Genomic DNA, 72,089 nt, shown 5'->3' with positions numbered 1-72,089 from the left:
TATAACGTGCATATAAATAGACGGAATAAATAAAAGTCCCCGGAAATAAATATAAGTAAAACATATGTATTTAGGCTATTGAACTATAATGACTAATGCCTATATATGTATTGTCTCATTTATGTATTTCATGTTCTATTTCATAGCCATATTTATTATGTAAAGGGGGCAAAAACGGACGATCAGTCGCAGGAAGTTATAGACTACAGTTTCCCTCAACAGCAGCCGGGACATTCTAACGCTTAACGTGAAAAAGCTTAACGTGGTAACTTAATGTACCTAAACAATGATCAATCAGATATCAATCAGTTATCAGTCACATAACGTCCATAATAATAGAGATTGCTAAGACACGTAACCAAGTGGGCGGCAACGTCATCAGAACGCAAAGAATTATGGGTATCTTTGGCCAGTTTACATGGCAACAGCATAGCAGGCTAGCGTTCTGGCATGAAAATAATGAAAACTTAGGATGAAAAACTGTAGAATATATAAAATATATAGAAAATAGTCCTACAAAATGCAGCGGGCTAAAGAAAACATTGTCGGACCATACCGCCTAAAACTAAATCCTAATGCAAAGACGAGATATGACGACAAAATAAAGGGAATCAAAGGACTGGATCCTTACGAGCAGAGCGACTGGTCAAGGGACGTCAACCTGTTGCCCAACTTCCAGCACCCATATATATATACAACTACATGATATTAAGTGTTAGTGCATACACACACAAAGTTTTCAGTAACTTCAAGTCGCTGCAGCAGGCCCAGGTCTTTTTTACAGATGGATGGGTCCAGGACCTGGAGATTGTAAAAGTGGGGAAGAAAACTGTCGTCCGTTCAAAGGTATGCTAATGCACCACACTCCTCTCTCTCTCTCTCATCTAGCTGCATGCAGTCAGAATTCAACTAACCAACGTAACTTACTAAGACAAACACATTATGCATAAGTTAAATGGTAAATTGTGAAAACTTTGACTCGTTTACTGCTCTTACTAAATGCGCTTTCTAGTAAAACACTGTTGGAGCTACTGGTGCATGAGCCTGTTAAATAAAAGATAGTTAGCATGGGTGGGGGGCAGAAAGGGTCGGGGGTGGCTAAGGGCTGCATTAAGATAGAGGGGAGGGATGAATGATGTAAAGGTGAAGAATGGTTTACATGTGGGGGCTGGGGGCAGTGTGTTGTATGTATGAAGGGAGTGAGTTTACTGGTGTTGTGGACAAATCAGTGTAGTATGCAGGTCAGCCCATCCATCCCCAGCCCACTTCCAACCACATTGTATCCCTGATTGGCTGCATGCATCAAATAGTTCAATGTGTCTTGCTAGTACTGTTTTGTAGGGCTGTAACGATTATAATCGTGATTAATCTCATCCAAAATAAAAGTTTATATTGACATAATAAATGTGTGTGTACTGTGTGTAATTATTTTGTATATTTAAAAATGCATTCATGCTTGTATATATTTAAGAAATATTTGCATGTATATACTGTAGCTATATAGGTTTATATATAATTTATTTTATATATAATTGATATTATATATAAATATAAATATTTATTATGTAAATACAAACTTTTATTTTGGATGCGATTAATCACGATTATAATCGTTACAGCCCTTCTCTACAAGCTATTTAATAATGCTTTTATTGTCTTAGGTGAATCACTCCATGCGACTCAGCCAGAAGCCCCTACAGCCATGGGTCATACTTACAGCATGTGGGGAAGTGGAGAGCGCTCACTGCACTCGTATGGCCGGCATGGCAGAGAAGTGCGCACATGTGGCAGCCCTCCTGTACAAGATCGATACAGGCGTGCGTCTGCGGGGAAATGTGACTCCAACAGATGTTGAAGCGTACTGGGTGATGCCCTCCAATATAACCAAAGTGCAGGGAGTGCCTGGCCATACTATTGACTTTACAACAAGCTCAGCCCGAAAAAATGCACTTGATCGGTCAGTCTGTGGAGACACCAACACAGCACCCAAGATCCGGACCCGCTCAGGTGGCACATGTTTACCGCAGAAGACACTTGCCGATTTAAAACCCCTCACAGAACTCATGCATGCACACAGGTCCGGACTGTGCTCTGTAATGGAGGAATTCTGCCACCTCTATGCTGACCCCATTCAGCCATGTGTCCTGCCCAAGTCACTACTACGTCTTCGCGACCCACGAATGGATGGCTGTGACTTGTCGGTCCTACTTCAACACTGTGAGGGCCTGACACACCTTGTGGCAGTGACAGCCACAGAGGCAGCTGCACTGGAAAAGAACACAAGACAGCAGCACAAGTCTGACATATGGCACAGCACACGGGCTGGAAGGATAACCGCCTCCATCATGCACGCTGTTGTCTCCACCTCCATAACCAGACCAGCAAAGTCAACTTTGGAGAAGGTGTGCTATCCACAGAAACCTTCACTGAGACAGACTGACAATGGCCCAGAGGCCATTAAATGGGGGAGAGAAAAAGAGGATACGGCAAGGGTCTCCTACATCACAAAGACGGAGCTGCGGCACAGGGACATGAAAGTGGAACTCTGTGGATTCATAATCAACCCTTCTTTCCCTGAAATAGGCGCGACTCCTGATGCACTTGTGCATTGTGCATGTTGCGGGAAAGGATGTATGGAGATTAAATGCCCTTTTAAGCACCAGGACCGTAGCATTCTGCAGGCATGTACTGACAAGGAGTTTTGTCTGCAGTTCACAGAAGGAACGATGGAGTTGAAGCAGACCCACAAGTACTACAAACAGGTACAAACTCAGATCTTTGTCACAGAGTCACAGTTCTGTGACTTTGTTGTTTGGACGACCAAAAGCCTTGCAACTGTGCGTGTCATGCCTGACGTAGAACTTTGGGAGACACTTTTGCCAACCACACAAAATTCCACTAATTAACCCTGACAAAGCACACCTGTGAAGTGAAAACCATTTCAGGTGACTACCTCATGAAGCTCATTGAGAGAACACCAAGGGTTTGCAGAGTTATCAAAAAAGCAAAGGGTGGCTACTTTGAAGAATCTAAAATATAAGACGTTTTCAGTTATTTCACACTTTTTTGTTAAAGTGATGGTTCGGAGTAATTTCACCCTAGGGTCCTTTGCACCATGACCTCGAGCCAAACACCCCCCCAGAAGCTTTTTTCATCTGGGTCGAACATTGGACGAGTTAGTGTAGCGTAGCGTTATCAGCTGAATAGCTTAGCGCAGGGGCTAATGGATCCGAAGTGTCTCTTAACATTACCCCACTAATAATGCCCGAAATGATACCAAGTTATGTAAATGTATTCATCTAAATATATTTATATGTTACATATGTAAAGAAACTGAAATTAAGGTGGTTGTTACTACTATTTAAGTTATGTAAATGTATTCATCTAAATATATTTATATGTTACATATGTAAAGAAACTGAAATTAAGTTGGTCGTTACTACTATTTAAGTTTATTTAAGTTATGTAATTGTGTTTGCAACCAAAGAACACTGATTTTGCACAATTCTTCTTTAATACAGATAAAGGAGGCAGAATTTCATTCAGTCTTTGTGTATTTTATTTACAGAGATGGCTAAAAATCATTACATGTGAGAAGTGACATTACAAAATCTTTTGGAAAAAAAAAAACATTTACAAAAAACATTTACATATTAGATGTGAGCATGGTGTATAATTCTAACACAACGGCTTCACAACAATACTTGGACACATATTGGTCAAAGCACAGCACACAGCCACAATCTTATCCAGCAAAGTCTTATCATCCTCCTCACAAGGCACCACAAATCCCAGGCGTATTGTGTCATTTAATATGCAGACCTGCCAACCTTGAAAAACGTTTTTGAGTAGCAACTTACGGATTTATTGTCAAAGTTCTGTTTCATGAACACGGCTGCACGCATGCGGAAAAAAATTTGCCATTACCGCTGTCTTTGACGTCATTTTGGCTGGTTGGGCATCAGTATAGTGTATCATTTAGTTCACATGCTTACCAATCACTTTACCTGGTCATAGGACATACAGTCATATCCCCACTCACCACCATATTCGACATATAAATTCACTATGAGGGAAGCAAGAACATTTTTTATGAAAAGATGTATTTTCACATCAAAGAACATTCACTTCAACTTGGACATCTGACAAAAGGGAAGTGAAAATCCCAAAAGGTTTATGACCCTTATCAGAGACCTTCATAGACCTTAATAGACCTTTAACATAATATAAATAACTTAAACTCACAGAAGAAAATATGTCCTTTTGAACATTGACAACTGGCAAACTATTGAAAGATAAAATCACTGAAGCTGTGCCATGTCATTTCTAAATAAACATTTTACTGTTGAGTTGTATCACTTGTGGCAGTGGCAGCTGCTCTAGACTGTGTTGCCTCATAGGTAGCTGCCTTGGCCTTCCTCAGAAGCCTGTCGCTGAAGCCCTCCATGTGGCAGACAGTCCCCTTGACAGCCATGCTCACCTTTTTCATAACCAAAGCACTGATCATATCAGTGCTCAGGCTGGCTCTGTATTGGGTCTTGTTCTTGATAACAAGACTGAAAACCCTCTCACAGTCAGCATTGCTATGGAATATTACTAGTATTCCAAGCATGACTGCTGAGAGGTTGGCGAAGACCTCCTGGCCTCCCCTCTTCAACAGGCCGATGTCTCTCCAGGCCTCATCAATACGTTTCCTGAGGATGCTGGAATCAAAGCTGGTGGTTTGATACATCCTGAACTCATCCTCTACCTGATCCACTGTAAAACTGTTCGGCAAAATGGAAGGAAAGCGGCTGATGAAGAAGTCAACAGAACAGAATTTCACTGATTGCCTCTTCTCTATGTCGGTCACAACAGCATGCATAAGCAGCTCATCCCCAAATGGAAATTTGGAAAGCATGTAGTCAGCTGCAGATGAAAAGAACTTCCTCACATCCCTATAGAATGGCTTCAGCTCTAAGTTGCCCTGGCTTTGGATAAAGACTTGGGTCTCATGCCCAATTGAGAGTTCCTCATCAGGCAGCTGCTTTTCACTTGTGATGGTTGGCCTGATACCTCTACCAATTTCATTCAGCATAGTTATCACATGCTCAGGTTTACAGAATGAAAGCAATATCTTTTGCAGTTGCAGCTCCAAAGTTGGAAGCAGGATATGTATGCATGGCTCCTCTTTTTTAAGTATTTGGTTGCTGATGTCAAAAACTGGTATGACCCTCTTCAGAAAGAGTGAATACACCTTTGACATAGGGTTGGTGAGGAACTGAAGTACCTTCTCAGGTTTTGTCAGATCCTTTTTCTCTTCTTTCTCGGTTCTTTTGGCCTTTGTTTTTTCTTTTGCAGCTCTTTTTCCAATTTCATTTTGCTTGAAGAGGAAATTTGTTAAGTCAAACTCTGCAGCAAGGTGTGCAGGAGCTTTAGGCTTCTGGGTAGGACCAGGTGGAGGTGCAGACAACTTTGTTAGGATAGAGGAGGATTGCTTGGGAGGCACTGAGGCTGGCATGCTGGTGGAGGGTGTGGCTTTAGGCTTCTGGGTAGGACCAGGTGGAGGTGCAGACAGCTTTGGTGGGATTGAGGAGGAGAGCTTGGGCAGCATAGTAGCTGGCATGCTGGTGGAGGGTTTGGCTTTAGGTTTCTGGGTAGGAACAGGTGGAGGTGCAGACAGCTTTGGTAGGATAGAGGAGAGCTTGGGCTGCACTGTAGCTGGCATGCTGGTGGAGGGTGTGGCTTTAGGCTTCTGGGTAGGACCAGGTGGAGGTGCAGACAGCTTTGGTAGGACAGAGGAGAGCTTGGGCTGCACTGTAGCTGGCATGCTGGTGGAGGGTGTGGTTTTTGGCTTCTGTGTAGGACCAGGTGGAAGCTTTGGCAGATTGGAGGAACCTGGGGACTTTGTCCTCTTTTTCTTTCCTGCATCCAACTCATTACCAAAGAAAACAGTAAGAGCATCCCACTGTTGCAGTAAATGGTTCACACACTGCCCCAGAGACAGCCATCTTGTGGAGGCCAGCTTGAGGATCTTCCTCACCTCTGTGTCACACATGATTTGAATATCACGTAGGCTCGACTTTCTCTTGCTGCTTTTGTCTAGATAGTAATAGATGGTAATGAGGAAGTCTTCGATGTTCACACTAAGCTGCCTGGATGCCCTCTCTGCAGCTAGGTGTATCAGGTGGCAGGGACAACCAACTAGGTAGATATGCGGATGTTGTGCCTTCAAAAAAGCTGCTACACCTTTCCCTAAGCCTTGCATAACTGCAGCATTGTCAGCTGCAAGGCTGACACAATTTGACCATGGTATGCCTCTCTTTGTCAGTTCACCATCAAGCAATTCAAATATTGCTCTCCCTGTAGACTCTCTTCATTCACAAATCTTGAGCAACATCACAACTACCCTACCAAGACTGGCGTTAAACATCTTCATTACAATAGGGTACATTTTTATGTCATCCATATCTGTGCTCCCATCTGTAGCAAGGCTGTATGGAGATTGCTTCATTGCTTCTGTAATGCACTCATCGTCATGCCAGGCCAGTGTTTTTACTATGGCAGCAGTCTTAGTTCTGCCACAGCCATACTGTTTGGCTATCTCACTATCAGGGAACATCTTCTTAAACAGTGGTCCAGCATGGTCTGCAGCAGCTAATGGCAAGTTGTGTTCTACAATGAATGTAGTGTAAAGGGTTTCTGCGCGGATTGGTCTCAAATCCTGTGGTTGTACAAAGAATGAGTTAATTCTAGTCACTGAGTCTGTAGCAGCCACAATTTTAAATGTTTTTTCCCCTCCACGTGCCGTCGACAGTCTGCAACACACATACACACACACACACACACACACTCTAAAGCCTCTCTTCATAATTTTAGGTTAGACTGTAAAAGTGATTAGGAAAAACTATGATTTCACCTCATTCTAAAAATATCACTTGCTCTGCACTACTACGCTATACTTCTTTCAGTACACCTGCTTTAAAACATGTTTTTCATGATCAATATTTAATTGTATGTTATGTGTGCTTATATAAACTGATATCCATAAATGAATTGCCTTCAATTATTTAATTAAACGGGAACCAACCATTCATATGATAGCTATATTATTACCTGTAGTTCCTTGATGGCCAATGTCAAAATCATAATTACACAAAGTGCAAAAGGCATGATTGGGCAGTTTAGAGGGGCGAAGGCATGGCCACTGCTCTTGATATTTTGTCAGGAACTTCTGAGGGGCACAGACCCGCTTCTTTTTAGGTTTGCTGCCCTCTCTCTCCCTGTCAGTGTCCTCGTCTGACGCCATGCACCACTGCAAGGCGCGCGCACACACACACACACACACACACACACACACACACACACACCATCCTCTTAACATCATGTAGGCCATCTGTCTGCCATGATCTGTTCCTAAATATGAGTAATACTATAAGATTTTTAGTGATGTGTAGCTCAGGTTACTTATGATCTCTATTATAATATAAATATAAATATATATATATATTATAATAGAGATCATAAGTAACCTGGGCTGTAATACTGTAATACTTTTATAGTATGTCCCAAAATACTAGGCCTATAGTAGCCTATTTCTATAAGATTACTATAATACTGTTCCAAAATTGGCCTCCTATACTAACTTATTTATTAAAAATGTAATAACAATAACCTATTTCACCAGTAAATTGCTGGTAAACGACAAAAACAACAACTAGATGGAAAAAGGGTATTTTACAATCACTTTGAATTCACCACGAGATCAGTTTCAAGTGACGCACCGTCTGTTGTTTTTCCGACAGCGGTAGCTGCAGACTGTTATGTCTAGTGTCTCGTCTACAGTGAAATACAGTCACATCGTTTAACGTTAGCAGTCAGCATTTTAACCGTGTTTAATCCAGCTTTTAGCTAATGGTAGGATAACGTTACCTGCTGCCAAGTGTAGTGTTAACTAGTGTCACATGCAGCGATGTTTCTGTTGCCTCTAACGTAGCTACGTTTCGATAGCCCCGCTTGACATTTAAGAGAGGAAGAAACCCTACGCTGTGATTGGTCGAACTCTTCTTCTTTAGTTTTTTTTCCAGCATGCTCGTGGCTGCTACGCTGTTTTAGCATATATGTCAATCGTTTTAGCCTACTACCATCAAGTGTTAGACTGAGACGCTACTGCACGTCAACGAGTGAACTCAAAGCAGTCTGATTTTCGCGTAGTTTAAAGTGACAAAGCGTATCACCGTATTTTGATGTCAAAATGCGTATATACTACGCAAAATGCGTACAGGTTGGCAGGTCTGAATATGTTAAACTTAGAGCGCATACACCCTATCACTCGCTCCACATGGATCCGGACATGAGCTAACTTCCTGGTCTCTTCCACATCTTTTGCATTAAGTTGGCTGTGGCCCCTGGTGAAGGCAGGTATTTTCAGTGTAGCACCCACAAGGGCAACACTTTCTTTAATATCAAATCCACGGTCCGCTAACACTAGGTCTCCAGGCGAGAGCTTTTGAAGAAAGCCACAGTTCTCAGTGATCTGCTTATCACTGGCACGCCCCCCCCCACCCTTTGGAAATGAAAGAGATAGTACCTTGTGGTGTTATGCCAATGAGATATTTCATTGTGTGCCTGCTTTTGTAGTTTGAATATGTCTGTGCCTTTGCACGTAGATTTTGTGCCCTTTCAATGAAAAGCTCAAAGCAGTCAATAATAACAGTAACACGATTCCCAAACAGCTCTACAAACTGATGTGGCATGCTTGCCTGTATACAATGTCGCTTTGGCCAGTACACCAAAGGGCTGAGGTGTGCATGCAGTACATTGATGGTCTCAATGAACAGATTGAAGGGGGGTGGGGCCGAGGGGCATGTTCGACAGGCAGATCAAGTCTTAAGCGCATAAGGGTCAGGAGGAGCATTTGAAAATGAGAGAGTTTTCTTTCTTTTGTTTTTGATTTTGGTAGACTGGGAATGATTTGCATCAGCACACCCATCAATAGACTGAAAGATGGAAGGCCAGTGTAGTACTTCACCTTTGAATCATTGTCTTTGAGAAAATTCTCATCCAGGGCCTTTTTGGAGAGCTCTCCCTTCAGTTTTCGATTCTCCTCCTGCAAGCGGATTATTTCTTTGAGTCTGAGGCTACACATGGTGCACTTCTGCTGTTCATCTGCATTCCCCATTGGGGCACCATCATCCCCTGATGTTTCAGTTTCCATATCTTCCTCTCTCCCTGCATTGTCTGGGGCTGGTGGTAGGGGCCGAGTGTCTTGTCCTTCCATCTCAGCCAGAGGTGCAGAGTACTCTGATTGTAATAACAATAAGAAGAATAAACTGTAAATCTCTGTACTTGCGTGATGCCCAAAAACAGTGTAATCTGGATAAAAATGATCCCGATTTGAAAATTCCATGTTTTTGTATCTGTGATCAGGGACCAGTTCAAAAGTAATCCTTGATTCCACACATCAATTTATCAATCTGGATCACTTTGATCCAAATGACACTTTTGAAGAACTGGGCCCAGGGATGTGACTTTCACACCATACTTTTGTTACTGATAGCTGCTCCAAGTATTTCAAGACTGTTACATTAGCATGCCAAATGCCTAATGACCTCCTAGAATGACTGGCCTTTGTGTCAGAAAAGCTACAACTCTGTGTGAAAGGTACTTACACTTCTGTTCATAAGGTTGGGGTCGGTACGATTTTAAATGCTTTTAAAAGAAGTCTCTTCTGCCAACCATGGCTGCGCATATTTGATTAAAAATACAACAAAAATCAGTTATAGTATTAAATATTATTCCAGTGTAAATCATCTGTTTTCTATGTGAATATATAGTAATTTATTCCTGTGATCAAAGCTGAATTTTCAGCATAATTACTCCAGTCTTCAGTGTCGCATGATCCTTCACAAATCCGTATAATATGAGGATTTGATGCTCAAGAAACATTTATTATTATTATTATCAATGTTGAAAACAGTTGTCGGTCTGTCAGTTGTACAGTTTTTTTTCAGGATTCTTTGATGAATAGGAAGTTCAAAAGAACAGCATTTGTTTGAAATAGAATCTTTTGTAACATTATATAGGTCTTTACTGTCACTTTAGATCGATTTAATTATTCCTCGATAAATAAAAGTATTGATTTCTTCCCTCCAAAAAATAAAAAATAAAATTGTCACTGACCCCAAACTTTTGAACGGCAGTGTAGGTTCAATCCTTTGTTTAGATAAAGAAACACCATTGGACATAAAATATGAGTCTACTTGCGTCTGTTACTAATATTTACCTGGGAACAAATGTGCTTCTTCATTCAACTCCGTCTCATGACCGGTGTGGACAGTGCCCGGCGATGGGGGTGGATTCATGGGACCTTCCATTTCAATTGCAGGTGTAGTGTTGTCTGACAGTAACAATAAAAAGAAATTTTGTGTCATATCACAACCTCTATTCCTAAGGAATCCAGATTAGCTATACACAGGGGGCAACATATATTGTATTCTTTTACTAATTAACCTGGGTATAAAGGTGCTGCATTATCCAACTCAGCCTCAGGACCAGTGTGGTCAGTGCCTAGGGATGGGGGTTGCGGTTGTTGTGACCTTGTCGCTCTTCTCCTAAAACGCTTAAACCGGTCTGTGTTCGTAGCATTGACCTCAGTATGGCCGAGGTACAGAGAAGGGGCCCAGTCAGGATCACACTCCAACATTTCATAGGCAGGTTTGCCTGCAAACAGTCACCAAATAAATTGCTATGTAGCCTAGATGTACAACATTTAAAACTACGCTTTAGTACATTGGTAGCTCATTTTCTAGCCATGTCATGCTAGTTAACAGTTCATTTTCTAGCCATGTCATGCTAGTTAACGGTCTGGTTAAGTCAAACAAAACACGCTGGTTATTTGCCCACAACATAACATTTACAGAGAGTAATTGTAACTTACCTTTGTGAAAATGCTTTGAAGACACCATCACGTGTGGTGGAGTGTTATCGAAGGTAATCTTGGGCCTCCTTACTGCTGCTATCCATGCCATTCGTCGCCTTTTTGTCACCTCTGAAACATGGCTTGTACTATTATTTTTCCACGCTTGAAAACGATAAAAGGATATTCTGTTCTTAAGCTTTATGCCACTTCTATCGTGAGAACGACTATTACAGTTTATAACACAGTAGGTAGACGGCATCTTGAACACTGTGTTTTTCCCTTTATGCAAACAAGTTCGGCGCCTTATGTTTGTGCCGCGGATTCCCAAAATGCTTTGCGTTCACCACGGGAATACGTCATGATGACGACACATTAGCAAACTCTGTTGGACTTTGGGTTAGAATTTTTTGACAGTTTTCAGTGGTTATGAGGAGCAATATGAGAGAGAAATTTGGTAATCATTGTTTAGGTACATTAAACCACGTTAAGCTTTTTCACGTTAAGCGTTAGAATGTCCCGGCTGCAGTTGAGGGAAACTGTAGTCTATAACTTCCTGAGCGACATTTCATAAAGAACATCTATTTGTTTCTGGACATCAAGCTAGGCCATATGCTAGCTAGCTAGCTAGGTGCTTAAGTTATGTTACTCACCCTCGTAGTTGTGGACATAACTTCTTACGTCCCACTTCAAAGCTTTGCTCTCAAATTGAAATAATGCGCTCTTGACTTATGATAGTAATATAACTCCATACAGTTGCCCTATATAACATTGCAGCCCGGTTCACAGCAATCTTGCTCAATGCTGGACACATTTTCAAAGATTCACACAAAAACATAGGAAAAAAGGGTCCAGTTTGAAAAAAAAATGAAGTTACCCTTTGATAAAAGTAGAGTAAACTTAATAAAGCACTAGCTCTTATTTTGCCTTATTTACTTTGTGCCATGTTTGATTTAGACTATTTCAGGGAAATGGTGTTATTCTTTTTTATTTGCTCTCAGGAGAGCTCTGTTTGTGATAACAGTTCACAGTATTTTGTATTTGCACTTTTAAATCTTTGCTGTGTCCACTGAAGATATGTTTGAAGTATAATAAATGTCTTTGCTGTTTGAAGTCCACTATGAAGATATATTTATTTGAGTACAGAACTCTGACTCTGACTTTTTCGTCAATGCAAATCATTTCAACATACAACTGTATTTACACACACACAACAAGGAACTGATAGCTACAATACATTTGGATAGAGTTAACTTTAACAAATCATGTTCAATTTAGAGACCCCACTCGGGTACCAGGGACACGATGAAATTGCCTTAAAGTTACATAACTTAACATAACATACATAATACTAGCTTTAAGAAATCAAGTTGCAGTCTAAAATCAGGTATCCTGGACATGATGAAATTACTTAAAATTACACAATAAATTCATATTACTGTAACGGAAAAATAATATGTTAAATTAACACAATTTTAATAGACAGTCTAATGTGAATAGAATATGTTGGTTTGACAAGAAATAAGTAATAGAGAGAGAGAAAGTTAGCCACATTCTGATCATGTGGGACCGATGTACACACTGTAAAGTAAATTCTGTAATTCTGTAAATACTGTAAATTCAAATTTAGTTTTTCAGTGCAGTATAAGAAATAAACAATTATTTAAAGAAAGGCAGCATCAAACAGAAAAGTCTTCAGCCTTGATTTTAAAGAAAGGAGAGTTGCAGTTTATAGAGAAAACAACATTTTATTGAAAAAATTTAACTTTGAATTGACTATAAAAGGCACTGAGTTACATTTTAAAGTGCAGTTTTCTACTGATATTTTCTTTCAACTGACAAAAAATCTCTGAATGTCTCTTGCGATATGTTTATTACACCAGTTGAAAGAAACAGTATATTGTGCAGCCCTAGTGAAAATGTCTCTAAATCTGGTTACGCTTTGGTCTCTAGTGGTTACAACAAGCTGCTCAAAATGTCTCAACATTTATAATCTGCTGTAAGAAAGAACAAGTAGTACTAGACCTTCATAGTATAGTCTTCTAAATGTCATCAAAATGTAGTACTTTTGCTTGCTATGTATAGTAAGGGTAACATTGTGCACTGGTTGGTGTGTAAGGCTTGTTGAGTCTTGTTTGAGATGAGGTGACTCACACAGGCGGGGCTGCCGTCACACAGGGATCAGGTCCTGATTGGTTCACTACAAACTGCAGCTAGTTTGCTACCTGGATATGATTTATCATTACAATCTTGCAGCAGCTGTTGTGCAGCAGTATTTTGTTTCACATCCTCACATATTTTCCTTCACTCTCCTCTGTGGTCAAAGGGTAAACTTTGGATGGCTTTTAAGCTGCTGAAAAGGTAACTATTGTTATTTCATCATGTTCATTGCTTTTATTTAATTTGATTTTAGTTTGAAATATGTAGCCTTTAAAGTCATTTGAAATCTTTTGTGTTTTTTTTTTGTAGTGGGAGGAAAGGTGTCAGTCCCCTCCAAGCGGTAAGGTCTCTACATACACACCAAAGTCTTATTGGCTAGACAAGGCTATAATAATAACTTTTTATTTGTGAAATGAACACAATATGCACAAAATTTCACATTTAGTAACCCATTTAAAATGAAGGGGGGTGTTGTAGTGTTGGGCGTATCAATCCAAATATCGATAATATCCAACGTTGGTATTGATATTGATCAAGATCAGTGTAATGAGATTGATACTTTAGTTTTAGTTTCTCTCCAGTATGCACCGCTGCGGTTTCATCAACGAGGCGACCTAGCTGTTTGTATCTGTCTGTTTGTGTCGCTGCTATCAAGTGCCGCTCCTGTCACAACGAGGAGCAGACACACTTTGCTCCAACTCCCCCCCTCTTTTGTTTTGATGTTGTACCGTCACGCGACTCAGTGGCGCCAGGCAAACAAGCAAGCAGCCAGGCCTAGTGGTGGCCAGCAGCACACAGACGGCAGAAGAATGGTAGAGAGGAAGAGGAGCATTGTGTGGCTATATTTTCAGGCCGAAAATGAAACAACAGCAAGCTGTGTAATTTGTAAAAAGGCTGTAAGATACAGCGGCAACACAGCAAATTTATACAAGCATATGAAAATGATGTCCTGGGTTTTAAGTAATTAATAATCCAAAGGAAAAATCCCCAAAACACTTAAAGTTCATGAAAATGCATTTAGATTTAGCAATTTGATGATGCTACACCGAATTATTACTAGCCCTGTATTTATTTGGTATCGGATCGATACCATATATTGCAGTATTGCACACCACTAGGGTGTTGCTCAGCTAGCTATGAACTAACTTAACTATGGTATGGAATCGGTTTGGTCATTCCACTGCTTTTTGTGGTTTAATATGCAGCTGGTCCGTGTGATTGGTCAAAATCGTCTTGGGCAGCTGGACACAATGACAGTGCCTCTGCAAAATAGCCTCGAGAAGGAACTTGTTTTGGTGGAACATGTGTACGTTCCAACCCAGTCTCACGGCAGTTCGTGATGGCATCACGAAAAGAAATTTATTTATCATGATACCATCACGATTTTTTAAAGATTTTTGTGATGATCAGCACGTTTTTTAAACTAATGTATTTCAATGGGAAGCATCTTTCGTGATCACATCACGACTCTTTCTGCCAGTCAGGCTGCAGCAGAGAAGCTGTATACAGCTTTGCTATTATTGGTATTTTTAGCCCAATAACTGCTGTTTTAATCAACATTTATTCACCAGATCTTATCATGGTTTATATTTCTTAAAATGTTATTATTTCGGGCTATTTTGGCCAGGGAAGCTGGATTGCTTTGTTGTTTATTGATATTTTTAAAACTATAATGCTACATCGATTAACATTTATTTATATGTTATCATGGCATGCATTACTCTATTTTAATGATATTATTTCGGTCTTATTACCGGTGAAATATTACAGTATGCTGTAAGACAGAACAGTAGGCTATGATATGAGCCGAGCTGTATGCATTGAAAGCCGATATCCCACAATCATTTCAGAGAATGGGACAGCGATCAGCGGGTCTTTAACGACAATATCGCTTCAATGTACATATATTTAATCTGTGGTTTTGTCACCAGCAACAACATGTTGATCTGTTTTGTTCTAGTAAGTTATGCACCGTAATAACCTTTTAAAAAATCAGCGGAATATCCCGGAAGTGACGTAGTAATTACCGATCCGCGTCTGTGAAAGATTGCTGCACGTTGTACGTGAGAATTTATACAATAAAAATAACAATAATGAAAAATAGTGTTTTATGCTAAGCACTTTGATTTGCCTTATATATACACTATATAAACAACCTACAGTTGAGTGTTTAGAACTACAGCCTAATGGCTTGTTTGACTATTGGGCATTTGATTTGACTTTTACTGTTGTGAAAAACTAAAAATAAACTATTTACAAAGAGAAGCATTTTTTATTTTATTTTCCATGCATCATTATTTAAAAACGCAATTTTCAAATTTTTCAGTTGATGAATATTAATAGCAAAGATTAAAGGGAAAAAAACATGAGCATATTTATGTGTGGGACTAAGTTTGATTCAACATCACACTGCATAATTAGTTGTTTTAAATGTATTACTTTTTTGAAATATCAATTTATGGTAGGCCTAACATATTAATTATTATATTCAGAAGATGATCCTCATATCAATCACCGTGGTTACAGCTTGTAGCCATCCTAACCTTTGTAGCCTTTACTGAGACTACCTTTTAAAATTAAGAAGGGACTAGTTTTAGGAAGCCTTTTCAGGAAATGAAAAAGATAATCAGATTGTTGCAAAGGTTTTTGTTCACAGAGTAAGATGTATATAGCTTTGTATGCGTATGTGTACATATACAACATGTGTTTTAGCATTTTTGGCACACTTCTACCTCAGCCTATACTGCATACTGCAGTACTTTAGCATATTCTGCTGAAATAGAGACCTGTGGTGCCATGCCAACAATCTCATTCAACCATTTCACAAGCTGAGGAAAGGGTCGTGACATGCGTCAGAGGGTATCAGAGATCATAAATGATGAACCAATCGGGGCGACCTCTAGCTCACCCAGTAAGAGTGTTCGCCCTATGTTGGCTGAGTCCTACAGCGGTGTGGGGTTCGAATCCGAACTGCTACCCTTTGCTGTGTGTCATCCCCCATCTCTCTCCCCCTTTCTAGTCTATCCACTTTCAAAAATAAAGGGAAAAGCCCCCAAAAAAAATCTTTAAAAAAAATAAAATGATGAACCAATCGATCAGCTCTGCTCCTAGAGGCACCTTGGTGTTCATATGGACAACACCTTTGGCTGGAAGGCCCATGTTAAAGTGTGTGTTATCATTTCGAGCAGACTCACAGTGAATCAGAGGGTTTATGTTATACAAGGTTGCATTACATAGCATTTTAATATGTCAGCATGGCAATATTTAAAAACATCTCATTTAAAGCTTGCTTGTCATGTGACAAGCACAGAGAATATGATCTGATCCATCTTTATTCTCCATGCAAAGTAGCTCTTATCCTCTGGCAGAAGATATGGGGTACCCCAGTGTAAACTAAATATTTCTAAACTATAGGCCTAATTTGGACCTACCTCAATTAAAACTTTAAATAATGTTGCTTGAGGCTGCAGGGGTTTTACAATAGCTTGATGATGTAATGCATTATGGTTGTGTGTTGCTCTTGTCACTGTTTGTGAAAGATGAGCAATATATTGTTGCTGTGTGATGTGCTTCAGTCTGACTACATATCACTTTGTTTATGTTTTTTTATTGTAAGTATATGTCAGCTGTATGATAAAACAATATGTCAAGTGTTATGTGTGAAGCATTTGAACTCAAGGCAGATATCCCTCTGGGGACAATAAAGTATCGCCTGCAAAGTGGTCACCATGATATCTAAAATTTAAAACTGTCGTAGGACTATATCAAACACATTGTTGGAAAGGTCTCAACCTCAACAGTAACAAAGTAACAAAGGCTTGTCATTTAGCAACAAAATGTGCTACACACATAAGACCAGCTGTTATAGAAGGTGCTACACACATAGGACCAGCTCTTATAGGAGGTGCTACACACATAGGACCAGCTGTTATAGAAGGTGCTACACACACATAGGACCAGCTGTTATAGAAGGTACTACACACATAGGACCAGCTGTTATAGAAGGTGCTACACACATAGGACCAGCTGTTATAGAAGGTGCTACACACACATAGGACCAGCTGTTATAGAAGGTACTACACACATAGGACCAGCTGTTATAGAAGGTACTACACACACATAGGACCAGCTGTTATAGGAGGTGCTACACACATAGGACCAGCTGTTATAGAAGGTGCTACACACATATAGGACCAGCTGTTATAGAAGGTACTACACACATAGGACCAGCTGTTATAGAAGGTGCTACACACATAGGACTAGCTGTTATAGAAGTAGGACTAGCTGTTATAGAAGGTGCTACACACATAGGACCAGCTGTTATAGAAGGTGCTACACACATAGGACCAGCTGTTATAGAAGGTACTACACACATAGGACCAGCTGTTATAGAAGGTGCTACACACATAGGACCAGCTGTTATAGAAGGTGCTACACACATAGGACCAGCTGGTATAGAAGGTACTACACACATAGGACCAGCTGTTATAGAAAGCCCTGGACCTTAGCTGTCATGTAGATATGGTCACCAAAGTTTACCCACTGTAAGCACTGTCAAATATGGTAATAAGCTATTTTCACCTATTTAACGATTTGATTTTTAAAATCTGATGACAGTGTGTTCCCATCCCAAAAACCCCAGGGTGTATCCAAAATTCTACACTACCAACTTCTACTTATGAGAAATATACCAATATATTTATAAACTACAACTCCCACTATAGACGCACCCCAGAACCTGTTACAAAGCTGGTTAACTTGTAGTTCTTCCGGGGTGGGTGGGGGGACATGTTCGGCTCCTGTTTTTCTGCTGTCGACCGTGAATGGGCTTCACTCCATTTCAGATTGCTGCCGATCGTAAGCTACTACAACATACTGTAACATTTAGTAATAAGACCGAAATAATATTATTAAAATAAAGAAATGCATACCATGATAACATCTAAATAAATGTTAATCAATGTAGCGTTATAGTTTTAAAAATATCAATAAAAAACGAAGCAATCTAGCTTCCCTGGCCGAAATAGACCGAAATAATAACATTAAAAGAAATACATATAAACCATGATAAGATCTGGTGAATAGATGTTGATTAAAACAGCGGTTATTGGGCATCACGAAAATCTTCAACATATCGTGATGGTATCACGGTCTATTGTATTTCTTTTCATGATGCCATCACGAACTGCCATGAGACTGGGTGGTACGTTCAAAAGTAGTTTTAGTCGTGCAACAGAAAACTCCTATTGGACAGATAGTCTAGCTAGCAGGATTTACCCTGCAGAGATCTGAGGAGCAGTTAACCATATTCCTCACAAATCCACCGTAGTGTTTAGAACGCCAACACAAAGAAAGGGGAAGGTAATGGCCCCTGAACAATCCCGGAGGTGGAACGTCATCAATATAAACTAGATAACCTTAGGGGCAACATTTATCAAAGTGACATTTCTGACTGAAATCAATTCATTTCAATGACATGACCACAAATCAGTGGATTGGCTCATGAAGGTGAAGCTTTGATGCACAGCTTTGTGCTGTTGACTTAAAGCAAACCTTGCTGGCAGTGCTGACCTTTTGACCTGTGACTATCACATTAGTTCCAGAGAGCATCCTCACCAACTGTGTCACAGTTTGGTATGGCAACTGCTCTGCCCATGACCGGAAAGCACTGCAGAGGGTGGTTAAAACTGCCCAACGCATCACTGGTTCCTCACTCCCCTCCATTGAGGACACCCAGGGCAAGCGATGCTTGCCTAAGGCGTGCAGCATCTTCAAAGACTGTTCTCACCCCAACCACAGCCTGTTCACCCCACTCCCCTCTAGGAGTCATCGCAGGTCTCTTCACACCCGTACCAGCAGGTTTAGAGGAAGCTTCTTTTTACTGCTGCTGTCACCCTACTGAACTCTAACTCTGCATCCTAGTGACAATTTCTCTCATGACAAGTCTCAACATCGTTCCCCGGTTTGAACGGACAATCATTTCGACCCACGCTATCATCTTTCACCGGTGGGTAAATGGCTTTAAGTTGAAACCGATGGGCACGAGAGACGCTATTGTAAATAAGTGCCGACAGTATTCATCAAGACTTTTACTCTCTGTTCTTTTATTCATTGGAAATATTGAACTTAATCCTGGTCCTGGCAAAAATGCTTTTATGTCTGCTTTTCTATATTACTTGGGATTTTACACTCATGTTTTTAATAATACTCTGGGCCTGGGTTTACATGCAGTGATTTCAACAACCTGTAGACACGTTGAATGTACCTCAGTTGTTATTTAAATCTCCTCCTGTTATTCCAGGCTCTAATTCTAAACCAATAAAAAAAAAAAAAAAAAAACCGTTTTTCAAAAAAAAAAAATTTTTTTTTTCCCCACCTTATTATATTATTGTTTTTTAATTTTTTTTTTTCAAAAAAAAAAGCTTTTTTTCCCAAAATAAATAATTAATAAAAAAAAATCCCCAAAAAAACCCCCCCTAATATTATTATTATATATTTATGTTTCTTTTTTTTTTTTTTTTTTTTTTTTTTTTTTTTTTTTATTATAATTATATAAATAATAAAAAAATAAATATTTTTTTTTTTTTTTTTTTTTTTTTTTTTTTTTTTATATATAATATATATTAAAAATATTAATACAAAACAACCCCCCCCCTTTTTTTTTTTTTTTTTTTTAATTAAATTTTTATTTATTATTATTTTTAATAAAAACAAACCCCCAACCGTCAGTCCAACTGCATACTTATTGCAGTTTTCTGACTTAATAAAATCTGTTAAAACAAAGGAGCTTGTTATTGTTGGTGACATTAATCTGAATTGGATTGACAATTCATCTAAACTTCTAAAAACAACTGCCATAAAATTTGGTCTCGTCAATTAATCAAAGATCCTACCAGATTTGGTAAAACACGAAATTCTATCTTGGACCTTATTTTCACTAATCAACCCTCCAAGTATGGTATATCTGTGGTAATAAACACAGCAGTTTCAGATCACTCACTTATATATGTCATTAGGAAATGTTTTAAACAGCCAAAATGTCACAAAAATAATTATATTAAAAAAAGTACCAAATTCAAAATTGTCTCAGTTTAATGCCAAATTTGCTGATACTGATTGGAGTGATGAGATGTCTGTGCAAAATCCTGATCATGTTCTGTCAAATTTTCATAGAAGAGTGGAGACAATACGTAAAAAATTTACCACTGCTTGTAAAATACATATTAGGCAAAATACAGTACCTTGGGTAACTCCAGACATTTTGCAGCTCTTAAAAAAGAAGGCCTCCTATCTGAAAACCTACAGATTATTAAAAACATCTGAAGCTAAGCTTAATTTTGTAGAGCTCAGAAACAAGTGTAATTTTGAATTGTACAAAGCAAAACAAATTTATTTTGAAAATCAAATTAATCGAACGGCTTCAAATCCAAGAACATTATGGCAGACAATTAAATCTATAACTGGTGAAAACATAATAATAGTTTACAATTAATCCATAAATGGTACTCTTCTTTCTGATCATGATAAAATCGCTAATTCTTTTAATGAGTATTTTATTGCATCTGTACAATAATTATCTTCTAGTTTTACTGCTCCTTTATTTCTCACATCAGTATCAGTGGCATCTCAGCAATTCTCTTTTTCTGAATTTGCACAAAATGATATAACTAATATTTTGTGTTCTTTGAACGCTTCCCATGCCTGTGATGTAAATAATCTAAATAAGATCTTTCTTAAAACCCATGCCAGTACTCTTATACCACTTTTTCATCATTTAGTTAATCTGTGTATTAGGCAATCAGTATTTCCTGCCATGTGGAAAATGGCCCAGATCACCCCAATTTTTAAGTCTGATGATCCAACCAATGTTTCCAACTACCGACCAATTGCAATTCTCCCAACTATCTCCAAGTTACTTGAAAAAGCATTATATAATCAACTGGTCAATTACCTTGAATACAATAATCTGCTCAGTGATCACCAGCATGGCATTCGACCTATGCGGTCAACTATGTCGGCTCTGCTGCTTTTTACTGAGCAGATACGTGCGTCTTTAAATAAGGGCCAGATTACGGAGCTGTATACATAGATTTTCGAAAAGCTTTCGATACAGTTAATCATCAAATTTTGTTAAATAAACTTATTACCTACCATTTGTCCTCCTCTACAATAGATATGTTTATATCATATTTAACTGATAAATCTCAGACTGTAAGAATCGGCTTAGTAACATCGCAGCGAGAGCACGAGTGTGTTCTATGGGAGTTCCACAGGGCAGTATTTTAGGTCCTTTACTTTTCCTTATGTATATTAATGATCTTCCTCATGTGTTTAATTTTTCTAGCTCTCTGCTATATGCTGATGACACTGTTATTTTTCTGTCTGGCTCAAATATTGATATAATTAATCACAAACTTAACACAGATCTCCAGCATTTACATAACTGGCTGCAAGATAATCATCTAACACTTAATATCAAGAAAACAGAATGCATGTACTTCTACTCATCTAGGAGACATTTATCCACATCCAATCCCATCACGTTTTCTAATCAAAAACTTTCAGTTGTATCCACTTATAAGTATCTTAGAGTCTCTCTTGACTCACATCTCACTTATTGTGAGCATGTCCAAACCCTAACCAGAAAGTTAAACCAAAAGTTATTTGTTTATAGTAAAATTAGACCATATTTGCTGCTCTCTGTCTCAAAGATTTATCTTCATGCCATCATTATGTCCACTTTGTCGTATTGTTTACCTGTTTGGTCACTCACAACCAGGGCCGATTCTAGCCCTTTGGTTGCCCTAGGCGAGATTGAGTTTTGCGCCCCCCTCCCCCCCAGTCTTTCATTACCAGATCTCCACAGCGCTGTATCAGCAATAGAGTAGCAATGTATGTTCATTTTAGTTTCTAGCTTCCATGTAAGTTAGATGGCACCAACATTTGGTCTAATCATAACTGGTCTGGCAACCCAAAGGCCAGTTTTTTGTTTCCAGATTTGTGTGCATGGTGAATTATGATGATGGGGTCTGGGGGTCCACCCCCTGAAAATTTTGAGCATGAAATACTTAATTTCCTGCATTTTGTTTTTACCTTTTTCTGAATCAATTTATGCTGGAAATATCTTTATCTAAAGGGAAACATAGATTACAATCCAAATATAAAAACATAATGGAATATTTTGCAGTAAGGCTCTCAGGCATTCTGTATTGCTTTCATCTATTAATTCTCCTTTGGATCGATGTTTCTAATTATATCGGAGTCAGCACACATGTAGCCTAGGCATCATTTACTCTTCCCACTTTTGCTTCTTTTGTTGAGGAAGTAAACACCTTAAACGTGCATATTAAAATGATTCACCTGAATGATATATGAATTCATTTTAATGAATTAATAAACCCCTGGACTGTAATATTTCAGATGTGTTTGAGCAAGATTTCTGCTCATATTCAAAACTTTGTGCACATTCAAAATACAGTATATCTCATCTGTGTTCTCTGAGGTTTGGAGGAGTTGTGATATTGTGAGAAAAATAAATTGATAATGCAATAGGCTACTACAAGAATAAAGTCACTATATTTCAGAAAATAATTCACCTGCACCATAGTCTGCTGTGCATTACGTGATTGCTCTGTTGATACGGTAGATCTCAGACCTCCTTACAGACACAGAGCCCCGTTTGGGACCCTGGTCTCTGAATGAGACAGTTTAGGGAAGAGGCTGTAGGCTACGCTGCTCTACATCGGAGGTGGAAACACAAAACTACGCAGAAATAGGGGCACATCTGCCCGCGCAGGCCCACAGCAGAGCGCGTGCGTCCATTATAACCTGAAGCTGCACAGACCAGGGAAGCGCGCTGCAGCAGCTCCGCGTTCGTGCCGCTGCCTGCGTCTCTGTTTTTACAGCGAGAGGACACTAAGCAACGCACGGGTCTGCTTCAGAGCTCCGTGTGTTTGAGTCTGACCCGTAGACTGGAAACGTTGCGTAATGAAAGGTTGAAAAGTAAACGTGTGACTGAGGGGGGCGCCCTAGGATGATCATGTTTAATAAACACGTTTTATTTCGCTTGTCATTCATAATTCTATTATTAATGGGAAGTAGACCTAAGGGCGACACGGCGCCCCCAACACTTTTGACGCCCTAGGCAATCGCCTAGGTCGCCTATAGCAATTGCCGGCCCTGCTCACAACAAATGAAATTCTTGAACCAGTAATAAGACTCTATAACAAAGCCTATAAGCTCCATGTCAGGCTTGCTGGATGGACTCACCACTGTACTGCACTATCTCTGTGTAATGCCTTGACATTTCAGAATTATAAATTAAGCCATGGGATAAAATTGTATTATCTAATTTTAAATGGTCACACTGCAGCTGCTCTGTCTACGTTGGTTCCAAAACCCAGTTCAAGGTCCGAGCGCATTACGAGATCTGCTACAAATAGACTTTTGCCTTTACCGGCTTTTAGAAACTGTTATGGACAGAGATCTTTTTTCTATGTGCTCACTAAAGCCTGGAATGACATTCCACAGCACATTAGAACTTTAACATCAATAAGACTATTTAAATTAACATTTGCTCACTATCTAATGGAGAGGTATACCTGTGACCATTGAGTCAGCTTTATGGCTTTGCCCTGTTGCTCATTCTTCTGGTCTGTGTGTTTGTTACTGTTTTGTCTAGGAGTTTCTGTTGTGTGTGTGGTGTTTATGTTCTGCAGAGCAGGAACCTGCTGAAAATCAGTTTTATACTGAGTCAGGCCCGATTGTCTTTTCCTGTTTAAAAAATAAAAAATGAAATGAAAATGAAATTTAACCTACTAAGCTACCCCCCCCCCCCAACCAATTTGCACTATCTTAGTGCAAATTTGTTGATTATTTATTTAGCTATTTACTGTAACTACACCTATACATAGCCATATTCTACTGCTCTTCATACTACTCATCCTGCACATACACTTATTCTTACTACTTTTATAATGTTACCACACTGCACATAGCTGTACATACTGTACATATCTGTCTATATGGTTAATTCAGAATATCCATATTTATTCTGTTTTTCTTATTATATATTCTTTTAATACACTGCATATATCTATAGTATTCTTACTACTAGTATAATGTCACTGCTACTACATTGCACATACAGTATCTGTACATGTTGTTCATACATTATTCATATTACATAGCCATATTTATTCTGCTGTTATAACACTGCAATATATTTCTTGTCCTGCCTATGCACCACCTGTCTATACTTTGAATATCACATTGCGCTTTTCTGCTTTTTTTGCACTTCTGGTTGGATGCTAACTGCATTTCGTTGTTTTTGTACTTGTACTCTGCACAATGACAATAAAGTTGAATCTAATCTAATCTAATCTAATCAACCAAAACTGAACATTACCAAGTATGATAACTGCTAGTTTTTGCAGTTTCATTTTGATTGTGGTCTTTGTATTTGTGTAGAATAGAATTCAACATGGACAGGCAAATAAATACAGCACAGGAAAACATCAGCCATTTCCAGACGAAAAGAGAAATGTTTGTTTATAAGCCTCCTCTAAATGTCGTCATTATCTATTGTGAATGCTTCTGTTATACAGGATTTTAACTTTTAACCACTCAGTCCCACATTGACATTTTTTAAATCTTTGTTCTTCATGTGAAGTGAGTCAGCAACAGTCCACTGCAGCTGGGTCAGTGTTAAAATAATGTTAAAGATACTTCCAAAAAAACAATTCTATCAAGCCCTCTTCCATTCAGCAAAGACTTGTGCTGCACTTTCCGGGGCGGGATGGTGTCAGCGAACACGGTCGACCCTGATAGGAGAGCGAGCTGTGCACGCCGCCCGAGTCTCGTTATGATTGATTTGTTTTTTTGGCTTATTCGACAGAAGGAGGCGGTCTCCTACTGGACCTTGAATGTCACCATACTGAGAGCAGAAACACATCAGTCCAGAGATTACTGTAAGTACTGCTTTCACTTCACATACTTTAGAAGGAAATCATTTGTGCTGTGTATGTTTCATAATGACATTCAATCACTTTTCAAAATAATTCTCACCTGCTTTATTTTAAAGGTTTCACATTAAACTGACACATGCAGTGTTTTATCATTGCATAGCTAAAAGTGTTACTGTAATGTTCCTATCTCTGTGTTTCAGGGTCTGAATCGGACTGCTATGTCATTCTCTCTCTCCCCACGGCAACGGCAATAACCTACCGCACAGCAACTGTGTCAAACACTAACAACCCGCAGTGGGATGAAACCTTTACCTTCAGGGTCCCCACCAATGTCAAAGTGAGTCAATGATGAAAGAAACACTTCACCCAATCTATCCTTTAATATTTAAATAAGAATACAACCTATCCTCACTGCTGTAGCAAGTACTTTAATATTCAAATATAATATACAAGCCCTTTTCCTACATTTGTAACAGCCAACAGTTACAGTATAAACCATTACGTGATGTCATGGTTTTTACAGTTTATTTTTGATTGCTAAACGACAGTGGGCACAGCTGGAGTCACACGTGCAAAACTCTAACTCCAGTCTACACAGCAGCAGTTCATGTAGACCAGACTCTGGTTCGTTTTTCATTGCTTGAACACAGTTTTCAAAACTCTACACACTTATCCCATGACTTTAACCACAACCTGCACAACACTGTAGATTTACAGCACTTTGTTCAGATGGTAACACACTGCTGTCAGAACTGTTAACCACACATTCAACACAGTCTGGTGCCTATCAAACACTGCTGATTGAAACTTTAGCTGAAAGCCTAAGGGGGTGTCTTGTTTTAGACTAGTAAGTGAACATATGCTGAATATATATATATATATATATATATATATATATATATATATATATATATATATATATATATATATATATAGGGAAAGCCTATATATACTACAAGAAGTAAGAATGAAACAATTGTACTGTTTGAGAGAAACAGGTACAACAGGACATCTAATGTGATGATGATAAGAACGTGTGGCCTGATGCTGGAGAGAGGCAGGATTAGTCGCACTATTCTTTGTTACTATTATATACCTTTAGCTTGTAACTTTTTTCCAGCAATTACGTAAATTACTACATACAAAATAAAAATATATATCTATTGAAGCAAACTGCTGATTTCATTGCTTCTTGTTTACCTAGAAAACTGGTATTAAGTTAATGGTTTATAATATTATTTGGTTATAAAATCAAATAAAATCATGTAAAGGATCTTTTCTATAAAGAAACTATTGATTAGTGTGAGGTCACTCAAATGATTGAAAGTGTAAAGATGAACAGCTTGTAATGTGTGTTGGTGTTTGATGCTAGTGTTTTAACTCTGTGTGTTCTGAGTGTGTTTCTCAGTGTGTGTGTGTGTGTGTGTGTGTGTGTTTCAGTGTGTGTGCTTGTGTGTGTCTCAGTGTGTGTTGTCTCAATATGTGTGTGTGTCTCAGTGTGTGTTGTCTCAATATGTGTGTGTGTCTCAGTGTGTGTTGTCTCAATATGTGTGTGTGTCTCAGTGTGTTCTGAGCAGAGGTGGGTAGAGTAGCCAAAAATTGTACTCAAGTAAAAGTACTGTTACTTCAGAATAATATGACTCAAGTAAAAGTAAAAAGTAGTCATCCAAATAATTACTTGAGTAAGAGTAAAAAAGTACTTGGTGAAAAAACTACTCAAGTAATGAGTAACTGTTGAGTAACTTCTGATTTATTTTTTTAACACAAGCATTCAATCAGACAGACAAAAATACTAAATAATCATCTTTTGGCAAATTACATTTAATCCAATCAATTAAATAAATTAAAATTAATTAATTAATTACAAAATAGCCTAAATTAAAATAATCCAGGTAAATTTAAGTACTTAAAAATAATAATACATAAAAAAATAAATAAGCACAAGTAACACAAATTTCCAAACCTTTATACTTTTTTTACCAGGCTCTGCAGGCAGAACTAGAACAAGGTAATGGAGCTTACTAAGGTAAACAAGCTTTCATTATGAGGCCAGAGGCCTGGACTATGAAGCAAGATTTGGCGTTAATGAGGTAACTTCAGGTTCACCAGGGTTTTCTGTATCACAAAGGTGGATCACTTGTTATCGGGTTCAATCGCCGTGGTAACTCATGCTGGACGCCTAACCTGGTCGGGAGCAGGTTATGTTGGAGATTAGAGATCAACCGGTGTAAAAGCACCGCCTACTGACCAATCAATAGGCCTACTCGATTGATAACGGCGTCACAGTTCTTAAAGAAGATCAGGCGGAGCTCGGTGCGTGAAGAGAGAGAGAGAGAGAGAGAGAGAGAGAGAGAGAGAGGGGTGCGCTCATACAAAAAAACATTTAGAGACCGACAACCCGTTAACATTCCCTGATGGGTATATTTATATGACATATTGGCTATTTCTCGGCTTCTTGAGCAGTGTTTAATGTGCACAGCGGTTTGAATTATGTTTTTTATATTTTTTATTTGCTCTCACGATCGCTTCCACTGCCAGGGTTGCAACTGAAATAATAGGCTAAAGCAACTACAGTTTATGGAAAGTAAAAGTGTAATTATGGTCAGATCTTGGTCCTGACTGATGGGGATAAGTGATATAAGCGTTGTGATGTAGGCAGCTACAGCGTCAGCTATTTTTTTTTTTTGCCAGCTGTCCTCCTGTTTTAGGAAGCAGAGACTGTATTGGGTTTTGCCTGTAAAACCGTGTCTGTGTTCTTCATATTTATGTAGAATTATAGTTTGCTCTTCTTATGTAAAATATGTGGCTATTGGTCATGTTGTGCAAACATCGCCTCTTTTATGTGAACACGCGCCACTAGATTGGGAAACCCTGATGGTTGATTGAACTAGTTGTTAACCAGCGTTCAGTGTTGTAATGTAACGGAGTACAAATACTTCGTCACTGTACTTAAGTAGAAATTTCACGTATCTGTACTTTACTTTGCTATTTAAATTTATGTCAACTTTCACTTTTACTCCACTACATTTCCTAGATAAAATGTATACTTTTACTCCGTTATATTTCCACTAAGCATCTTCGTTACTCGTTACTAAAAAATTAAATTAGAAGAAATGTGTGCGACTGCAATAAGGGAGGTTTGGCGAATCACTGCTCCTAGATTGCATTACGCACGCTCCGCACGCTGCGCGCTCTATTTCAGCGCTTGTTTGTTGCTAAAGGAGGAGGAGGACGCACAACTGAAACCGCCATGGAAGCATGAGCACCTACTGGAGGACCTCCCGTTATCGTAGACCACCAGGCTCAACATAAGCAATGGCCCGATGGCCCGGGGCCAGTAAAAACGTATGTCGAGCTGGTTGCAGCCACAGTCACTGGTGTGTACCGCGGTGAAGATAGTTTAATATTTGACATTCGTCGGTTTTAGCGGATGTTACCTTCAATAGCTCCGTGTCAATACTTCGATTTCCCCCAGTTTCTGGGTATGTTGTAGAGCTTATTTAGACAGACGTTTCAAACTTATTTTTAACTCAAAATCACCAAAAATGTCGACACAGTTTAGAGCGCAAAGAACTGAATGTATGTCCAACGCGCCCGTCACAATAGGCGTTCTTAGGGACCGTGGTAAAATTGCAACTCCAATAATTTTAATCTTCATTAACTTTTTTGTTTTACAACATAGACATCTCAAGCCACTTCCATTAAAGAGAGGGAGAGCCATTAAACATTTCACACTTGTGAATTAGTAAAAATAAATACATGTAAATAAAGATGTAGGCTAATAGTTACCAATAAATATGGTAGTTTCAACCATTTTCTAATTAATGAATATATTGACATCAAACAACCTGTAAAATGTCTCAGACATCTTATCACAACTTTCACAGTTGTTGGTTTGTGAAAAGGTAGTTAGCAAATCCCATAGCATCCTCATCAGTGACCTATAGTTTATAAATGCATATTTAAAGCTTTTCAATTTAATGGCTTGCTCATTTTTGAATATAATCACATCAAACCACCTGTAATATGTCTCTGGCATCCTATCACAAATTTCACAGCTGTTAGTTTGTGAAAAAGTAGTTAGCAAATCCCGTAGCATCCTCATCAGTGACCTATACTCTATAAATGCATATTTAAAGCTTTTCAATTCATTGGCTTCCTCATTTTTTAATATAATCACATCAAACCACCTGGAATATGTCTTTGGCATCCTCTCACAAATTTCACAGCTGTTAGTTTGCAAAAAAGTCTTTAGCAAATCCTATTGCATCCTTAATGCATATTTAAAGCTTTTCAATTCAATGGCTAGCTCATTTTTGAATATAATCACATCAAACCACCTGGAATATGTCTTTGGCATCCTCTCACAAATTTCACAGCTGTTAGTTTGCGAAAAAAGTATTTAGCAAATCCTATAGCATCCTCAATGCATATTTAAAGCTTTTCAATTCAATGGCTTCCTCATTTTTTAATATAATCACATCAAACCACCTGTAATATGTCTCTGGCATCCTCTCACAAATTTCACAGCTGTTAGTTTGTAAAAAAGTAGTTAGCAAATCCCGTAACATCCTCAATGCATATTTAAAGCTTTTCAATTCATTGGCTTCCTCATTTTTGAATATAATCACATCAAACCAACTGTAATATGTCTCTGGCATCCTCTCACAAATTTCACAGCTGTTAGTTTGTGAAAAAGTCTTTAGCAAATCCTTTAGCATCCTCATCAGTGACCTATTGTCTCTAAAATGCATTTGTAAAGTTTTTCAATTCATTGGCTTCCGCATTTTTGAATAAAATCACATCAAACCACCTGTAATATGTCTCAGGCAACCCCCCAGAACTTTCACAGCTGTTAGTTTGTGAACAAGTCTTTAGCAAATCCATTAGCATCCTCATCAGTGACCTATAGTCCATAAAATGCATATTTAAAGATTATCAATTTATCAAAATGACTTGTGTAAAAAAATATTTACAAAGAAAATGCACAGCACATCATAGAGGCTAACCTGTTGTGCTTTTGAGACAAGACAACCTTGCCAGAGGGCCTCCTTGTGTACTCAGGCCACGCCGCATCAGGATATTAAATTCTGTGTTCAGCAAAAAACTGAACAGCGCAGACTGCCATGTCCCGGTGCCAGATTCCCCCACAGGAAAACACAGCCACACTCCACAGCTGCCAGCACCCCAACCACTGTGTCCAATCCAGCCACCAGCCAACGGCAACGCAGCGCCCCGCACATCGATGCTCCAGGCACCAAAACAAGGAAATGAAACCCCCGCCCCTATTCGGCCTCGCCACCACCATCAGAAATGAGAAATGTGTTGAAATAATAACCTTTAAATATGCATTAAATAGCCAACAGATCAGGGATATTGATATGGTATTTCAAAGTTTTTTTTCCCCACAAACTAACATCTGTGAAAGTTGTAAAAAGATTTCTGAGAAATATTACAGGTGGTTTGATGTGATTTTATTCAAAAATGAGCAAGCCATTGAATTGAAAAGCTTTAAATATGCATTAAGGATGCAGTAGGATTTGCTAAAGACTTTTTTGCAAACTAACAGCTGTGAAATTTGTGAGAGGATGCCAAAGACATATTCCAGGTGGTTTGATGTGATTATATTCAAAAATGAGGAAGCCAATGAATTGAAAAGCTTTAAATATGCATTGAGGATGCAATAGGATTTGCTAAAGACTTTTTTGCAAACTAACAGCTGTGAAATTTGTGAGAGGATGCCAAAGACATATTCCAGGTGGTTTGATGTGATTATATTCAAAAATGAGGAAGCCAATGAATTGAAAAGCTTTAAATATGCATTGAGGATGCAATAGGATTTGCTAAAGACTTTTTTGCAAACTAACAGCTGTGAAATTTGTGAGAGGATGCCAAAGACATATTCCAGGTGGTTTGATGTGATTATATTCAAAAATTAGGAAGCCAATGAATTGAAAAGCTTTAAATATGCATTGAGGATGCTATAGGATTTGCTAAAGACTTTTTCACAAACTAACAGCTGTGAAATTTGTGATAGGATGTCAGAGACATATTCCAGGTGGTTTGATGTGATTATAGTCAAAAATGAGCAAGCCATTAAATTGGGAAGCTTTAAATATGCATTTATAGACTATAGGTCACTGATGAGGATGCTACGGGATTTGCTAACTACTTTTTCACAAACTAACAGCTGTGAAATTTGTGAGAGGATGCCAGAGACATATTACAGGTGGTTTGATGTGATTATATTAAAAAATGAGCAAGCCATTACATTGAAAAGCTTTAAATATGCATTTATAAACTATATCAGAATCAGAAATACTTTAATAATCCCAGGGGGAAATTATTTTCATTACCACTCCAGGTATACAAACAACAAATAAAAACAACATATATTATCAATACTTTAAACATATATAATAAAAACAAATATACAGTAATAATATATAAAATATGAAATGTACAGCGATAATGTGCAAATAGTGCAATAAAAAGAGAAAATGAATTGTCTGTTGAGATGATTATAGTGCGAAAAAAAAAAAAAAAGGTCACTGATGAGGATGCTATGGGATTTGCTAACTACCTTTTCACAAACCAACAACTGTGAAAGTTGTGATAAGATGTCTGAGACATTTTACAGGTTGTTTGATGTCAATATATTCATTAATTAGAAAATGGTTGAAACTACCATATTTATTGGTAACTATTAGCCTACATCTTTATTTACATTTATTTATTTTTACTAATTCACAAGTGTGAAATGTTTAATGGCTCTCCCTTTCTTTAATGGAAGTGGTTTGAGATGTCTATGTTGTAAAACCAAAAAGTTAATGAAGATTAAAATTATTGGAGTTGCAATTTCACGACGGTCCCTAAGTACGCCTATTGTGAGTGCCCTCGGCGGGGTGGTCGTACGTTACTATTTTACATAACTATCAAGATAACATTACGTGTATTTGTATGTGATATAGGCCTAATACTTTCCCTTTGGTAATGTAGCATGTGAATTTCCATTAACACAATTCTAAAATGCGCGAAATAAAGGCTCTGCTATCGGTTGATAAGTCAAACTTGCCGAGAACCTAGACTTCCGTTTGATTACATAGACTCATGCAGTAGCCTACCCTCGGTTACGGTCCTACGTTCCCGTTCAGTAGGCTGGTGCGCTGACTTCTCCTTGTAACAGCCTCCCCTCCCAACCATCAACCAACTCTCCCCTTCCAAAATTTAAAACAAAAAAAACCAAAATAACATGACGGTTGTATTTGTATGTGATGTACTGTACTTCCCCATCGATAATGTGTGAATTGCCGTGAACACAATCCTCTAAGATGCACCAGAAACAAGGCTTGGTTAATAACTCAAACTTGCCGAGAACCAAGACACCGCTTGATTACATTAGAGTCGAGCGGGCCGACCGGTTGCACGGTTACATTAAACTCGAGCGGGCCGACCGGTTGCACGGTTACATTAGACTCGAGCGGCCGGCAGGTTGCACGGTTACATTCGGTCTCGTTCGGCATAGGGTCTAGGCATTAGGCATTAGTAGCTCATTTGCTGATTGATTCTACCACCACCACTCCAGTCCAGTGGAGGCGCTAATGAGCTAGATTACAACACACACAGTAGCAGAAGAATACCAGCTACACAACGGCCAACCATTGACATATATTTAATGCCAATGGCACGAATGAAGTGAAAGAAAAAAACAGGAGTGAGTCGGTTCATTGACGTATGGCACTCGATTCTCCTGGCTCAGTGACACGAGTCGGGTTAATTAACCGGCTCTTCGGTCAGTTCGTCAACACTAGCGCGTTGGACAGACATTCAGTTCTTTGCGCTCTAAACTGTGTCGACATTTTTGGTGATTTTGAGTTAAAAATAAGTGTGAAACGTCTGTCTAAATAAGCTCTACAACATACCCAGAAACTGGGGGAAATCGAAGTATTGACACGGAGCTATTGAAGGTAACATCCGCTAAAACCGACGAATGTCAAATATTAAACTATCTTCACCGCGGTCTGGTGTGTGCGTTACTTCACGCAGCACCTGTACTGACTGGAAACGTTACCGAGGATTATTTACCGCCGATGGTGAAGATTAACTAACGCTACACTCGTTACTGTAAGTAGGTAGCCTACAATAAAACCTCCATGATTAAAGAGTCAATACTTATCAATAACCCACGTACCTGTTCTACAGGCAGAAACACGTAGAAACCGATATTACAGTCTGCGCTGTCCACTCTCGTCTACCGCGCTGTGCATACACAGCTCTACTCTGCAAATAGCGACTTTACAAACGAGCTAAAGTGAAAGATGTCCATTTGTAGTCTAACTGTTTGTCTTAATTTGCAACTAATCTTGAACTTTGGACAAACTCTTGTAAAAGTAGCTGCTGTCTAAACGAGCCACCTCTCCGCTGGAGCGGTAAACCTATGGATGTATTTTAAGACCAAAACAAATACATGTGGCTACTTAATATGCACGTGAATGACGCGTTCTTCATTCTTGACGATGTTGCCGGTTGTATTATTTAGCAACAGAATTGTCTTATTTCAAATTAGGCATACAGGACTAATCTGAGATCATTTTCTAGTTAAGTAGCCTATCTAGTTATCATTATGGATTTTCCATGTTTTTAGGGGTTTGCTTACTAATGTAAAAAATAGCAAAATATGCAGCATTAATTTAGTAAGAAAGTGAAAATATCAAACATGATGGTATTAGGTATAATTTTATTTTCTTTATTTGAAAGGCCAGCCCCTGGAGTGTCTGCTTAAAAAAATTCTGGCCCTTGGAAAAATGTAGTTGATGACCCCTGGTCTAGCTTTGCTGCTAATGGCACAACATCCAGTGGCAGTGGCTAGCTGGTTAGAACCATTTTCTAAAGCATAGGTGCAGCGTATATTTTCCTGCTTTTTTGTCCTTTTCCAATCACACCAATGATATTTCTTTCAGGGCCAGTAAAAATGTAGAAGGGGCCAGCAAAACTCTGATCTACTGGCCCCGGGGGCCAGTGGGGATTTTTTTTTTATGTTGAGCCCTGCGACCACCCCGACGATAGTGGTGATCTCGGTTAACAGGGTAGTGGTGAAGATAACGTCTTACACCCGTGTTGCAAGAAATGTTTCTGTACATTGATGTCAGCTCTAAAAATCTGCTGTTTGTTCTTTGAACTTAAGCGAATTGCTCTTGAAAAGTCCTAGAAAAGAATGTGATTTTGATTTGATGTATGAGATTAAGAAGATATGGGAACCCTGAATATGCTTTATGCTTTACTATAAGAAAGACACAATAAAAGTTCTAACCGCTTGCTTTTAAAAAAACAAAACATTTTTACTTTTACTTCAAATACTTAAGTACATTAAATATCAGAAAATTACTTTTGATACTTAAGTACAGAATATATCAGATACTTTTAGACTTTTACTTAAGTAATATTCTAAAAGGTAACTTTCACCTCTACCAAAGTCTTTTTCTAGTACGGTACTTGTACTTTTACTCAAGTATTGCTTTCTAGTACTTTATACAACACTGCCAGCGTTATATGTCAGTGGTCGTGACACAGCTTGCGGGACCGCGGTTGTTAGGTTAGGTGAAGCCGAGTAATAAATAATAAATCCAGGACATGTTGATCTGGCCTCTGCCGACGGTTGATTCTGATTCTGATTCATTTTTGTTTTGCTGCGGCTGTAAAGCTAACCCGTCCCGCCGCTGAGATTGAGTATGGTCACGTGATGAGACTGCACAACTACGTTTGATTGGTGAAACACAGTCACGTGGTAGAGCCTTTAGCGGAAGTCTCTCTCTCTCTGTCAAAATAAAACATTAAAATGAGGCATACGCGGGGGGGGGGGGAATAAAAACAATGACGCGTAGAATACCAAAGAGGTAAAAACAAAAGTAATGAGCTTGTTGTAGCCTAATGTAGCGGAGTAAGAGTACAGTTTCTTCTTCACAAATCTACTCAAGTAAAAGTAAAAAGTATAGTGATTTACTACTCCTACTAGAGTACTACTCCTAGAAGTATAATTTTTTCAAAAACTTTCTCAAGTAAATGTAACAGAGTAAATGTAACTCGTTACTACCCACCTCTGGTTCTGAGTCTCAGTGTGTGTGTGTGTGTGTATGTGTGTGTGTGTGTGTCTCAGTGTGTTCTGAGTGACAGTGTGTGTTGTCTCAGTGTGTGTGTTGTCTCATTGTTTGTGTCTCAGTGTGTGTGGTGTCTTAGTGTGTGTGTGTGTGTGTCTCAGTGTGTTCTGAGTGACAGTGTGTGTTATCTCAGTGTGTGTGTGTGTCTCAGTGTGTGTTGTCTCAATGTGTGTGTGTGTCTCAGTGTGTTCTGAGTGACAGTTTGTGTTTTCTCAGTGTGTGTTTGTGTGTGTGTGTGTGTGTCTCGGTGTGTGTGTGTGTGTGTATGTGTGTGTGTCTCAGTGTGTTCTGAGTGACAGTGTGTGTGTTGTCTCAGTGTGTGTGTGTGTGTCTCAGTGTGTTCTGAGTGACAGTGTGTGTGTTGTCTCAGTGTGTGTGTGTGTGTCTCAGTGTGTTCTGAGTGACAGTGTGTGTGTTGTCTCAGTGTGTGTGTGTCTCAGTGTGTTCTGAGTGACAGTGTGTGTTATCTCAGTGAGTGTTTCTCTGCTCTGAGTCTGTTCTGAGACAGTGTGTGAAGAGTTGTGTTTCCAGGAGATGTGAACTGTTTAGTTCAGGTGACTTCAGTTGTGACTACTGTCGTTTAGCAATATATAAAAAAAATAATAATAACTGTGATGTCATTTGTGAAAAGTGGAAATGTGAGCCGGCAGTGAGCTCCTCTGCTGTTCCTTCCAGAACATTCTAGAGATGCAGCTGTATGATGAGGACCCCATGGCCCAGGATGACCTGATTGCCACTCTTCTGTTTGATGTCAGGAACATTACAGTCGGGAAGAAGGAGACCAAGGTCTTCACCATAAACCCTGAGGTAAAAGCAAATACCTCATCTTGGATTAGGACTGATGCATCTGTACTTGTGTCCGTGTGTGTCATGTTCTTGCTTATCTTAACCCTCTGAGGACAAAAGACACACCGGCGAGTCCAAGCCATGTTTGACAACACTCCTACTCAAAAAGCGGTATTACAAAATTGTGTTTTATTCATATATATTACGCTACTTTTCTGAATCCAATACTTTTGTTAACTCATCTTAAGCACCAAAACAATTGAGTGTAGGTATGTTTTCACAAGATGATTTGAGAAATATTTCCACGTTAGGGCCAAATTATCTCTTTATACATTGCTCTGGAACAAATTTGGGGATCACCCACCGAAAGCTGAGTTTTTATAGCATATTATATTATTGAATTCTAATGATGAATGAATTAATATGAGCATAACTTTAATGTTGCAGCTGGTATTTTTTAATATAAATATTGCTGTGAATTTCACCAAGGGATCAATAAAGTGTTATGTTTATCCATGATTAAACATCATCATTCATTGGTGGATTATTTTTGATATGACTTATCTGAATCTGCAAAGTAACTAATAAAAAGGGATTCAATAAATGCGGTGGTGTAAAAAGTACATTTGAATTGTAGTGTAGTACAAGTTTAAGTAGAAAATGGAAATACTCTTGTCAAGGAAAAGTACCTCAAAATTGTAGTAAAGTAGAGTACATGAGTAAGTGTACCTTGTCCACTCTTTTATAGGATGAAAAACTTCTCGTAGCGTTTGAGCTTCTTCAGAGGTAACTGTATATAGCTTTTTTTTACTTAATTTTGCTCTTCCATAATTCTTCTAATTTACCATCTGATCTTGGTCCTAAATAAATACTGTGTCTTTTTGTAGAGAGGACCCCCCCTGTGAATATCTCACTAATGGCATCCTTGTGGTAAGATTTCTGACAAGGCATCAGCATGTACATAAATACAGTGTTACATCACTACTCCATCCTCCATGTTGGCTGAAACCCTGAAAAAGTTTGGAAGATTACCAACTTGGAATATGAGAAGCCATGTCGGCGGTCCGGCCACCACTACGGCATAAGTTCGGCGAAATAGTAATTATCACGGCCAATTATTTCACTATTATACTGTAATTTCTCATAATATCATTAATATCATTATATTTTATATATATACACTACTGGTCAAAAGTTTTAGAACGCCCAAATTGTTTTAGTTTTTTATTGAAATTTTAGCAGTTCAAGTCCAATGAATAGCTTGAAATGGAACAAAGGTAAGTGGTGAACTGCCTGAGGTTAAAAAAAAAAGTAAGGTTACCCAAAACTGAAAAATGATGTACATTTCAGTATTTTACAAAAAGGCCTTTTTCAGGGAACAAGAAATGGGTTAACAACGTAAAGCTGTTCTGCAGCAATGGAGGTTGATCAAGCTTTGAAAGTTGGTGCTACCAATTCCCACAGGTGTTCACACTTGTCTGGATTACTAACAACCCCCTCTGTTTGTATAAAAGTATTGTTGGAACACACTGTGGTACCATATACCAATAATGCTAGAGGAGGTGTGATGGCTGATCCTGACACGCTGGGGTCTATTGGTGAGGAAGTCTTTAATCCACTGGCAGAGAAGGTCTCCCAGACCCAGTGTTTGCAGTTTGTTAATTAATTTGTCTGGGTTGATGGAGTTGAATGCAGAGCTGTAGTCAATAAATAGCATCCTAACATAGCTGTTGGGGGTTTCCAGGTGTGTGAGGGCTGTGTGCAGTGCTACGGAGATAGCATCATCAGTGGATCTGTTGGTCCTGTATGCAAATTGATGTTGATCGAGGTCAGGAGGGATGCGGGCCTTGATGTGGGGCAGTACCAGTCTCTCAAAGCATTTCATGATCACTGGTGTGAGAGCCACTGGCCGGTAATCATTCAGGCTTGTGATGGCTGAGGTTTTTTGGTACAGGGATTATAGTGGCGGTTTTCAGACAGGTGGGGACTATGGCTTGCTGTAGTGACAGGTTGAAAATGCGTGTGAATACTGGAGCGAGCTGGTCAGAGCATTCCTTCAGCACTCGTCCTGGAACTCCATCAGGCCCCGTTGCTTTATTGCAGTTGATGTTGTGTAGTGCTCTCTTTACCTGGTAGGTCAGAAGAGTGAGTGGCTGGTCACTCTCTGAGGAGGTGGTGCTTGTATGTGGGTCCGGTCCCCTGTTGGAGCTGGAGCTGGAGTCTTCAAAGCGGGCGAAGAAGGTGTTTAGCTGGTCTGGGAGAGAGGAGTCAGTTGAGGTGTGGTTACTATTGCTCTGTTTGTAGCCAGTAATGTTCTTTACACCCTGCCACATTGTACGGGGGTTACATATACAGTGTGTGTGTATATACAGTACAGGCCAAAAGTTTGGACACACCTCATTCAACGGGTTTCCTTTATTTTCATGACTATTTACATTGTAGATTCTCACTGAAGGCATCTATGAATGAACACATATGGAATTATGTACTTAACAAAAAAGTGTGAAATAACTGAAAACGTCTTATATTTTAGATTCCTCAAAGTAGCCACCCTTTGCTTTTTTGATAGCGCTGCAAACCCTTGGTGTTCTCTCAATGAGCTTCATGAGGTAGTCACCTGAAATGGTTTTTACTTCACAGGTGTGCCTTGTCAGGGTTAATTAGTGGATTTTTTCCCTTATTAATGGGGTTGGGACCATCAGTTGTGTTGTGCAGAAGTCAGGTTGATACACAGCTGACAGCCCTATTGGACAACTGTTAGAATTCATATTATGGCAAGAATCAGTTGGCTAAGTAAAGAGAAACGAGTGGCCATCATTACTTTAACAAAAATGAAGGTCAGTCAGTCTGGAAAATTGCAAAAACTTTGAATGTGTCCCCAAGTGCAGTCGCAAAAAACCATCAAGCGCTACAACGAAACTGGCTCACATGAGGACCGCCCCAGGAAAGGAAGACCAAGAGTCACCTCTGCTGCTGAGGATATGTTCATCCGAGTCACCAGCCTCAGAAATCGCAAGTTAACAGCAGCTCAGATTAGAGACCAGATGAATGCCACACAGAGTTCTAGCAGCAGACTCATCTCTAGAACAACTGTTAAGAGGAGACTGCGCAAATCAGGTCTTTATGGTCAAATGGCTGCTAGGAAACCACTGCTAAGGAGAGGCAACAAGCAGAAGAGATTTGTTTGGGCCAAGAAACACAAGGAATGGACATTAGACCAGTGGAAATCTGTGCTTTGGTCTGATGAGTCCAAATTTGAGATCTTTGGTTCCAACCGCCGTGTCTTTGTGCGACGCAGAAAAGGTGAACGGATGGATTCTACATGCCTGGTTCCCACCGTGAAGCATGGAGGAGGAGGTGTGATGGTGTGGGGGTGCTTTGCTGGTGACACTGTTGGGGATTTATTCAAAATTGAAGGCATACTGAACCAGCATGGGTACCACAGCATCCTGCAGCGACATGCCATCCCATCTGGTTTGCGTTTAGTTGGACCATCATTTATTTTTCAACAGGACAATGACCCCAAACACACCTCCAGGCTGTGTAAGGGCTATTTGACGAAGGAGAGTGATGGAGTGCTGCGCCAGATGACCTGGCTTCCACAGTCACCGGACCTGAACCCAATCGAGATGGTTTGGGGTGAGCTGGACCGCAGAGTGAAGGCAAAAGGGCCAACAAGTGCTAAGCATCTCTGGGAACTCCTTCAAGACTGTTGGAAAACCATTTTACTACCTCTTGAAGCTCATCAAGAGAATGCCAAGAGTGTGCAAAGCAGTAATCAGAGCAAAGGGTGGCTACTTTGAAGAAACTAGAATATAAGACATGTTTTCAGTTATTTCACACTTTTTTGTTAAGTACATAATTCCATATGTGTTCATTTATAGTTTTGATGCCTTCAGTGAGAATCTACAATGTAAATAGTCATGAAAATAAAAAGGAAACTCATTGAATGAGAAGGTGTGTCCAAACCTTTAGCCTGTACTGTGTGTGTGTGTGTGTGTGTGTATGTATATATGTATGTATATATGTGTATATATATATATATATATATATATATATATATATATATATATATATATATATATATATATATATATATATATATATATATATATATATATATATATATATATATACTGTCTGTCTATGTGTGTTGGTTGTTTACTCTAAATATCTATCTATCTAAATATATATTTGTTAAACACTAATTTCACAAATCCTTCTGGATTAATAAAACCCCTGGTATACCGTGATACTGCCTAAGGCTAACATCATGCAACAAACACATAGGCCATGCAGAACACTGTTGTAAGACACAACTATAGAAGATCATAGCAGATTGTTATAAAATACTAAAAATATTCTATACATACCCAGGCCATGCAAAGCTGGCCATCTGACAACGGGCAAGACAAGGGACAAGTTAGCAGCAGTTATCCAATAATAACAATAATAGTAAGACAATTAGATTTTGATTAAAAATGTTTGCTGTCTGACTGTGAGAAGATCTTACAGGAAAGCATGATTGGCTGAAGTAATAGATTACACAGTTCCCTCTCAGAGCAGACAAAAGTGGATCTTGTGTTTGAATTGTTCTGCTTACAGTTTTTCTTGATTGCTTTGACGCAGCAGTCAACTCAAACTCCAAATTTTTCAAAACAGTTAACACACAGGCCGAAACAGTGCCACGCATGGTCAAAATGACACATTTAGTTTGCAAAAGGCTCTAACTGTGCCAAAACATTTAAAATATGCAACAAAAGCAAATTTTGCCATCAAACAACACAACTTGCAAACAAGTGTATGAGCTCTTCCAATCAACCATTACACAGTGGACAACAAAATACAGCACTCAGTGTGAGTCAGTGCACCATTGCTTGTCATGTTTTGCTAGCTTGCATGTATGGTCAATACACCATGCTGTCCTTTTTGTTCTGTATGGACAGTTTTCAACTTTACGTAACTTAAACTTTTCTACTAGTCTTTTACTAGTGTCTATGTATAGTTAAGTAATGATTATTCTATTTTTGATATATTGTGTTGCCTGTTGTACTTGAATAGATATAGAATTTGCACTGATGCTATCTTGCACTATGATACCATTGCACCTTTCTGCATTTTTTTGACACTGCTCCTTCAAACATGCTACAACCAAACTTTACTGTAAGGGCACACTATTGATATATTTCTTTGTATTTATGTAGTGTGTGTGCTTGGATGTCATATGTCATATGTGCCTATGTGGATGTATGTTGTGTATAAGCTATTGGACACCTTCATTTCCTTTGGGATAAATAAAGTATCTCTATCTATTTATCTCTATTGTAGCGTATTACTGTACGTAGCTTTCATGCCAGAGCCATTTGTTGTCAAATTTGCCTTCTTGCAAAGAATTAGATCCAGATTAAGAAATGCTTTGATGCAAATTTTATTGATTCCATTGATTCTTATTTTCAAACTCTTGCTGAAAACCAAAATACTGTAAATATTACACAAAATACATGTAAACCAAAATGAAATCTATTAGAGTATAAGAAATTAAGAAAATAAAAAATAAAATCTATTACAGTAAATTATAAACATCTATTACTGTAGAGTATAAGAAATAGCCACTATTGATACTCAGTCTCTGAAAGATGTATTGTCCTCAATGATTTGGTAAAGTGATGAAATTACACATTTAATCAATAGAAACAGCCATCTAAAGTATTTATTGTTTAGGACAATGCACCTTAATCAACATTTCTGTAAATGTGCCAGTGTTAGCCAGTCTGCTAATTTTCAACTGTAGTCCTAGTTACCTAGCATGCATGTCTTTATGGTGGGAGGAACCCAGAGCACCCGGAGGAAACCCACGCAGACACAGGAAGAACATGCAAACTCCACACAGAAAGACCCTGCCTGGACCGGGGATCCAACTCTGCAGTGTTTACTTGCTGTAAGGCAGCAGTGCTAACCACTGACCCACCGTGCCATAACACGATCCCATAGATTTCAATGACAGCCAATATGTGACATGGAAATGAAGCAGTGCAGTTGAGCAAGGTCTTATAAGAGAGTTACTGTATATGACATTGTGCTGCCTCACAACACAGAGCAGGCAGGCCCTGGAGCTTGTGCAGACAATTATGATGAATTGGGAATGTATCTTATTTTGATGACCCTAACCAAAGGAATTGATCTCTGTTTGTGTCTTCCAGGCTGCCCCGTTCTCTGCACTGGATATTGATGTTAACAAGCTACGCAGCAATGACCGTATGTAGGCTACTATTCTGTCCAATCCGATAAGTCCATAAATGACTTCAGGCTTTCACTTTCAATAATTTGAAAGATGGATTCAGAACACCTTCACAGATATGAAGGATTGTACTGCCAATAAACTATACTAAGAATGTAGAAAAAATAACTAATTGAAGGCCAACATTACATTTTAATCAATATTATTATATTAACAATGGGTCAAATGACTATGTGTAATGTGAAAGACTAGTAGTAATGAACCCACAGTGAATTAACACTCGACTTTGGTCGTACCGAGCGTGTCAGCATCCTAACCCTATAGGTTTTCTTACGAACAGTAACTCAAGCAGGCAGTTTTTTTTAGCCAAAGAGCTCGGAAAACTATCAAAGTTAGTGACGAGCCGGAGAACACAGTGGGGACAGACAACAAATAACAGAAATCAAGAATCCTTGGAGAAGTCATCATCAGGACACAATTATTACCTAGTTGTATTTTGACTCCTCAAGCAACATCAGTTTTCACAAATTAACATGAAATATTTAGCTTGCAAATAACATTTTTCACACCAGATACCAGGGACAAGGTGCTGAAACTGAGGGGTGCCTATCAGGAGAATCACACACTTAATGCAAAGGAAACCCCAAAACTGCGTTTCTACATCAACAGAGACTTGGAGACAGAACTAGGAGTGGCAGTGAGTTTTATTTTTATTTTTGTTTGACGTGTTTGACAGAGAGATGCCACATATTTTATCAGTGGAAGCAGTTCTTAATAAACTACTTAGGGAAGGAAGGAGGGAATCAAATAAAAAAAGAGAAGCATGAAACCTTCACCCTTATGATATTCTTTTTAAGGAATGTATAGCGTTCTTCTACAATAACTGCCACAAGTTAACAGGCCTCATCAGAATCTTACAGAATGTAAAACATGGCATGTTATTTTCTCTTTGTCTTTCAGCCCTCTTATGAAACCTTTGCTCCATTGGAAACGTCTATAAAACTCCAGCCACTACCAGAGGAACGAGCACGCAAAGTGTCCCTTGTTGTTAATCAGGTAAGAACTTAGTTGTGTGATTAACTGGTCCCTTTTCTTCCAAAATAGCAAAGAGCCTTCTTCTTTTCTTTATATTTTGTAATGGTGGCAGGGCTGTACTCTCCGGTGCTGAAAAATGAAGCCAACGCAGAAGTGCAAGGAAGTGGAACATTTTGTGTTTAACACTCAGCCTTGTGCTATCAACATTTCCTCATGTTAAACGTTAAGCCAAAACAATAACTATGGTGCTAAAAAACTCTCATAAGAATTTGCAACTCATTAAACACAATGCACAAATGAAGGCAGTGAGTGATTAGTATCCGTAAACATGCATTCATTTGTGCATATGAGTTGCAAATTCTTATGAGACTATTTTAGCACCATAATAACAAACTAAATGTTTCCATTTGCATTTACTAAAGACGCAGTATGTCCAGAGTTTTTTGTTGGAAGTGTCAAAAACTGCAGTTCCTAGAATGGCCATTTGAGGGTTTTGATCCAGCACCCAACCTTTAAAGCTTTCTAAGTGTCTCCATGAGTTAAGCGTGTCCGGTCCTATTTTTCATAGTGTGCGTCATTTTCCCTTCACAGGACACAGTGGATTTAGACATGGAAACATATAACGGGTAAGATGCTTTCATACTTCCACTTTACAGTACAATCAAAAGTATATGGACACCCAATTATTACACATACATTGTGATTGTTGATTCCAAAGCCATGGGCATTCAGCCTTCACTGGGAATGTTTTCCATCAGATTATGTAACCTGGCTGTGGGGATTGGCTCCCATACAGCCACAAGAGCATTAGTGAGGTCCAGCACAGATGTTGGTCCAGTTCATCCCAAAGGTGTTGAATGGGGCTGAGGTCAGGTCTCTGGATGGGCCAGTCAAGTTCTTCCACACAAAAATGGAAAACCACATATTTATAGACCCGGCATTGATATGTTGAAACAGTAAAGCCAAATGGTTCCAACAATTCCAACCAAGTTTTAAGAAAACGTTTGTCTAAAATATCATTGTGGGAATAAGCATTAAGATTTCCCTCATTGAAACTAAGGGGCCTCAAGGTGGAGGACATTTTATTATCTCCAAGGGGCAATTTGATTTACAGCCAGCAGTATCAAACACCAGACCAGACAAGCCTTGACCCAACCATGAAAACAGCCCCAGACCAAATGTATATTAAAAATATATATATAAAAAAATGGATGCTGTGAGTGCTCAGGGGTGCAAAATCTCTTAACCAGAAGAGGTCAGTGAAAGACTGCTTTTTAGCTTTGTGTTATGTTACACTTGCTTTTACCTTGGAAATCCACAGCGAGGAGGAACGTCTTGCAGTACGTCTGGACGTTGACATCCCAACTCAGGAGAAAGAGTATCTGAAGAAGAGAAAAGTTGTAGTGGCACAGGCTTTGCAGAAGATTTTAGGCCTTGGCTCTCCACCTGAAACAAAAAAGGTAAAGTGCAATTACTTACATTGTTACTTTTGTACTTTTGTCCTTGTACACTCTTCCACCCCCTACCCAATATCAATTTGCAAAATATTTTGCTAATAAATACAAAATATATATGCAAGTGGGCTAAAAATATGTCCAGAAGTCAAGACCAACAGTTACAAGCACTATGACATGTAATACACATGTACAGACTCTTGACACGGTCCTTATGTAGTCAAAACAGTTTGTTTATATTATCACTTTCGTCAGACACCACACATACATTTCAGGATAGGAGAAAAAACTTTCTGGGTTGTTTGCATTTCTTTAAACCAATCACAAGCATAGCTCTGGAAGCATAGTCTCGGGAAATAACTTGTTTTGGTGGAACATTTGTACCCTGGAAAAGAAAATGCCACATACAATATTAAATTAAGTTAACTGTTGACACAATACAGTAACGTGAGCTATTTAAATTAGCTGATTCATGGTTAAACCTCTTTGGCTCTTACCAGTGTATCTCCGTGTGTACTTCGTCCATAGCAATCCCACCAATCAGTCCCAAAACGTCCCAGTTAGAGAGGAAATGCCCTAAACATATTCTTTGTAAATCTTTACAGTCATTCCCCAAAAGAACTTTTCAGTGTGTAGCTTGCTAGCTCAACGATTTTTGTTGTCCAGAAATGGACAAAGTTTGCAAGGCAAGGGACATCCGGCGTAACATTAGGTGGTGATTATCCAGTAAATGAACTGTCGCCGATCCAGACTACGCAACAGGAAATACATGCCTATTCATACATCTATACCATGTCTTGTATCCCTTAATATAATACAGTATAGTCAAATTATAAGTTGAATGACAACCTATGTGATTTTTAGCAGTGCGATTGCTTTGGCTCTACGGATGGCAATGTTGGTACTTCAGTCAGATGGATGAATTTAGGTATAGTTATTAATGTTCCCCACAGGATACAATGAAATAACTTTGGTAACTTCTTATCTAGGTATTTCGTCTGTCATCAGTTCGAAATTTCAATACGTCCAAAACTTTGCTTTATTGCCAAATACCTCAAATAAATGAAATCAAATAAACTAAGACATTTCCATCAGCCTCCGCTGTACTTTGTGTTTTGTGCTAAATAGCAAAAAGCATACTATGTTTAAGTGGCTATATGTAACTTTCAGTGTATGTTGATTCTAGGGGCCCCTTTGGACTGTTTTTACCACACCTGCTGTCATAAAGATCGTTTCTTTACGGTGCTGTATTACACACTGTAGATTACTGAGTTAGCGTTACGGGGGGATCATATAGTCACGATAAATGTTTTGCTCAGACAGAAAATCATTCATTTACAATAAGAGAATAAGTTCCAGATGCATCGTTGCATTTCAAGTGTTGCATTCGGTAACTCAACCTACTCTGGATGTCTCGTGAGATCAACAGTTATCACTGTCACTGTACACGAGCCAAAGCATTAAGAGATTGTTGTAGCAACCAGTGTAATAATAACTTAGATTAATATAGCGCATTTCATGGAACCCAGCTACATTGGGACAAAAAGAAAAAAGTAGGCCAACACAAACACGGACTGAAAATAAATAAAAACGGAAGTGGGATGTAATTTAATGTCAGCTACTGATCGTTCAACCATGATTTTGAAACCATTATTTATTAATGAAATAGACATATATACCTGTCTAGGAGGAAGAGGGATGATTCAGGCTCAGGTTTGAATCCTTAACATTAATTGTCTCCACCTGTTGAAAGCCGGTGTTACACCTAAATCTGTGACCCATCAGAATGTGTGACTGTAGCACCGTCTGCCTGCCGTAAACCATTTTGTGACTTCACGGAAACATCGGACCCGGGCAGAAGCATTAATAAAAACTTCATAAAAATAGCGTTCTGTGGAAATTGAAGTATATTTAACAGAGGCAATTTCTCACGTTTAGCACACGAGTGCGTGTGTCGTTTATTTTTTGCAAGAAGACAACTCCACAAGGAAAAAAGTCACTGACCAGCGTCTAACGTCATCACGCATTCAGAACATTTAAAGGGGCCGCAGTCCCTGATCAGTCATAATAACATGCAGTGAGTAAAGACAGTAAATTACTAACATGTATATGTATTACATTTATCACTGCATGTAGAACCGTATTAACAACAAGGTGCTGCGTTAATAATCAACAGTGTGTAGAACCACATTTAACAAATAAGGTGAATTATGTATGTCACATTCACTACACACGTCCCCCAAAATTCAGAAAATACAAAAAAAACAGTAAATACGGGGGGAGGTGGCCGTATTAACCGACCACAACGGGTGCGCTGCACCGGAGGTTGGGGAGGCCCCACTGTGGCCGGCTTCCCGTCCTGACACGGGTGCGGGGCATGTAGTGTGAGAGGCCCGGGAGAGGGGGCAACGGGGGGTGGGGACAGGGCCGGAGGCCGTCCGCGTCGTGGGGGCCGAGCCAGGTCGATGGGCCTGGCCACGTCCAAGTGAGCTGGTTTAAGGCGGTCAATGGAGAGGCGCTCCGCTTTACCGCCCCTGTCCACCACAAAATGTTTGTCCCCTGACTCCAGAACGCGGAATGGGCCCTCGTAGGGCGGGCGTAGCGGTCCCCTGTGGGCATCCTGGCGAATGAAAACATAGTCGGCCGTCTGAAGCCCGGCGGGGACGTGTGACTGAGGGAGGCCGTGATGGGAAGTGGGGACAGGTGCGAAAAGCCTTGCATTGTCCAGCAGAGTAGACCGCTGGAGTGTAGCAGACCAAGGAACCGTGGTGCCAGGGACAAAATCCCCTGGAACCCGCAGCGGCTGTCCATAAACAAGTTCCGCGGAAGAGGATTGAAGGTCCTCCTTCGGCGCAGTCCTGATGCCCAGCATGACCCATGGGAGCTTGTCGACCCAGTTGCTGTGTCGCTAAGGCTGGCCCGCGCGCGGCGCCTTCATCGACCTGTGAAAACGTTCACAGAGCCCATTAGCCTGCGGGTGATATGCGGTCGTGCGGTGGAGGTTCACTCCGAGGCTGTGTGCAACAGCGTTCCACAGCTCAGACGTGAACTGCGCGCCACGGTCAGAGGATATGTCCGAAGGAGTGCCGAAACGGGCGACCCAGGTGCTGATAAATGCCCGTGTCATGTCGACAGACGCCACTGATGTCAGTGGCACAGCCTCAGGCCAGCGGGTGGTCCTGTCAACCATGGTTAACAGGTATGTGAACCCATGGGAGGAGGGTAGGGGACCAACCAGGTCCACAATGACATGGTCAAAGCGTCTCTCCGGAACCGGGAAAAACTCCAACGGGGCTTTAGTGTGGCGGTGTACTTTGGCCCGTTGGCACTCAACACAGGTGTTAGCCCAGGCCCTAACATCCTTCTTGAGGCCGTGCCAAACAAACTTTGCTGCAACCAGTCTCTGTGAGGCTTTCGAACCCGGGTGGGAGAGACCATGGACGGCATCAAAAACTTGTCGTCTCCATCCCGTGGGAACGAGAGGCCGAGGACTGCCTGTGGAGACGTCACACAGGAGTGTGGCGCCGGCATCGCCAAAAACCACTTCCTCGACCTGCAGCCCCGTAGTCGAGGTCCTCAGGCGTTGCACGTCCGGGTCCGCAGTTTGATCCGTTGCTATGCGGGTGTAATCCAAACCAAGATGGACAGCTCCTGCCACAGCCCGCGACAGGCAGTCCGCCACGTGGTTGTCCTTACCGCAACGCGTGCTGCAAGTCCGTAGTGAACTCTGAAAATGTAGGACAGATGGACGTTGCGCGGGGGAGCGGGACCCAGCTCCACCTTTGCCATCGCAAAGTCAGGCGCTTTGTGGTCCACAAAAGCAGTGAAGTGTCGACCTTTCCGGAGGGAACAAAAGTGTCTGATCGCGGTGGTAGAGACCCAGCAGCTCCGGTCGAAGTGCTGTTCCCTTTCCGCTCCGCCACTGGCCGGCTGAAGAAAGCCGAAGCGAACGCCGGCTGCCGCACCCCACCCCGTGAGACAGCACCAACAGCGTAGTCCGAGGCGTCTGAGGTGGTGGCGATGGAGGCCGTAGAAGGATGCGCCAGCATGGAGGCTTGCCAGGGCTGCCTTAGTGGCAGCAAAGCCGCCTTGTCCCTGCTCTCAGTCCAGTCCACAGCGTGTTTGGGTTTTACCTTTCAACGCCTTCGTGCAAGGGCTGCATGAGCTCGAGCGGCTCGAGGGATGAAAGCGGTGGTAAAAATTCACCATGCCGACAACCTCCGGGATTTGAACGCAGTGAGCGGGCTGTGGAATCGCGCCACCGCTCCACCTTTGATGGAAGAGGAACTGCACCGCTCTTTAGTGACTCTGTGTCCCAGGAAGTCAATGGTGGAGAGACCAAACTGGCACTTGGCAGGGTTGACAATCAGCCCATGTTGGCTAAGCCGCTCAAACAGTGTGTGGAGGTGTGCCAGGTGCTGAGACGTGGACGTGCTCGCTACCAGGATGTCATCCAAGTACACAAAAAGAAAAGGCAGGTCCCGCAAAACAGAGTCCATGAGGCGTTGAAAAGATTGAGCTGCGTTTTTAAGGCCGAACGGCATGCGCAGGAACTCAAAAAGACCAAACGGCGTGATCACTGCCGTTTTGGGAACATCCAGTGGGTGTACAGGCACCTGATGATATCCCCGGACGAGGTCCACTTTGGAAAAAATCACCTTACCAGCCAGATGCGCTGAAAAATCCTGTATGTTCGGGACTGGGTAGCGGTCAGGCGTCGTTGCCTCATTAAGCCGCCGGTAGTCCCCACAGGGGCGCCAGCCGCCGCCAGGTTTGGGGACGAGGTGGAGGGGGGACGCCCACGGGTTGTCGGATCGGCGGATAATGCCCAGGCGTTCCATATTCGCGAACTCAGCCTTTGCCACGGCAAGCTTGGTCGGGTCGAGGCGCCGAGCACGGGCGTAGACAGGCGGACCAGCAGTGGTGAGATGGTGCTCCACACCATGCTTCACAGCAGATGCAGAGAAAGTGGGCTGAGTGAGGGTTGGGAAACCGGCAAGCAGACGGTGGAAAACATCTGAGGCTGAGAGCATGCTAGACAGTCTTATGGAGTCAGCCCCGCCGAGCGTGCACGTATAAGAACAGAACGTGACGGCGTCGATCAAACGGCGGTTCTTTACATCCACTAACAGCCCATGTGCACATAAAAAATCGGAGCCGAGGAGGGGAATGGCAACTTTTGCTGTAACAAAGTCCCAGCCAAACCGCTGTCCTTCGAAACACAATTCAACGTACCTTGTCCCGTATGTGCGGATGGGGCTACCATTAGCAGCTTCCATAGGGGGGCCGTGGCTGCCGGTCAACATGTCCAAACGGGAAGCAGGTAGGACGCTCCTCTGTGCTCCCGTGTCGCACAGAAAACGCCGTCCGGAGATGCTGTCACGGATGAAAAGCAGCCTGCCAACGCGGCCGACGCTCATGGCCACTACTGAGCGCCGGCTCTGCCGTTTCCTGACCCGCCGAAACTGCATGGCGAACGGCATTTGTTAGCCTTGGTTCCAAACTTTGCATGGTAAAAACACAAGCCTGAAGACAGTTGGGGGGCAGAAGACTGCTGCCGACGAGAAGTTGTTGCAGCAAGAAGGGTGGAGTCGTCCGGCGCCAGAGGAGCGATGTGCGCGGGAAAAAGCGCGGCCACACAACTTCCCTGACTCGCCAGGAAAAATTTATCAGCCTCTTCAGCCAGTTTCCGACAGTCAGTGATTGTGGTGTTGGCTAGTGCAGCTCTCACTTGGGAAGGCAGCTGACGCAGGAAAAGCTGGATGAACAGAAAATCTGGTCTGTGCTCACCCAAGAGATCCAGCATACGGTCCATGAGCTCAGACGGTTTGCTGTCACCCAGTCCTTGAAGGGAGAAAAGCCTGCTGGCTCTCTCAGCGTCCGACAGTTCAAACGTTTTCAACAGGTGGGCTTTGAGCGTCGTGTACTTCTCAGTTGCCGGAGGAGTTTTTAGAAGGCTCACCACTCTAGATGCCGTTGAATTTCCGAGAGCCGACACAACGTAGTAGTACTTTGTTGTGTCCGCGGTGATCTCACGCAGAGCAAACTGCGCTTCAGTCTGGGCGAACCATGCCGATGCCGACGATTCCCAGAATTCGGGGAGTTTCAGGGTAACAGCGTTAGCGGTCATGATCGTTTCGTGTCTCTGGATGCGTCCAGCAGACTAACGTCGGGGTCACCAGTGTGGAAATTGAAGTATATTTAACAGAGGCAATTTCTCACGTTTAGCACACGAGTGCGTGTGTCGTTTATTTTTTGCAAGAAGACAACTCCACAAGGAAAAAAGTCACTGACCAGCGTCTAACGTCATCACGCATTCAGAACATTTAAAGGGGCCACAGTCCCTGATCAGTCATAATAACATGCAGTGAGTAAAGACAGTAAATTACTAACATGTATATGTATTACATTTATCACTGCATGTAGAACCGTATTAACAACAAGGTGCTGCGTTAATAATCAACAGTGTGTAGAACCACATTTAACAAATAAGGTGAATTATGTATGTCACATTCACTACAGTTCCTTTAAATTTTAGTCTCATTTGGTTATTAATGATCATCTGATGAGAAATTAAACAGTTTAAGAAACATTTAAAAGTTCCTCGTAACTACTTTAATATCAACATGGTAATATTGCCATTTTTAGCATGGTGACATTAGCATCTACACTACTACATTTTTTAACTAAATTGATCTCCATCCACACAAGCCTTGAGGCTCTGTATCAGAAATGAACTCAAAATGAACACGTCTGACAACACATATCCCATGACCATTCACATACACTGGCAAGATTGACCGACGTTACTCTGCCTTTGAAAATCATGGCTATATATGTTGACATTTACAGAAAATACTTTGGAGAAAGAACAACAATGGTGAAAAGTAAGAGCAGGTATTTATTTGCTCAGAACGATGACGAAATGGAACTGTTACTGAACGGTCTGTAAGCTACCTAACCAATAGGACTGACTGACGTGCATCATGGTTTCCAAAGGTCTCCGTTTGTGCCAGTCCTGACAACAAAGCAACCCCGGAGTTTTCAAACCAAAACGGGGGCAGCAGTGTTTCCAAATGTCTCCATTTTAGGGGCTCGGAAATGCCAGAGAAGTTTGGACATGATTCTTAAACATAGATATTCGCTTTTAAACCAAAACGTATTAGTGCGGATGTAGCCTTAGTCGAAGTACAGCCTCACAGAGCTGCTAGAACAAAACCTCTGCATTCTCTGTTCAGGTGCCGACCGTAGCAGTGGTGGCTTCCGGGGGAGGGGCCAGAGCAATGGTAGGCCTGCTGGGTGGTCTGAGAGGCCTGAAGGATATAGGGGTCCTGGATGCTGCCAGTTACATCACTGGTGTTTCTGGATCCACATGGTGAGTGAACCAGTGTCACACCAGTCACAGTATCCTGATATCAATCTGCTTGTTTTACAGTGACAGGCAGAGACAGACAATCCCTTAAGTTTTGGGCTGTTCCTTATAGAAAGTAAATAATGAAATACTAGGAAACAGGGCAGTGGGGCTGTGAATAAAGGGCATGACCTGTTTATGTTCTACTGCTGTCGTAAAAGCCACACTTGTTAAGCAACTGCTGGCAAAGCTATGTGTTATGTCTAAGTAAGTTTGCTGGGTTTATGAATTGCTTTTAATCATTGTACCCCTGTAAACATTATTTTCCCCATGTGAACAGGGCTATGTCTACTCTGTATCAGGAAGCTAACTGGTCAGAGGACATAGACAGAATCATCTCAGCAACAAAGAAACAAATGACCAAGAGCACCCTGAGTGCCTTCTCTCTTGAGAAACTGCAGTACTACAGTGAAGAAATGGCTGAGAAAGAGCAAGATGGTTACACTGTGTCACTCATTGACATGGTGGGCCTGATCTTTGAGCATATTGTCTTTGGGAAGGTTAGCAGCTGAACACTTTCCGTGATCACTTTAAATTATACTGTATACCACTTTGATAACTTTTTGCATCATAATTGTTTTTGTTTTTTTAATATTTCCAATAATATTTATTGCATGTGGTTGAAATCACAGAAAAACACCAGTACCCTGTCTGCACAGCAGAGAGCAGTGAAGGACGGCCAAAACCCTTTACCCATATACACTGCTGTCAATATGAAAAATGAATTAAAGGGCTGTGAATCTGAAGCTGGTAAATATTTTTTATATTTTAAGATACTTTTTATTTGTATTTAAATTATTTTAAAAGCTGACCATGTAATCCTGAAAATATTGTGCAAGGTGACTGAAGACCAAGAACATATACAGCGTATTCAATATTTACACAACTGCAGGTTTGATCATGTGAAACTGAAATTAAACCAATGTTGCCAAGTTGATATATATATGTAATTATCAAACTGTTGGCATATGATAATATTAACTACCACCAGGCTGATGACATAATTAAAGATTCAGGACAATCAAACACGTCCCTCAAAGAACTATAACTGAAAATAAAAAGAATAATGAACCAATGATTGATTATGTATTTACACAGTAATAGTATTACCTTGGGACCTCATGGTGTCTGTTGTTTGGTGTGGTGCATTCACACGGGATAACTTAAGTCTGTATTTTACTTAAATTTACTGACATTATCCCCCACATATGTCAAAACTTTCATTTATAATTGGCAATGCAGCCAATAAAACTCTGAATAACAAAGATGCTGATTCGCACGGAACTACTCTTATCAAACAACCTCTGTGTTTGATGAAATGTGGTCGTCAGTTTGCGTTGGAATTTTCACTTGACACAGACAACAGCCACAATAATTACAAATTACTAGAGGTCCCCAGGTAATACTTGTCCCCTTCTAATAGGGCTTAATAAAATAACACATTTTGTTGACAGAGTGGTGTGAGTTTACCCCCTACGAGGTAGGCATCCCGAAGTATGGGGCGTTTGTCCAAACTGAGGATTTTGGGAGTCAGTTCTTCATTGGTCATATCATCAAGAAACTCCCAGAAGTCCGCATCTCTTATCTGATGGGTAAGACCCCTGTTGCTGTTGCAGTGTTGATGCACAGTATTACAGTACAAGTATGAAGTAATCCAATCTTTTGTTTCTCTTAACCTTATCAGGAATATGGAGCAGTGTATTTTCTATCAACATCACCCAGCTATGGTCGCAAGTTACCGGGTCCAAGCCTTCTTGGAGCCCTTGGCTTGGACCAGATGTCAGCAGAACAGGTACAGCTGTACTACTTTATTTTATAGTGCACAAAAACACATAACTGGACTTTATATAAATTAAAGAATACATTAAGGCTATTGTTTCTACAATTCTCTTGTAAGCAAATCCTATTGAATGCCAAACCAATTAAACCCAAACCAACAATGTGTGATTCTGTCTTTCAATACTCTGACTTTCCTACCCTGTCAGTGGTACTCAGTGCAAAGCCCTACTGAAGACATACATCTTTAAAAACTGAATATATGTATATACATATATAGTTTTTAAAGATTTAGCAATCTCCTGAAATAGATATCTGTAAAATAGTACATTTTGTGTGGACTATTTTAAAAGAGTTGCTGCTGGTGCGTTATGGTCTTTTCAGGCGGTAAGCGACACTTTGGCTGCATCCTTGCTTCATTGCATGGTAACCATGGAGCATATGTAATAAATGGCATTTCCTGCATTCATCATGATAAAGGAACATGTCTCTACAATGGTCTTGCTCTTTGATCACCAGAGGTCTGTGGCACAGAGGTGTACGATATGTCAGGCTTTGGATACACAATATTTGTTAGTTGTATCAATTGATTGTTTCCCTTGGTCATTCCATCGGAAAAATAAAAATTATTACCAAACTAATCATTTCATGTATTTTTTCTTAGGGCATTATAGTCATTTAATGTTTATACAACAAAACCTATAACAGTAACCTTTTTACAGTATTGTAGTATTACTACCATGGTCAAACAAAGACACTTCCATGTTTAGCTAAGAACATACTAAATGAAATGTATGTAATGTATTATTGAAATGTTGTGTTCTTTTGACAGATGTTGACACTGAAGCATCAACTAAACCCCCCTCTTCCGTTCTGTTATTGATATGTTGCTTGCACATTGCACTTTCACCCACAACTTTGGATCAGTACTGAGCCTCTTGCTGCAATGCATGTAGGGTAAACAAAGTTAAAGTTGCATGTACATTTTAGCAAAGTTTGAGTGATCACAACTGACCCCTCCTGATTAAAACCACCTGCTGCCACTTGCCTTTTGCAGCCTGTCAAATTCCTCTATAAGAAGTGCTTTCAAAGACTCTGTTCCAGAAGGTTTTGTTCTGAGCACTGATCTCCCAGTGAGATGTGGCGATATTTAACTTTGTGAGGTTGACCCTGGTGTCTTCTATTGGGCTTTTCCTGCATAGAGAACGTTTTGCCCCCCCCCCCAAAAAAAAAGGAAAGTCATGAGTATCCAGTATGAGAAAGTGGCAGTTTCTGGGATGTAGAAACAGCCGTCAGAGCAGAGGAGAGATACAGTTTTGAAGATATTAGGTGAAAGTGCAGTAGCTAGAGGTTTCAGTTCGAGCTCCTCCAGTCCAACGGAGATGTCCCATGTCCCAGGCTGTTGAGGGGAATAATTGTATGGATTTACAAAAAATATGTTTACGGCATTTTCTCTCTAACTGGGAAGTTTTGTGACTGATTGGTGGGATACATTGGTAAGAGCTAATGAGGTTTAACGATTTATCCAGCTAATTTAAATAGCTCATGTTACTGTATTGTATTGCTCCTGTAGCCAGACCTTTCTCTGCAGCGCTGTGATGATATCTGGCAATACGAGACCAATATCCAAATGCGCAAAATTTACATATATGAGGATGTACATCAGCAATCAGTAAGAGCGCTGGGTCACATCCACGTAGACATCACGGCGCAGTGCATTTAGAGATCGATCTCTTACACATTCAGGAAAACAGCCTCTGATTGGTCAGTAAAGCGATACCTTTTCATACGAAAAGATGAATAAATAATCGTTCAGTTAGGGAAGTATCATTCTGGAATTAGTGTGCAAAGTCTCTGAAAAGACACTGCAGTTCCAGGCTGGTAAGAGTCAATGAGGTTTAACCATGTATCCAGCTAATTGAAATAGCTCACGTTACTGTTACTTTACAAATGTTCCACCAGAACAAGTTCCTTCCTGAGACTATTTAGCAGAACAACCGTCACTGCATCCGGATCTTAGCGCCACCCAAGACCATTGTGATTGGTTTAAAGAAATGCTAATAAACGAGAGCATTTCTCCTATCCCAGAATGCATCTGTGGTGTAGTGCAATGCAATGTGAGACTAACTGAGGACAGAGAACACAGAACACAAGTGTGTTGCGTATTTCATTTTCAGTTTCCTAGTAAAACTACCTGTTCTTGCAACTGGTTGAAGATTAATTCATTATTATCTCTTTCTCTGTTTTCTGTCCAGATGCACATCCAGATGCCTTCCCAAACCAACTGACTCCCAGTGACTCCACCCTGGGTTTGGTTGATGCTGGTCATGCCATCAATATTGGCTGTGTGCCTGTCCTGCGGCCAGAGAGATATGTGGATGTCATCATCACTCTGAGTTACTCATGGGACCCAGAGCACATCTTCAATGTAAGCAGGGGGAGGAGGCGTCATCTGGGAAGAAACAGAATGTTTATTCCATAAATATTAACATTACTTTCTATGATCATGTTTAATCTATCAGGTCATGGAGAGGACAGCTGCTTACTGTAAAGACCACGACATCCCATTTCCCAGGGCTGATTTTGCCTGTCTGGAAAAAGAGCCTAAGAAGGAGGTCTACATCTTCGAGGATATGGAGAATCCCAGGGCCCCGATAGTGGTTCATTTCCCACTTGTCAATGCCTCATTCAAACACTACAAGCACCCTGGTACACCCATTTTAAGTGGCTAATTTCACTTCAACAATGTTGCTACTATTACATTATTTTATTTTTATTTTCTTACCAGGATGCATTACTGTAGTGTAGCCAAGTTGAGCCTATAAGCAGGTAATAAAAACAGCGGAGGCTCTGTAATCCGAACCACCGAGAACCCAGACGGCAACGACTCTTTCCACATTGTAAACACCAGCGCATTACAGCTTCACTACTTCAGTTTTTAACTTTCACAATAAAAGCCCAACTTATATTCTCTTGCTAATTGGCAACTCAGCAAAACATCCAACAGTAGCGTTAGGTTCAGGTTGGCGTGAGAGACAGTGTCAATCAAAAACTTTCCACGGTGACATTCTTTGTCATTCAGTTTCTGTGATTGATCAAGCCATTCACCGGAGAACTTTAGATTCTCACTGAAGGCATCAAAACTATGAATGAACACATATGGAATTATGTACTTAACAAAAAAAGTGTGAAATAACTGAAAACATTCAAGTAGCCACACTTTGCTTTTTTATTAATAAGGGAAAAAATTCCACTAATTAACCCTGACAAAGCACACCTGTGAAGTGAAAACCATTTCAGGTGACTACCTCATGAAGCTCATTGAGAGAACACCAAGGGTTTGCAGAGTTATCAAAAAAAGCAAAGGGTGGCTACTTTGAAGAATCTAAATGTAAAGAATCTATGTTTTCAGTTATTTCACACTTTTTTGTTAAGTACATAATTCCATATGTGTTCATTCATAGTTTTGATGCCTTCAGTGAGAATCTACAATGTAAATAGTCATGAAAATAAAGAAACACATTGAATGAGAAGGTGTGTCCAAACGTTTGGCCTGTACTGTATATTGTACTTTATCATCTTTATTCAGTTCTTATTTCAAATATTTTTCTTGTTGTAGACGTCTGGATCTCGCACCTTCCCATATGACTTTTTATTGTGCTCCCTCTGTCATTGATGACTGGCAGTATGAATGTGTATATATGTTTCAGTGGACTGTAGAAAAGATGCCAAAAGGCTCTGTGGAGCTGAGGGGAAGTGCAGAGGAACTGCAGGGTGAGGGGTCATTCTCTCTGGGTTGGCACTACCAGCACCTTTTACATTACACAGTCATTTGATCCATTGCTATTATCAAAATGTTGATTAGTGATTACTGATGGACAATATTTAAACGATCACTTTGAAATTAATTTTATTATTCTGATGATGCATCAAGTTAAGATGTCCGTAATTGATGCATTGACTGACTGATGAAATTTTCCATTATAGTTTATGGCTCAAGCATTTTACCCTTCATATGTACCCTTCATATATATATATATATATATATATATATATATATATATATATATATATATATATATATATATATATATATATATATATATACATACATTAGGAACAATATATTTGTGTTGCGTTGCATATAATAGTGTGCTTTATAAAACATGATTTAACCATTTGCATGATTATCATGTGTCTTTACAGGCGTGAAGCGTAAGTCTAAGGAAGAAATGAAAGCTGGGGAGGTGGATGTGAGCAGCAGCAACTCTCCGTACACCACCCAGAACATGACCTACTCAAAAGAGGATTATGAGGCTCTCGTGGAGCTGACCGCTTACAACGTGTCAAACAACAAGGAGAGCATCCTGCAAGCTTTGAGCAAGGCCCTGGACAGGAAGGCATCCAATATAAAGAAATAAACAGCAACAACATCATTTATGTTCCCTCAAAAATTCATTGCCACACCTCTGAAATGTCGCTTCTGGTACACATCATTTTGTTAATCCTTTAAAAAGCAGTTGAAGACTTTGCAATTCAAACAGGCTTTTAGTTAGACAAGGGTTTTCATGGCTGTCTGATTTTATGTTTGTTTTTCTTTGTATTTTTATCTTTTTATTTGTCTTTTATTCATCGTATTTCACTTTATTGTGAAGCACTTTTTAATTTTGTGTGAAAAGTGCTATAGAAATAAACTTTACTTCCTACTTACTTTACTTACACAAGGTGGTAATAAAGGTAATCTATTATATAGCATTTTCTGGTTCATACTTGTATTTTGTTTACATGCTTTAATGTTAAAAAAACACTTTATTTTCCTCCTACTGCCCATGGCTGCTGCACCTGAATCGCCCCCCTAAACTACCCATCATTTTTGGCCAGTTTTGACAGCTCTATGTGCATTGGATTTATCAGATGAGATGAAGATGAAAAATGTGAAAAGCCTTCTGTGTGTTCTCTCAGGGTCCTTTGCTTGCTTTGTTTTTTCTCGTGTACTAATTTGCTTATGTTGAATAGCCAATCAAATGGATTCCTTATGCTGATGGGGCCAATTCAACATGTAGAATCTGCAAAAAAAAGGCAGACGAAAGCCCATGCGTGGTGACAGTGCGGGACACTAACTAGGGTGATGAACGCTCACTGACTACGTTTACATGCAGCCAATAACCCGTTCAAAACCGGAATATTAGCAATAACCCGGTCGCACACGGCCATGTAAACACCGGCAAAAACACGAATATGCTCATATTCGGGTTTTTAAAAACCCGAATATGCTACCTGGGTTACCCCTTTTCTAACCCGAAAATTTGTGGGCGTGTAAACGCCGTATCGGCATATCCCCATCAAAAGGAACATTGATTTGTGTTCTCGCGATGTTCTATTCGCAAGGAATCTTGGTCTTTTGAGTAGAGGAACTTCTTGTATGCGCCAGAAAACATAGTTATAATAATAATTATATACTATAATAATATAGTTATATATATGTCAATGCAGAAAACCTCGCGCGCAGTATACCGGAAGTAAACAAGAAGTAGAGGTAAACATGGCGGACGCAGCACAGCACCACACTTTTGGACGCAGGAGGAAACCAATGTCTTTATTAGTGTGGTGAAAACCATGAATATAATGTCTTTTGTTGACGGCATAAAGTAACCGAAATAGTGAGATTTATAAGAAGGTGACCGAAAAGTTATTGCGTCTTAAGGTTGTCCGTAGGCTACGTCCAGACGCTAACCGTGCGTCGCCGTTTACGTTGGGATATTGCCAATTGATTACAAATTCCATGTTGGAGTAACTCTCTCTGCTCACGCATGTAAACGGGTTATTCCGAATTTTTCAGAAACCCGAATAGTGACCTTAATCCGACCATAACCCGAAAATTGACAGCTTGTAAACGTAGTCATTGTCGGCCCAACATGGTGTGTCAGAGCCTTAAGAGAAAGACTGCTGATTTTCAACCAGCTCTGTGCACTGCCGTACATGCAGATGAATGACACCAGTGCCCGGAGGTCTGTGTTTACTCGGCTGGATGACTTGCTCTAGAAGGGTTGAAAATTGCAGACTTTCCCCATTTAGCGTTTAACTTAGCGCAGCGTCATTGAAACCATACCCAATTCAATTCAATTCAATTCATTTATTTATTTCAATTTTCAATTTCTTTATTTTTGAAAGGGGACAGTGAACATTAATCAACATTGAAACAATGTAAATGTTCCCGAGTTAGCTCAAAAGTGCTAATTTTCATCGGTAGTCCCCCAGCCAGATGTAAAACAGGCAGCCTTTAAAATAATGACAGGTATAAAATCACAAGATAAAATTACATACAACACATTATAGTTAATAAATACAATTCCAGTAAAATACCTATTTAACATTTAAATGCACACAGATAACATTAGTGCCCACAAGTTTGGCTCTCTACCAGCCATTTTTTTGCATTCTTTTTGAAAGAAAAGAATGACAAAGACTCTCTAATGGTTGCCGGCACTGTGTTCCATTGATGAACTGCTCTTACGGAGAAGAAAGCCTGACCAAAAGCTGTTTTTCTCCGTGGGATTATGCAGTCTTCCCTCACTGCCCCTCTAGTTAACCTAACCTCACTGGATCTAAAATTTATAAAATCACATAGTGGAGGAGGTGCTAAACCATGTCTAATTTTATAAATTAAACAGATATTTTTGAATTTAATGAGATTATCCCAGGTAAGTAACTGATAATTCCTCAGAATACTATAGTGGTGGTAATGGTATGGTTTTTTGTCCAGTATTTTTAATGCTTGTTTGTATAGTATTTCTAATGGTTTTATTGTTGTAGAATGGGTATTGGACCAGCTTATTAAACAATATGTTATGTGGGATAAAATCATAGAGAAGAAATATAATTTAGCAGCTTAGTTGAAAGAAAGTCTCAAATGAATCTGAAGTTTGCTAGACTGAACTTAATCCTATTACTAACTTTCTTAATGTGAGTTTTGAAGTTGAGGTTTGAGTCTACATGCAATCCTAAGTATTTATATTCTGTAACGACCTGTAATCTTTCTCCAGATATTAAAATCTTGGGTTTAATAATTATATTGTTTTTTGAAAAGAACATGGCAACTGTTTTAGATATGTTCACTTGCAGACAGGATAGTTCAAGCCAGCTTGCGATCAATGACATGGTTAGTTTTGAGGCAACTTCCTCTGTGGATTTTCCATAGGCCAATATAACTGTATTGTCAGCATACATCAAAGTGTCACAATTCTTACACAAAGATGGTAAATCGTTAATGTATAAACTGAAAAGAATTGGACCCAGAATTGAACCCTTTGGAACACCAGTTGATAATAGTAAGGGGGTAGAATTATATTGGTCAATTCTTACACTTTGTGAGTGAGATAAGAGATAAGAATTAATAAGGCTAATACATTTTAAGGAAAAGTTAAATGCATGAAGTTTATGCAGTAAAACTAAATGGTTAACTGTATCGAATGCTTTGCGAAGATCTAAGAAAATTGCTCCCACTATCCGTCCTTTGTCCATATTTGATTTAACCTTTTCCAGAAAATAACATGTTGCTGTCTCTGTAGAATGATTAGCCCTAAATCCAAACTGCATTGAATGCAAAGGAAAAGAGCTGCAATTAAGATGATTAATGATTTGTTTAGCAACCAGTTTTTCAAAGACTTTAGATACTGTTGGCAAAATGCTAATAGATCGGTAATTAGATGTAAGAAGGGAGTTACCACCTTTAAGTATGGGAATGACACTAGCAAGTTTCCATGACTCAGGAAATTTCCCTTGATCTAGTGCAGGGGTGTCAAACTCATTTTCACTAGGGGCCACACTGGAAGAAGAGAATCACACCAAGGGCCGGACATGTAGAGTTTATTGCCGTGCTTTTGTTACTACAGGTCACTTTTTTTAACATTTTGATAGCTTTTTTTCCTCATTTTTGTTGTTTTTCTGGCTTTCTCAGATATTTGTCACCTTTTTTTAAAATGTATTGCTTTTTCCGACATTTTTGTACGCTTTTTGTCACATTTCTGTTGACATGAAGCCCTACAAAAGTCATCAAAAGAGTTCCTTCTGGGGGAATTTCTGAGTCTCAGAGTCAGCAAATCTGCCATATTCTGCTTTGAATGTCACGTAATTGCAGTTTAAAAAACACTTTCCTGTGTTTTTGGTGTGGCGCACAACTAGGTGGGCCAAAATGTATTGTGAACCCAAATTGATATACGGGCGGGATCTAAATCTACAAGGCCCGCGGGCCTTGAGTTTGACACATGTGATCTAGTGACACATTAATGATATGTGTTAGTGGACCCATGATAGATTGACCTATTTGTTTTAGCATGAGTGTGTCCATCCCATACACGTCTTTTGCTCTTGAAGACTTAAGCTGTATAATTACCTTTTCCACCTCAGATATGGATACAGACTTTGGATATAGTGGGGATTTAGTTATCAAATCTGAACCAATCACAGGTAGGTAATTATATTTCACAGGGAAACTTTTAGCTATGGTATCCACAGAATCAACAAAGTACTTGTTTATTGTCTGTGCCACAGCAGATGGATCCTGCAAAAGCATGCCATTGTTCTTTAGCTGTATTGAATTATTACTAAAAGAATTTTAACCTGTTAGTTTATTGATCTGTTCCCAAATCGCTTTTGAGGATCCATGACAATTTTTAATAATAGTGATAAAAAAGTCTGCCTTTGCTTTTCGTAGTTGTCTTGTCACTTTATTCCATAACGAAGAAAATTTTTGTCTCTCACAGGATAGTTTTGATTTTATGGCTTTTTTAAGAGCATTATCTCTGTCCTGTCTTTCATTAATTGTTTTATATCATCACTGAGCCAGGGAAAAGAAAACTTCCTGTTTTTGTGTTTAATTGTCACTACATATTCATAAATTTTTGTTTGTAAGCATTCAGTGAATTTCTGACTAATTATTTCCAAGTCATTGTCCAATAATACAGTGTCCCAGTTCATATTTCTTATTGCTGTGTGAAATTGTTCCTGATTGCTCCTTGGAATGCCCGTGAACTCCTTTTTTCCGGAATAAGCTGCAAATCGCTTTCTGGTTAATTTTCTTGTTATCAGCACCATATTGTGATCTGAGAGGCCAGTTAACATATTGTACGATTTTGTAATCCGTTCCGGATGATTGGTAAAAATTAGGTCAATTAAGGTGCTACAAGTGTTTGTTATCCGTGTCAGTCCTTTAACCATCTGGACGATTAATATTAAAGATTAAATCCATCCATAATTTGCTGCAGTTTTTTCCTTGTACTGTTATCGTCCCAGTGTATGTTAAAATCGCCCATTACTATAACCTCCTTTTTAAAATCACACTGCTTTAACATTTCCTTGAACTTGTCATAAAAGTCTATGTTAGCAGATGGTGGTCGATATAAGACTATTAACGTGAGAGACATCTGAGGTGCAAGAGATAGATTTAACCCAACACATTCTAGATCAATTGGGGTTTTCCACTGAATTTCACTGTATGTTGTCTCTCACATAGATCATTACCCCTCCTATAGTATCAAATCATAACAACAGTTATCTCGAGACACTTTACAGATAGAGTAGGTTTAGACCACACTCTATAATTTCCAAAGCCCCAACAATTACAGTAATTCCCTCAAGAGCAAGCATAGCAGTGGCTGTTGCGACAGTGGTGAGGAAAAGCTCCTTTTTAGGAAGAAACCTCGGCAGACCCAGACTCTTGGTAGGCGGTGTCTGACGGGGGGTGTAATGAACAGTGGCAATAATAGTTACATTAAAGATAATGGAACAGTGACTTCGTAAACTCCCCAGAGCTAGGTTAATAACAAGCATTTCTGGGACAGGATGCATACAAAAGGAAACAAGTGAAAACAGAGATGAGAGAGCAGCTCAGTGTCTCATAGGAAGGAAGGAACTTCCCCAGTAGTCTAGAATTATAATAGCATAACTAAGAGAGGCAGGTTAGCTTAGAGAGAGGTGCCGGATCGGGCTTGAACTCTCCCCTGTCGGATCGGGCTGTACTGGCCTGCCTCCCTCTACGCTCACTATATTATTGATTATATGATAAATAAATCTGATGACTACGAAGAGAAGCAGGTGGGCCAGGTTAGGCGGACACTGCAACTCCTCACTCCCTAACTATAAGCTTTATCATGGAGGAGGGTTTTCAGTTTACTCTTAAATGTGGTGACAGTGTCTGTCCCCCGAATCCAGACTGGGAGCTGGTTCCATAGGAAAGGAGCCTGGTAGCTGAAGGCGCTGGCCCCCAGTCTACTTTTAGAGACTCTAGGAACCACAAGTAACTCTGCATTCTGGGAGCGCAGGGCTCTAGTGGGACAATAAGGTACTAAGAGCTGTTCTAGATAGGATGGTGCTTGACCATTTAGGGCTTTGTAGGTCAGGAGAAGGACTTTAAAGTCAATCCTGATTTTTACAGGAAGCCAATGCAGAGAAGCTAATACGAGAAAAATATGATCTCTTTTCTTAGTTCTTGTCAGAACACGCGCTGCAGCATTCTGGATCAGTTGAAGAGTCTTAAGGGGCTTATTTGAGCCTTATTTGAGCAACCTGACAGTAGGGAATTACAATAGTCCAGCCTGGAAGTAACGAATGCATGGACTAGTTTTTCAGCATCGTTTTGAGACAGGATATTCCTAATTTTGGCAATGTTACGAAGATGAAAAAAGGCTGTTCTTGAGCTTTGTTTTAGATGGGCGTTAAAGGATATATCCTGATCAAAAATAACTCCTAGATTTCTGACAGTAGTGCTGGAGGCCAGGACAATACCATCCAGAGTAGCTATATCTTTAGATAATGAAGTTTGGAGGTGTTTAGGGCCCAGCACAATAACTTCAGTTTTGTTAGAGTTTAACATCAGAAAATTGTAGGTCATCCAGGATTTTATATCTTTAATGCATGCTTGAAGTTTGGCTAACTGACTGGTTTCGTCTGGTTTGATTGACAAGTATAATTGGGTGTCATCCGCATAACAGTGATAGTTAATTGAGTGTTTCCTAATAATATTACCAAGAGGAAGCATATATAAGGAGAATAGAATTGGTCCAAGCACTGAGCCTTGTGGAACGCCATGGCTAACTTTAGCGTATTTGGAGGATTTATCATTAACATTAACAAATTGAGATCAATCAGAGAAATAGGACTTAAACCAGCTTAATGCGATTCCTTTAATGCCGACTAAGTGTTCAAATCTCTGTAACAGGATTGTATGGTCAATAGTGTCAAATGCAGCACTAAGATCTAGTAAAACGAGTATGGAGACAAGTCCTCTGTCTGCAGCAGTTAGAACGTCGTTAGTAATTTTCACCAGTGCTGTCTCTGTGCTATGATGCTTTCTAAATCCTGATTGAAAGTCTTCAAATAAACTGTTGCTATGGAGATAATCACATAACTGATTAGCAACTACCTTCTCAAGGATCTTGGAGAGAAAGGGAAGGTTAGATATAGGTCTATAGTTTACTAAGATCTCAGGATCGAGGGTGGGTTTTTTCAGAAGAGGTTTTATCACAGCTACTTTAAATGACTGCGGTACATAACATGTTAATAGAGACATATCGATCATATCTAGTAGTGAAATGTTAACCACGGGTAATGCTTCTTTGAGTAGCCTCGTTGGTAGATGGCTTAGCTGAAGATACCTTTACCATTAATTGTTGAAGGTCTATAGGATAAAAGCAGTCTAAGTATATGTCAGGTCTAGTCGTTCTGTCTAGGAGTCCTGCGTTGAAAGGTGAACCGTTAGAAGTTCAGGGCAAAAGGTGATGGAATTTATCTCTAATTGTTATAATTTTATCATTAAAGAATAGAGTTGAGCCGGATACTCGGCTGAAACGAGTATCCGGTACGGATAAAGCACTTTTGCCGAGTACGAGTATTATACGAGTAATACGAGTCAATATCTGTGCTCGGATTGAATAAAAATCCTCATTGGGTAGCTGACTGTGTCTGCGTTCTGTGATAGGCTAGTCACACAGCGCCCCTCCCCTACACACATACAGATTTATTGTGTTGCTGTGTCCCGCTCTGCTCACTCACACACAGAACACTGAGAAGAGAACAGCTCTCTCTCTCTCTCTGTATCTCCCTCAGTCACTTAGGTTCGTGGGTCTTTTCCGTTAACGTTTAGGGTTTCTTCAGCTTCAGGTTTGTTTTTTACTTCGGTTTGTAGTACATTCAAACAGATCATTGAGAATCCCAAGCCAGTCACTGAGGAGAAGATATGCCCACTCTCCCATGAGCAATTGCTCCCCAGAAAGCCCAAAAGAATCTAAATTTAATTTCAGAAATGCCTTGGTTGTTTGTTATTAACTGTTAGACCAGCTAATAGTCAAAAACAATTCCATTCCAATCCAACTTGTGCAAAAGACTCAAGTGATGTGAGCATGGAAAGAGCATGTACAGCGAGCGTTTGCTCAGACCACGCCCCCTTTTTCCAACATGTTGCACATGCCCTGGCTTGCAGAGAACGGCTGTCAGTTGAGTTTCAGTTTATAAGTTAAGTTTCAGGTGGTGTTCGTGTGCGTCAGTGAACACAAAACCACACCTACACTATAAAGTGTATAAGAAATAGTGCCTGTGCATCTGTATTTCAAAGTATATATTAAACCTTCAAAGAATATCCCTGCCTCCCCTGTCCTGACAAGACACCCCACATCGGTGACTAATTTTCATAACCAGTAAGATCCCCCATTACACAACTGTTAACGCCTTTTGACACATGATTTCACATTTTCTGAACAAAGTCCGCCCACTTCAAACCAATAAGAGAGGTGCACAAACAAAACACAAAATACATAACATGTCTCTTTTAAAGTAAGTAAAATGGTGACACTTACAGGGTAATAACTTGCCACTTACTGGGTATGTCCTTGTAACTTACGGTGTAATATCGTAGTATGAATTGGTAAATATAAATGTTGGTACAGCGGAATCATTGGGAATTTTAGAGGAAAGGAGAAATTACTTATAATGAGTAAATGGAGTCTGGTGAGTTTGGCGATGGCGAATTTGGGGCTGTTTCTGGTCAAACAAAAATTATCTTACTCTTTAACAAAAAGGTCTATCTCTGTAGGGATCTGTGATGCCAAAGCCACACATGGTTACAACAGCCAGCAATGGTAATATTGTACACAATTTCACCTTGTTTTGTTAAAGTGACTATTTTAAATTTTTTTACTTTCAGTTGGTGTTGATTTTAGCGGCTGCTTTGGAATAAAGTGGTAGTGTTTTTACCACACCTGCTGTCATAAAGCTCTTCTCTTTACGGTGCTGTATTACCCACTGTACATTACTGAGTTAGTGTTACGGGAGGTCATATAGTCACGATGAATGTTTTGCTCAGACAGAAAATCATTCATTTACAATAAGAGAATAAGTTCCAGATGCATCGTTGCATTTCAAGTGTTGCATACGGTAAGTCAGCCTACTATGGATGTCTCGTGAGATCAACAGGTATCACTAGCTAAGTTTCCATCCACTTGTCAATCGAATTATCTGAAGTTCGGTAAAAAAACTCATGCGAATAAAGCTGGTGAAAGTGTGTTTCCATCCAACGGCTTTAAAGCGAATAAAAACCTGTGCGTAATGACGTCACATGCTGTTTTGCGATTAAATTGGTATATTGAATTGATTTGAGACATTTTAAGGTGTTTCCATTCATTTTTGCACTGAAGATTCAAGTGAACTTTTGCGAAGTTTTGCTAGACAGAAGTAGTTGTTGTTAATATTAGAAGCCAAGCTATAAGCTCTGATGGGCCTTTGAACGATCTGATCCAGCTCATCTAAAAGGTGGAACTTGCCTTATATTTTCCCTCCGGCACCGCTGCGAGACAACTCTCTTTTTTGAGCCGTGTATCGCTGTTTGAGCGCCTTCCATTTACTCGCACGACGTCCCACGGCTTGTCGTAAGGGACATTCTAACGCCGCTTCGTGAAAGAAACGCGTGGTTTAATGTATCTCAACGATCAATCGTCACCAGATGTATCATGGTCATATCTTGTCATGAACACTTAAACCTGTCAAAAAAACTAAATCGAAATCCAACGATTAAGTTATCTCACGTTAATGTGTCAGATAACGTCCATAATATGTGGACATTGAGTTAGATTTGACCGTTTTAAGTGGTTATGATGAGCAATATAGAAGAGGATTTTTTGGTGATGATTGATCGTTGTTTAGGTACATTAAACCATGTTAAGCTTTTTCACTTTAGGACTTATAAAGCCAATGACAACCGTGGAGAGTCAACCACTCCGCCCGCCCACCCTGAAGCATAAACGCTTTATGTCAGATAAAGTCCATAATAATTGGACATTGGGTTAGATTATTTGACAGTTTTCCGTGGTTATGATGGGTAATATGAGAGATAAATTTGGTGATGATTGATCATTGTTTAGGTACATTCAATTACATTAAGCTATTTCCATAGGCTCTATGAAGCATAAACGCTTAATGTCAGATAATGTCCATAATAATTGGACTTTGGGTTACATTATTTGACAGTTTTCAGTGGTTATGAGGAGCAATATGAGAGAGAAATTTGGTAATCATTGATCATTGTTTAGGTACATTAAACCACGTTAAAGGTACAATATGTAACATTTCTGCTTTAAAATGTCTAAAAATGACCATACCTATGTTATATATTTTTATGAGTTGTGTTCTTACACTATCCCAAATGTTTCCACCAAATGTCAAACCCAGAGAAATCTGTTATTTTATTTTCAGACACGTACGTTTCCTTTAGTCGCCCGTCAGTGGCGTCATTATAACCTTTTTTCCCCTCCAGTTACTCTAACTTCCGTCAGAACACTGGCACCAAGATGATACGTTCAGGAGTAATTGTAAATCATGCAATGTCACAGAAAAAAATACTTGTAACCGTAATACTGCTTTTTTTGGCCATAAAGCATCATTTTGTGATTAATTACATCCCACTTTTATCACAGTAATACAACAGATACCTTATTTATTTTGAAAGTTCAATATCGACAAGTAGCTAACATTGATGCTAATGCTTTGTGGGTAACATTATGAGGTTACAACATCATTCAACACGCTTTAGTATGACTGTTTTCGACCACAGTTAACAGGACTGGGCCAACCCACGAATAACTTCACTAGCAACGTTAACTGTATAGATAGACGATTAATCTAATGCTAATTTGGCCAGCTAGAACACCCCGGTCTGTCTGCCTCACTCCCGGCGAGAGACTCAGTCGGGGATGACAGCTGACAACAGCCCCGGACATATAGCTAGCTAGCTATCGTTAGCCCCCAGTCAGCTATCAGCCAGCTACTTTTATTACAGCAACCCCCGGCCAGAACTTATCTCCAGTGCCTGGTGCTTACGACGCATCGCGACGTTTAATTAAACGTCGGGAAACGGACCATATCAGACCAGGCACCGAGTCACAACAGCGGCCATCCATAGAGTTAGCTAGCTACATCTCCGCAGCGCTACCGGTGAATGTGCTGAAAATCTCCTCCCTGCCGAATTTCTCCCCTCTTCGCGTTAAGCTGTCTTTACGGTTAGCTAAATTAACCTGACAAAAGGTGAGTTAAGCACCAAAACGAAAAGTTAAGATTACTGAAAAGTGAAGGGGAGATAATTCCGGGCAGCTGGGAGATGTTCTGCTGCTGCACAACCGGCATCGAACGTCCTGGCTCGCTGTCGCGGAGATTCCCCCGACAATCCCCACCCACACCCGTCTCTCAGCCTCGTTTAGTAGCTAGCTAGCGTTACAACAAACCCCGTCCGCCCCGGTGTTGAAACGATCCAAAAGGTGACACTGATATGTGAAATATTTTGTGTTTTAGCTGCTGGCTACTGTTAGCTTGCTGGCTCACGAGCTAACTGGTCAGCTACAAATAAAAATCTAATCAAGAAAAACGTAATTATGTTGGGGAAACTGCAGCTATTTTATTAGAATGAATAAACGTAACGTGAATAAACTTGAACGGGTAAACTCGTCCGTGAACTGATGAATTCTAACTGGCAGCGAAGGTGTTTAACACTTAAAACTCCCATAATTCCACGCAACTTCCCAACGTCATCAAAAGTCCAGTTTTACCGTCCATTGTTTTGGTTGAGAGACCCCTAGTGGCAGAAAGTTACATATTGTACGTTTAAGCTTTTTCCTCGCCATATTAATAATATTAATACGGCCACTGATGAAGACAATATTAACGTGAGATAACTTCTATAATCGTTGGATTTCGATTTCGATTTTTTGACAGGCTTAAGTGTTCATGACAAGATTTGACCATGATACATCTGGTGATGATTGATCGTTTACACAAGTACAGGGGGACAAGGGAAAAGAAAATAGTAGGCCAACACAAACACAGACTAAAAGGAATTAAACATCTGCGCTATATGGAAGGGGGACGTAATTTAATGTCGGCTACTGACATACGACCACATCGCACAATCTAAAGTTATTTTATGAATGAATTAGACAAATTACATACCTGAGGGCCAATTCGGTGTCAGTTTTGAATCATTTACAATCCTGTAATTGTCTCCATCTGTTGAAAGCCTGACCACCGTCTTTCTCTTTCCCATTCAGCTTTTAGTTATTCTTGGTTTAATTTCCTTCTTTCCTGTGATGGTCCTGCCCCAGTATCAGCCATAACTCTCTATCTATCTATCTGGCTCCTGCGATGGGTAGGGGGGGTATCCCGTCCCTGTGCGTTGAGCCGACCAGATGAACCAGTTGTTTCCAAAGCTGACGGTCTTGTGCCAGCTGCTCCGCATGTTCCACCGCAACTCCATGTTGTTGGAGGTCACCCGCAAGGACGTCAAGCCATCGTGTGCGGGGTTTACCTCGCGGTCGTCTCCAGCCTGCGGCCCTCGGATCAAATTGGAGAATGACTCTCGTCGGATGGTCAGGAGGGAGGCGGAGGACAAACAGACCAACCGGGTGCGACGTTGTGCAGCCAGGCAGGATGCTCTGGGCTGGCGCGCACGGCTCTAAGCACTTGATTGGAAACCGCTGGGGGTCCGCGATATTCCCAGAGTTCTGAGAGCCCTGCTATCAAAGCCATCTAGTCTTGCAGCCAGTGTCTTATTTAAGGGCCACGTCTCCGAACCATAAAGCAGGATGGAAAGTACTGCTGAGTTGTAAATCCGGAGCTTCGTCTTGCGTGAGATGGTCTGGTGTCGCCAGAGTGGTTTCCAGAGAGACCGCAGTGCTGACGCAGCCAGGGCTCTTCTGCGGGTGATCTCTGTTGTTAGGTCCCCGTTATCTATCAGCCATAACTACAACATGAAAATACAATTAGGCCTATATAAAGAAATCTCCTGCTACCTTTTACCTGGCTGGATACTCACTAACACAGTTTACTAGTTTGTTTTCTTTGTATCAGTTGTAGTTTATGTATATCTTGGTTTCCCCTTGTGTGTCCTTTGGTTTGGCCAAGCCAATGTATATGTCCCCTTGTGTTTCATTCAGTTTTTTGAGTATAGTTATGTTTTTGTTGACCTAGATATTCAATTTGTGGCTTATATTGTGTTGCAGTTTTTTGGGTAAATAAAAAACAAAAAAACTCTTTTTCATTGAAAACTCCTGTTCTCTTCATTGCCTGGTCCCTGACAGGATCCCTTTCCATTAATGTTGTTAGACACTTGGAACAATAATCTGAACCTGTCAGTGGCAAAAACAGCACTTTTAGTGGACAAAAATTGAAGGTGTGCAATTGTCTATTAACGTGACATTACAGCTTGTTTCGCCAACACATTCTCACTCCCAGCGCATCAAAAAGCAACGCTTTTTCAGGTGCCTTTGGCATTTATTATTGACGTAAAAAGTCTTCAGCGTCTAGCCCTTTGGCGTCATATTTCGATGCGTTTGGTCTCTCTCTCTTGGAGCACCCTGGGCTGGTTCTCCTATCTTTCGAATAGGAGTTTTTCTGTGTCACTTGGTCCCTATTTTTCTGAAACTGCTGCCCTGTCCCGTGGAGTGCCTCAGGGTTCTGTGTGGGGTTTGATTATATTTGCTTTGTTTATGCTTCCCCTAAGCCATATAGTTTGGATTATTAATAATTTTAATAATTTGGAGGCATCTCTTATCACTTTTATGCTGATGACATCCAGCTGTATGTTTCTTTTAACCCGGAAGAGCCTTTCAAAGTGTTGGAATTGCTCAAATGTTAGTCTTCCATTATGGACTGGATGGCAAAAAAATTTTTTACAGCTT

The 72,089-nt window shown here is 40.1% G+C and overlaps 1 protein-coding gene and 1 pseudogene across 1 annotated transcript; one reads left to right on the top strand and one right to left on the bottom strand.

Annotated features, from left to right (window-relative positions):
• Positions 1–6,696: 6,696 nt before the first annotated feature.
• Positions 6,697–11,009, bottom strand: LOC120547822 (annotated as a pseudogene).
• Positions 11,010–13,159: 2,150 nt separating this feature from the next.
• Positions 13,160–58,313, top strand: pla2g4f.1 (phospholipase A2, group IVF, tandem duplicate 1). Its single transcript, XM_039783516.1, has 21 exons — positions 13,160–13,258; positions 13,367–13,397; positions 24,954–25,026; positions 25,224–25,360; positions 35,853–35,984; positions 36,712–36,749; positions 36,851–36,893; positions 42,164–42,218; positions 42,774–42,898; positions 43,162–43,257; positions 43,828–43,862; positions 44,558–44,696; positions 51,929–52,065; positions 52,382–52,601; positions 52,734–52,851; positions 53,556–53,693; positions 53,786–53,893; positions 54,710–54,747; positions 56,123–56,305; positions 56,400–56,586; positions 58,084–58,313. Exons 1-21 carry the CDS (start codon positions 13,236–13,238, stop codon positions 58,296–58,298), a joined length of 2,271 nt encoding a protein of 756 aa, XP_039639450.1. The 5' UTR covers positions 13,160–13,235; the 3' UTR covers positions 58,299–58,313.
• Positions 58,314–72,089: the final 13,776 nt, after the last annotated feature.

This window comes from Perca fluviatilis, chromosome 19 (genome assembly GCF_010015445.1).
Source record: "Perca fluviatilis chromosome 19, GENO_Pfluv_1.0, whole genome shotgun sequence".
NCBI lineage: Eukaryota > Metazoa > Chordata > Actinopteri > Perciformes > Percidae > Perca > Perca fluviatilis.
Note: the sequence above shows the minus strand (reverse complement) of the source record. Positions and strands in the feature narration are given on the sequence as shown.

Bases quoted from the DNA above. Each gene is read 5' to 3' on its own strand.
- pla2g4f.1 (XM_039783516.1), top strand. From the start codon at position 13,236: ATGGCTTTTAAGCTGCTGAAAAG. The intron at 36,750-36,850 runs GTAACTGTATAT...GTCTTTTTGTAG, and splicing joins GCGTTTGAGCTTCTTCAGAG to AGAGGACCCCCCCTGTGAAT. The intron at 43,258-43,827 runs GTAAGAACTTAG...TTCCCTTCACAG, and splicing joins TGTCCCTTGTTGTTAATCAG to GACACAGTGGATTTAGACAT.